The sequence below is a fragment of the Oryctolagus cuniculus genome, chromosome 2 (assembly GCF_964237555.1).
Source record: "Oryctolagus cuniculus chromosome 2, mOryCun1.1, whole genome shotgun sequence".
NCBI classification, from domain to species: domain Eukaryota; kingdom Metazoa; phylum Chordata; class Mammalia; order Lagomorpha; family Leporidae; genus Oryctolagus; species Oryctolagus cuniculus.
Window position 1 is genome coordinate 99,228,419 of NC_091433.1, and position 68,892 is coordinate 99,297,310.

Consider the following 68,892-nt stretch of genomic DNA (forward strand, 5'->3'; position numbering starts at 1 on the left):
TTTTAAATGACAAATGGTGTACTTTAAATGGATGAATGGAGTGGTATGGGAATTTTTAATAGTTATGAAACTATCACAAAAAAAGCCTAATATTGTCTTTCTTGAAAGAAAGAAAAATGCTGCTAATAAAATAAATATGCCATCCAGGGAAACATATTTGCAAAACATATACCTGATATAGGAGTTTAATCCTAAATACATGAAGAACTCTTACAGCACAATAATAAGAAAACTAACAACTCCAAAAGAATACATGAAATGTCGGGGCTAGCACTGTGGTACAGCGGGTTAATGCCCTGGCCTGAAGTGCTGGCATCCCACATGGGCGCCGGTTCTAGTCCCAGCTGCTCCTCTTCTGATCCAGCTCTCTCCTACAGCCTGGGAAAGCAGTAGAATATGGCCCAAGTGCTTGGGCCCCTGCACCCATGTGGGAGACCCGGAAGAAGCTCCTGGCTCCTGGCTTCGGATCGTCGCAGCTCCAGCAGTTGAGGCCATCTGGGGAATGAACCAGCAGATAGAAGACCTCTCTGTCTCTACCTCTCTCTGTAACTCTGTCTTTCAAATAAATAAAATAAATATTAAAAAAGAAAAGAACACGTGGAATGTCAGCTGCTTCATTAAAGAAGACATGTGAAGTGTAAATATGTACATTAAAATGTTCTCATTAGAAAATGCAAATGAGGACCACAGTAAGATACTATCTCTCCTGCAGTGATTAAAATGTCAAAGGCAAGAGTTTAAGCCGGCGCCGTGGCTCAATAGGCTAATCCTCCACCTTGCGGCGCCGGCACACCGGGTTCTAGTCCCGGTTAGGGCGCCGGATTCTGTCCCGGTCGCCCCTCTTCCAGGCCAGCTCTCTGCTATGGCCAGGGAGTGCAGTGGAGGATGGCCCAGGTGCTTGGGCCCTGCACCCCATGGGAGACCAGGAAAAAGCACCTGGCTCCTGGCTCCTGCCAGGATCAGCGCGGTGCGCCGGCTGCAGCGGCGGCCATTGGAGGGTGAACCAACGGCAAAAAGGAAGACCTTTCTCTCTCTGTCTCTCTCTCTCACTGTCCACTCTGCCTGAAAAAAAAAAAAAAAAAAAAAATCAAAGGCAAGAGTTTAAAAATGGCGGACTATGGATCGGCACATTTTGCAGAGCTAGGGATACACAGTGAGGAGAAAAGTTTAAGATGTACTCTTGGGGGAGAACTGGAGAGAAAACCACCCAGGAAGCCCCACGGGAGGAGGTGGAACTGCGTGAACTCCGTGGTGAGTGCTGACTGGAGCCTGAGCAGCTGCGTGGTGGAGAGCCGGAGCTGACGGCAGTTTAGAGAGAGAGGGGAGGCCAGGCTGCACCAACCCCTGGAGATAGAGCCGGAGAGGGAGCGTGGCGTGGGTCTGCACTGGAACCCTGGGGGCTGGCGGTTCTGATGGTCGCCTCAGGTCACATTGGAAGTGGAGGGGATGTTTGATTCAAACCAATCTCTCCAAAATGGAACCCGTGATCTGGCTGAGAGAGGGTGGGCGCCATTTTGCATGGCAGGCAGGCGATCAGCCAGTGGCTCTAGTGTGTGCATGTGATCCAGAGCTTCGAGTGAGGGGAACAGCCTGCAACCCCCAGAGCTCAGCTGGGTGGCTACATGGACAGAGGGGTACCCGCAGCAGCAGCACCCTCTGGACTCAGCAACTGTGGGAGCCTTGTGTGCTCAGACCTTGGGGACTCAGTGGCTACCTGAGAAGCTGTGGGGTATAGCTGTGTATTGGGTTCTACCAAGCCCAACTTGGGTGTTACCCTGGAAACTCATCCCACCCAAGGGCACTGACCAGAGCCCCCTGGCCACACCCACCACACACCTCCTGGTATTCACTGAAAGTGTGGACATTTCACTAACCCACAGAAACATATCCCTGAAGATAAAAGCCATCAGATGAAAAAATCAAAAAACAACTCCACAAATGCCAAAAAATGAGAGCCAAAATTCAAGAAACAAGAATGAGGAAGTCACCATGACCCTCCCAGAGGAATAAAACAACATCTCAGTATTAGAATGTGAAGAAGACAAAACTGAGGAAATGCCAGAAATGGAATTTAGAAAATTAATCATATGATTGCTTTAAAAATCAGGAGCAAATCCACGAACTAAAGAAAACCATGCATGACATGAGTGAAAATTTTTCCCAGGAAATTAAGAATTTAAAGAGGAATCAAAATGAAATATTAGAAATGAAGAATTCATTTCTTCATTTATTAATTCTTCATTAATTCCAATTCTTCTGAAGATATTCAAAACGATAAAAAGGAGGGAATACTCCCAAACTCCATCTATGAAGCCAGCATCATCTTAATCCCTAAATGTGGAAAACATGCAATAGAGAAAGAGAACTATAGACAAATTTCCCTGATCGGCATAGATACGAAAATCCTCAACAAAATATTAGCTAATTGAATCCAACAACACATCAGAAAGATCATTCACCCTGACCAAGTAGGATCTATCCCTGGTATGCAGGGATGGTTCAACATTTGGCAATCAATGAATGTGGTACATCACATTACCAAACTGAACAACAAAAATCATGATTGCCTCAATAGATGTAGAGAAAGTATTTGACAAAATACAATATCTTTTCATGATGAAAACTTTAAACAAAATGGGTACAAAAGGAACATCCCTCAATGCAATCCCAATGTATGACAAACCCACAGCAAGCATCTGTTGATTGGGGAAACGCTGGCAGCATTCACCCTAAGATTTGGAACCAGACAAGGATGCCCACTCTCACCATTGCTATTTTTTTGACAGGCAGAGTGGACAGTGAGAGAGAGAGAGAGACAGAGAGAAAGGTCTTCCTTTTGCCGTTGGTTCACCCTCCAATGGCTGCCATGGCTGGCTCACTGTGGCCGGCACACTGTGCTGATCCAAAGGCAGGAGCCAGGTGCTTCTCCTGGTCTCCCATGGGGTGCAGGACCCAAGCACTTGGGCCATCCTCCACTGCCCTCCCAGGCCACAGCAGAGAGCTGGCCTGGAAGAGGGGCAACCGGGACAGAATCCGGCACCCTGACCGGGACTAGAACCCGGTGTGCCGGCACCGCAAGGCAGAGGATTAGCCTGGTGAGCCACGGTGCCGGCCACCATTGCTATTTAATATAGTACTGGAAGCTTTAGCTAGGGCCATTAGGCAAGGAAAAGTAATCAAAGGGGATACAAATTTTAAAAAAGAAAGTCAAACTCTCTATTTGCAGATGACATGATCCCATATATAAGGGATGGAAAAGACTCCACTAAGAGACTATTGAAACTCATAAAAGAGTTTGGTAAAGAAGCAGGATATAACATCAAGACAGAAAAAATCAATAACTTTTGTATACACAGACAATGTCATGGCTAAGGAAGAAAACTTTTGAGATCAGTACCACTCACACTAGTTCTGAAAAAAAATCAGGCCGGCACCGCAGCTCACTAGGCTAATCCTCTGCCTGCGGTGCCAGCACATTGGGTTCTAGTCCCGGTCGGGGCGCCGGATTATGTCCAGGTTGCTCCTCTTTTAGTCCAGCTCTCTGCTGTGGCCCAGGAGGGCAGTGGAAGATGGCCCAAGTCCTTGGGCCCTGCACCTGCATGGGAGACGGAAGGAAGCACCTGGCTCCTGGCTTCAGATTGGCGCAGCACGCCGGCCATAGCAGCCATTTAGGGGGTGAACCAACGAAAGAAAGATCTTTCTCTGTCTCTCTCTCTCACTAACTCTGCCTGCCTGCCAAAAAAAAAAAAAAAAAGCAATTTATAGACTCAATGCAATCACAATCAAAATACCAATGATCGCAGATCTAGAGAAAACTGTGCTGAAATTCATTTGGAGACACAGGAGACCCTAAATAGCTAAAGCAGTCTTATACAACAGAAACAAAGCTGGAGGCATCACAATACCTGATTTCAAGAAATACTACAGGGTAGTTATAATCAAAACAGTCTGGTACTGGCACAAAAACAGACTTATAAACCAACACAATAGATAGAAACTCCAGAAATCAATCCATGCATCTATAGCCAACTTCTTTTTGATAAAGGAGCTAAAATCAATCTGTGGAGCAGGGACAGTCTCTCCAACAAACGGTGCTGGAAAAACTGGATCTCCACATGCAGAAGTATGAAATTAACCCCTACCCAAAAATCTACTCAAAATGGATTAAAGACCCGATACCATCAAATTATTAGAGAACATGGGGAAAACGCTAAAAGACATTGGCATAGGGAAAGATTTCGTGTAAAAGACCCCAGAAGCATAGGCAATCAAAGCCAAAATTGAAAATGAGATTATGGCCGGTGCTGCGGCTCATTAGGCTAATCCTCCGCCTGTGGTGCCAGCACCCTGGGTTCTAGTCCTGGTCAGGGCGCAGGATTCTGTCCCGGTTGCTCCTCTTCCAGTCCAGCTCTCTGCTGTGGCCCGGGAGTGCAATGGAGGATGGCCCAAGTGCTTGGGCCCTGCACCCGCATGGGAGACCAGGAGAAGCACCTGGCTCCTGGCTTCAGATCGGCGCGGCGCAGGCCACTGGCCGCAATGCACCAGCTGTAGCAGCCACTTGGGGAGTGAACCAATGGAAAAAGGAAGATCTTTCTCTCTGTCTCTCTCTCTCTCTCTCTCACTGTCTAACTCTGCCTGTCAAGAAAAAAAAAAAAAAGAAAGAAAATGAGATTACATCAAGCTGACACTGCAAAAGAAACACTCAGCAAAATGAAGAGGCAACCAACAGAATGGGAGAAAATATTTGCAAATTGTGCAAATGATAAAGGGTTAACATACAGAATGTATAAAGCACTCAAGAAATTCAACAACAGAACATACAATCCAGTGAAGAAATGGGCATTTTTAAACAGGCATTTTTCAAGAGAGAAAATTCAAATAGTCAACAGACACTTGTGAAAATCTTCAGGATCACTAGCATATCAAATCCACAAGGAGGTTTCATCTCACTCCAATTAGAATGGCTCGAATACAGAAATCAACAAACGACAAGCACTGGTGAGGATGTGGGCGAAGGATGTACCCTGACCTGCTGCTGTTGGGATGTAAACTGGCGCAACCACTGTGGAAGACAGCATGCAGATACCTCAGAAATCTGAATATAGACCTACCATACGACCCAGGCATCCCACTCCTGGGAATTTATCCAAACCAAAAGAAATCAGTATATGAAAGAGTTATCTGTACACCCATGTTCATTGCAGCTCAATTCACAATAGCTAAGATATGGACTCAACCCAGATGTTCATCAACTGTTGATTGGATAAAGAAATTATGGTATATATACACCACGGAATACTACTCAGCTATAAAAAAGAAATCCTGTCTTTTGCAACAAGATGGTCACAACTGGAAACGTTATTCTTAGTGACATAAGCCAATCCCCCAAAAGACAAATATCATATGACCCGATGCAACTAATTGAATAATTGAAACGCAGTGTATTCAAGTGAAATAGACATTCTGAGAATGGATAATTGTTTATTGCCATTGTCTCTTCCATTGAGGAACATCTTTTGTTTTCTTTTCTTTTCTTTCTCTTCATACTATTTGCTGAACTCTTACTTAGTGTAGGGTTAGCTATATGATCACTAAATATACAGAAAATAGATCATCAGAAAAATTAAGAATGGGAATCTGAGGGTTGGAATGTGGGTGGGAGGGAGGGAAGTCCCACTATGTTCCCAAATCTGTATGTATGAAATATATGAAACTTGTATTACTTAAATAATTTTTTTAAAAAAGTCAAAGACAAGTAAAACAAATGTTGTCACAGATGCTATGCAATTGAACTCTGATTCATATACTGAAATGTACAAGTTTTAATGTGTGGGTCTCCCCCACGCTGACTTTCCTTTCTACCCCCACTCAGAATGCACCCAGCTCAAACTCATGTCATGGCCATGACTGTTCCCTCCACCTGGAATGATCTTCCCTGACTTTTTTTTTTTTTTTTGGACAGGCAGAGTGGACAGTGAGAGAGAGAGACAGAGAGAAAGGTCTTCCTTTGCCATTGGTTCACCCTCCAATGGCCGCCGCGGCCGGTGCGCTGCGGCCGGTGCACCACGCTGATCCGATGGCAGGAGCCAGGTGCTTCTCCTGGTCTCCCATGGGGTGCAGGGCCCAAGGACTTGGGTCATCCTCCACTGCATTCCCTGGCCACAGCAGAGAGCTGGCCTGGAAGAGGGGCAACCGGGACAGAATCCGGCGCCCCGACCAGGACTAGAACCCGGTGTGCCGGCGCCGCTAGGTGGAGGATTAGCCTAGTGAGCCGTGGCGCCGGCCAGACTGCTCTTTTTCTTACATACCTCACATCTCACTGGGCAGGCTGTATGCTCGTGGTGTGCCGAGGATGTGTCTCTCACCACGTCCAGAGTCACCACGCTGGCCCAGGATGAAGCAGCAGAGAGCCCCTGTCTGCCTCTGGGCTCCGTCTTTCCCCAGTCTCTTCCCAACACTGCACCCGAATGGTCCATCGGAGTCGACCTAGCTCTTGTCCCCTCTCTGTTCACAGTCACCCAGTGGTCCTGCATCTCTTGCAGGCAGAAGCCAAAGACCTAATCTTTTAACAGGGACCCTGGATTTGTGTTCAGCAGACACAGAAATGTCATGAAGGAGCAAATTCATTCCTGCAGACCCCTAGAAACTGCAGGTGCAGCTCTGCACAGGGAGCACCTGGGCAAGAGCCTCTCTGTGGTTTCTGCAGAAATGAATGCATGAGGCAGGGCAAGCGGGCTTAGGCGTGGCCTGACAAAATACAAGTGGGTTTGAAGCATAGTTGTCGGCACCTGGCAATGAGGTGATCGGGCAGGTGGACAGAGGCCCGGAGTGTGAGAGCCTGTACAAGAGGTAGTTGGGTGTGGTCTCCAGATTGGTTAATTTCCACATCTATTGTCTCTAGGAGTGAGCATCCCCTGGGAAGGGCAGTCCTTCTAAGATCAGTATTAAAAAGTACAGAATAAAAACACCTGGTGAGGGCCCCACACTGTGGAGTAGTGGATAAAGTCACTGCTGGCATCCCATATGGGCGCTGGTTCAAGTCCCGCTGTTTCACTTCTAATCCAGCTCTCTGCTGTGGCCTGGGAAAGTAGTAGAAGGTGGTTCAAGTCCTTGGGCCCCTGCACCCACATGGGAGACCCAGAAGAAGCTCCTGGCTCCTGGCTTTGGATCGGCTCAGCTCTGGCTGCTGTGGTCATCTGGGGAGTGAACCAGGAGATAGAAGCCCTCGCTCGCTTGCTCTCTGTCTCTGTCTCTCTCTCTCTCTCTCTCCCTCTCTCTCTCTAACTCTGACTTTCAAATAAATAGTCTAAAAAAATAGAAAAAAAAAAAAAAAACCTGGTGAGTTTACCTAAGGACATCTCTCGTGAGCTGTGCAGTCTCCTAGGCTTCGTGGGCCTCCTGTTCTCCACTCTCGGCTCTCTTCTGGCCACCCCGGTGTGTCCCAGCCTCAGGCTCAGAACCACTGCTCTGCCCCACTTCCCACCGTGCTCTGAGGCTCCTGCCTGGCTCTGCTGTCTCTTTCTTCTTAGCACTTGTAAGGGGCTCATATGGCGAGTAATACCCCTCGATTTTGTGTTGCTTTCTGTCTTCTTTAACTAAAATGTGAGCTCCCCGGCGTCAAATCCGATGTAACCCAACTGCCTAGAATGGTGTCTAGCCCCTAACTGGCTCTCAACAAATAATGCTGATGTGGATATCAGTAGCTAAAGGGTTTTGGATGAGACACAAATGGACTCCTCATTCTGTAGTGTTGGAGCTGAATTAATATTAACAGCCACTTAGGCTGCTTCCTAGGAACCCAAAATTCAGACTTAGGGAAAGAAGAAATAAATAAGAGCCAATGCAGGGTGAGTAGACGGCTTCTCGCATGTTTTAGGGTTTTCTCCCATGTGGCCTGTTGCCTCTATCTGAGCTAAAAACTCCGGGGCTTTCCTAATGAGGAGAGAGGTGTGAGGTCTCTTGGCTTCAAGTTTGCTTCCCTCAGTTCTGCTGTAGCATTTCCTTTTTATTGAGATGTGATTTCCCTGCCACAAAACTCACCCTTTAAAGTGTGCAACTCAGTTGCTTAGAACCGATTCATTTTCTTTTAAAAAATATTTTTTTATTTATTTGAAAGGCAAAGTTACACAGAGGCAAAGAGAGAGAGAGAAAGGTCTTCCATCCATTGGTTCACTCCCCAAATGGCCACAACAGCTAGAGCTGGGCTGGTCCAATCTGAAGCCAGGAGCCAGGAGCTTCTCCTGGGTCTCCCACATGGAGCCCAAGCACTTGGGTCATCTTCCACTGCCTTCCCAGCACATTAGCAGGGAGCGGCCTCAAAGCGGAGTGGCTAACCCACTGCGCGACAACGCTGGCCCCGTAGCTGAATTTTTTAAATGACTTTGTTTCTTAAAATGTTTGATCAGCATGCAGCATTTGGACATGTTTATGGGCTACAGTGCAGTATTTGAACATGCATGAGGCGCACATGCACTCAGCCTTTCCTTGTCTTTCCTTTGTGCTTGGAGCCTACCAGCTCCTCTCTTCCAGTCCTTCCTGCACTGTGTGACACACACATCGCTGTGACCTCTGCTTGCTACACCGTGCCGTGCCACTCGGAGACTTGTTACTTCTGTCTGACTGTGCTGCTTTGGTTCCTTGTTAGCCATACTTCCTCTATCCTGCAGTCTCCAGTTAGAACAGCCTCCCTGTCCTAACTCCAGATAGGCAAGTTTTCAAGTCCACATAAGAGAGAGAATACGCAGGGCTTGCTTTCTGGGCCTTGCTGGTGCTATTGATCCTGGCCGGTGGCGCACGGAGAGCTCCACCAAGTCCCCATATTTGGGCTGAAACCATCGCTCTTCTACGGTATCCACAAAGAGCCTGTTCCGTAAGAGAAATTTCCTCCCAATAATCCACCCTGACTGGGTTGCAGTTCTGTGACCTGAACTCAGTCCATTTTCTTTAAACACCCTGCTAGTCTTCTGGCAAGGGCCGTTGTAAACACTTCCATCATTCCTACATATTTTTAGCCAAGTTCTGCAGTGCTGGGAGAGTCCCAAGGGGTCCCTGCTCTCGCGTTTGTAAAGCACTGGACAGAGCTGATGGCTCTGGTGTTTACAGTTGAACTTTGTAAAACCTGCAAAACTGGCTACAGCGGGGCCAGTCGGGTGCCCAAGGCTGGGATGGGCCTCCTAGCAAAGCCCAGCCCAGGGCAAGGTTCAGAGCTCCCAGGTACCAAGGGTGCAGGAAGGAAGAAGGTAAGGAAGGGAACAGAGTAGGGGATGATGAGGGCAGGGCTCTTCTCCCACAGCCCCAGGCACACTCAGGGCCTTGCAGTGACTGGTTGGTGGTAGGCACAGGCTGGCTCGGGCTCACTCACTTGCAACCACGGGAAAGTCAGGCCATCTCAGAGGACTCTGGGATGCTTCTCTGCCTAGCTGAACCACTTTTATCATACGGGCCAGAAACCAACTAAGAACCTAATGGATTCTAGCACCATCCCTGCTACCTTTCCATGTCCCTCCTCGATGGATGGCTCCCAGACAGCAGGAGCCACGGAGCTATCATCTCTGAGGCCAGGTGCACGTCGCAACCTGTACCTGATCCACATTGGGAGATTATATGGACGCAGGTTAAATGCAATGAAATTCTAGGTGAGGGAGAGAGTGAGTGCAGATGATAGCCCTAACACTTTCTCTTGGAAAAGCATGTCATTGCTGTCCAGAGACATTTGGCAATAGAGCAAATCTCACAAAAGAGCAGCGTGTGTGAGTTAAGTGCAGATAATCCAACCCATATAGATGAAATGTTTCCCTGTAAGTGCTTGGCTAGGCTTTTAGAAATAGAGCAGGGCTGGGGAGGAGGGGCGGTAGGGAAAACTTGGCAGAAAAGAATTTTAGAGTTTACTAAACCAGAATGCAGGAGGGAAGAAAGCGATTGCTCGGAGCCCAAGGCATGGCTGGGTTTTGTCATTGCTAATGAGAAGCAGGCGTTGAAAATATGCTAAAATATCTCCAGGAATTGCTTTCTGCTGATCTCTCTGCTTTTCTTATCCTGCTGCCCCAGAAGCCAGCACCGGGAGGCAAGGTGCCTGGTTCAAACTTAAGATCGCCCTACTGGTGTGTGCCAAGTGGATTTCAAAAGAATTGCGACAAGTTAGGCTTCAGGCCCCATCTAAAACTGAGAAATAGCCAACGGTTCCCAACTGCTCTGCAGCTCCTTTGCTAGCTTGCCCTCCCTCTGCTGCCAAGGCATTCTGTTCTTTATAAAAGTCTGTCTCTAGCTCAGAAACCGGTTCTAACTGCCTTCCAGATTCAGGGAGGAAGGTAACAGGTTCCTACAAAGCATCAGCCAGGAAAGAAAGAACTGGGCACAGCGTGGGGGAAGAGGAGAGGATTTTATACACATTCTAAAGAAGGAAGTGGAGATCTGGCCAAATCTCCCCGCCAGTCAAAGCAGGCTGCCCCAGTAAGAGGCTGCACAGGCCCCACTGCTGATGGAAGTGCCGAGGGAGCCCGCAGAGCCTGTGAGGAGGATGGCTGTGCCTTCACAGAGCGCCACAGAAGCCAGCAGAGGGCCCTGGCAGCCTGCAAGGACCAAAGCACACACAAAGCTCGTCCCCGTTTTCTGGCTCATTCATAACACCGTAAAGTCCCCCGACCTAAGAGCTTCGGAAGACGGCGTTGATGGGTTGCTGCCAGGGAGCTGCCGAGAAGCACTGAACACCAGCTCTGAAGTGCAAGTGCAGGTGGCAAGCTTGTTGCATGGTGGTGTTGAACCCACAAGCTAAGGCTGCACAGATGATGAGAGCCCGGATTCCCGCTGTGGGAGGAGGACGCCACAGATGAGGCCAGAGTGAACGTGGAATGCAACATCCGCACCCCAGGTGTCAGGATGGACTCAACGGTGCTTTAAGAAGGCATACCCTGTACAGACAGAGAGTTAAGAGGCAAACACAGGAACCGGCGCTGTGGCGTAGTAGGTCAATCCTCCACCTGCAGCGCCAGCATCCCATATGGATACTGATTCGAGTCCTGGCTGCTCCACTTCTGAGCCAGCTCTCTGCTATGGCCTGGGAAAGCAGTAGAAGATGGCCCAAGAGCTTGGGCCCCTGCACCCGCATGGGAGACCTGAAGAAGCTCCTGGCTCCTGGCTTTGGATTGGCTCAGCTCTGGCCATTGCAGCCATTTGGGGAGTGAACCAGTGGATGGAAGACCTCTCTCTGCCTCTCTGTAACTCTGCCTTTCAAATAAATAAATAAATCTTTTAAAAAAAGAAAGGCATACACTGTACAGACAGAAAGCTAAGAAGTAAACCCAGGAGCCGGTGCTGTGGCGTAGTAGGTCAAGCATCTGCCTGTGGTGCCAGCGTCCCATATGGACCCAGGTTCAAGATCCAGCCACTCCATTTCCAATCCAACTCTCTGGTGTTTGTCTGGAAGAGCAGTAGAAGATGGCCCAAGTCCTTGGACCCCTGCACCAAGTAGGAGATCCCGAAGAAACTCCTGGCTCCTGGCTTCAGATTGGTCCAGCTCCAGGCATTGCAGCCATCTGGGGAGTGAACCAGCAGATGGAAGACACCCCTCTCTGTGTCTCTCCTTCTCTGTCTATAACTCTGCCTCTGAAGTAAATAAATAAATCTTTTTTAAAAAATAAATAAAAAGAAGTAAATACAGGTGTGTGTGTGTGTGTGCGTGCGTACAGATTACCGTACTCATGGAGATGTCGGATTCTGTTGGTAGAGAAGGTCTAGGGCCAGGGATGGACACACCACTGGCACACACACAGCTTGTTTCTCGAGCCCATCCGCCAAGAAAAGGAACCAGGGCTCCTTGCAGAGGAGTAGATGCTAGGTAAGGATTACAGACCGACAAGACAGGCCTAAACTTCCTGTGGTCCCAGAAAACCAATGGGAGCTGTGGACAAGGCACAGAGGCCAAGGCCAGGACAAGGTGAGCATCCAGGTATAAAACAGCAGTCCTGGGGTACAGCGCCCCAGAGAAAGTATTCGTGAGTCCATAATGATGAAAATTAATAACTGTAGAAGGAACTTAATTGACTATCGCACAAGTGCATGCGAGCTATACAAGTAAAATATTCCCAGGGAAAAAAGGTCAAATGCCCCCTATGTAGGAAGAAAGACTGCATTTAAAGGACAAATAGCTTTTATAAAATATTTACAGAATTCTGAACTGTTTTTTTACACAGCATATTTGAAATATAAGGTCTTCCTTGTTCAAACCGGCAAGTTCAGGATTTGAAATGTAAACATCTATTTATAGCAGGCAAAAGCTGTGTGAAAGCCACTTGCCCGAGCCGTGACTGAAGCTCGATGTTCCGGTTTCGCCTGCATAGGACCAGCCGCCCCCTCCACAGCGCAGTGGTCGCTGAACCAGGCCTGCCCTGCTTCTGCTTTGAAACCTGGAGTCCTCTCAAACCCTCCCCAGGCTCCCCAAACAGTGCTAGAGGCTCCCGAGACACCGAGGCCCGATCCCCATGTGTCTGGGTAAACACGGTGAATTAGTAACAGCAATAATTGAGCCATGAAGGGCAGAGGCCAGGGACAAGGAAATGCTGAAACTGACCACAAGCCCTTCTAGAAAACAACTTCTGGATGCTTTCAAACCCCCAAATTTTCCCCTCACCTTTAGGTGTTTGCTCTGTTTGTTGTACTAAGACTTTTACTGATTTATTTGTTTGAAAGGCAGAGTGACAGAGGAGAGAGAGAGAGAGAGAGAGACCTCCATCTGCCTGTTCACTCTCCAAATGGCCTAAAAACCAGGAGCCCAGACCTCCACCCGAGTCTCCCAAGCACTTGGGCCATCATCTACTGTCTTCCCAGCCTCTTTAGCAGGAAGCTCAATCAAAACGGAGCAGCCGGGACTCAAACCAGCACTCTGATATGAGATGCCAATGTCAGTGTCGCAAGCAGAGGCCCAACCCACTGCATCACAAGGCCAGCCTTGGTTTTTGCTTCCCCCTCTCAAAACTTCCTTGCCTCTCTCTGAGCCCCTTGCTCTTCCCCCATCTCCAGCGCCCAGTGGCTGCAGGAACCACTCAGCCAGCCTCCTGTAGCCTTCATGCCTGTCTCCCTCCCCCCTGCTCTCTGCACCAATTCCTCCACTGTTTTGTGACCCTAATGCAGCCCTTCCTGCAAACTGATGGCTACTTGAAGGCAAGCCAGAACCAGAGCCACCCGACACCTCCAAATGAGCAAGTGCCCCATGGCGCTGCGGGCTGCTCCCTGCTCCAGCCTCCTGTCCACTCCCAGCACCAAAGCAGAGTGCGGCACACAGCAAGGCCGTTCAGTCAGTATCGTCTTCCTCAAGCTCAAATCCATGCTGAGTTTCGGAGGGTGTGGGAAACACGGCCCCGCATACGTTGCTTGTGGATGTATAAACTAGTCCAGCTGCTACAAAGATAATTTGACGTATTTGCCAAAATTTGAAATATACATACCCTTAGACGCAGGAATTGTATTCTTCAGCAACGACCCTACAGATTTTCCAGTATATGTGTACACTGGATCTTAGCCAAAAGACCGAGAAGCTGTATATATGTGTGCGTGTGTGTGTGTGTAAAATTGTGTATTTATAAGCATATTCATGGCAATGTTGTTTGTCTTACATGTCCATCAGAGGTGGCCTAGGCCTGCTCTGTGGTGTAGCAGGTAAAGCCACCACCCGTGGTGCCAGCATCCCATATGGGCATGGATTCGCGTCCCGGCTTCTCCTCTTCCAATCCAGCTCTCTGCTACAGCCTGGGAAAGCAGCAGAAGATGCCCAAGTCCTTGGGCCCCTGCACCCACATGGGAGACCCAGAAGAAGCTCCTGGCTCCTGGCTTCAGGCTCCTGGCTGTTGCCCACAGATGGAAGACCTCTCTCTCTCTGCCTCTCCTTACTCTGTGTTACTCTGACTTTCAAATAAATAAATAGATCTTTAAAAAAAGAGGTGGCCTAGTGCTGTAGATCATGTGTAGGTCTGCGTAATGGACTCGTGTCCAACGATGGAAGAGGAAGAAGGAGGACCACCTGTACATGTTTGCAAAATGCTGCAAGGTACAAAATAAGTGACAAAAGCAGCATGCAGAACAGAGTGTAGCATGACACAATTTACATGGAAATATCTACCCTACCCGAAGATGTCCCTATCATATACAATCAGTCTTACTGGATGTCCTGCGAACCCAAGGAGGGTCGCGTTGGTGGTGATTACAAAAAATGAAAGACAGAGGGGGAGGGAAGCTTCCTTTGCCCCTTTGTACTTTGAGACATTTATTCATGAGCCTAGTTAGCTGATTTTAAAAATGCCATTAAATATTCATAGGACTCTGTGTCTATTAACATTTGGGGGTAGTTAAAAATTGTTACTGCGTGTGAAAGCTTGGCCTGCTGGAGAGACACAGAAAGAACATGGACAAGTCCCTCCCTGGGGAGGGGTAATGATGACTAACCGTTGGCAGACAATACCAGGAAGTGTGACTCCCCTCTCCCCACCCCCAAAACAGCAGCCAGAGAAGGTGCCCAGCCCTGCAGCAAGAGATTCCGGGGCACTCTGGGCAAGTGTCACGCAGAGATTCTGCCCCTGGGAGACCACGCATCCGTGCTCGATCAAACAGCCTTGCTGCGAGCTCGCTCCCTGATGGAGGAATGCAGGGCCAGCAGCCTCACAGGAACACAAGCAGAGATCCGACGTTCTGGAAGGAATATTTGCCCGGTGTCAGGTCACGCGTGCCAGCTGCCAGCTCACCCGTCGTGACGCAATTGCCGTTGCTGGGTGGAGGCAGGGAGGGGGTTGCCTGAGCAACATCCTAAGTCCCACACAGCCTGCCCTGTGCCACAGAGGCGTGACTCAGTGCATTAGCATCCCTCCTGCCCCTTGACCTTCAGGACGGCCAAGGTCTTCGCCTCCTGGGCACACGCACCCTGCTGCAGGCTGCAGGCCATCTCCCCGCTCTCCTCCAGCAGGTTCGGCTCTGTGGGTCATCGGGGCGGTTTGGAGTCCTCCCCCACTCCAGGAAGCTTTCTCCTCTAGCTCCTGCCGTCCAGCTCAGTGGCTGCTGTTGTTAGCATTCTGTAGTTAAACGTTAACAACTTCCTGGTCATGTCAGGCACTTACCTTTTCTCTCCCTGGCAAGTGGGGCTCTCTGAGGGAGGAGGGAGGTGACAGTTCTACTTTGATGTCTTCTCCAGTGCCTGTCAGTGCCTCTCAATACTTGTTGAATGCCTGCATGATGTAGTCTCCCCTCCCTAACCTCGACCTGTCAGAGGACAGGGTCAGGTGCCCTCACTGAAGTGGCTTTTAGGAATGCGAGCCCTGTGGATGCTTAAAGGAAAGACAGAGACGAGCTCAGCTTGTCCCAGCCACCGTGGTGAGAGGCACAGTGAGCACAGGCTGGAATGGCACAGATTCCCCAACAAGACAGGACAACAGCAGCTGACAGCACACACTGTCCTGCTCTACACGGGCAGGACACACACACATACACACACACACACATACACACATACACACTCATACACACATACACACTCATACACACACATACACACTCATACACACACATACACACATACACACACATATATACACACACATACACACATACACACATATGCACACACACATATGCACACACGTGCACACACACACACACGCGGCCTGCACAAAGTTCCAGGGAAATGGCATTAGAAGACAAGCTTATTCTGGCCGGCGCCGTGGCTCACTAGGCTAATCCTCCGCCTTACGGCACCGGCACACCAGGTTCTAGTCCCAGTCGGAGCGCCGGATTCTTTCCCGGTTGCCCCTCTTCCAGGCCAGCTCTCTGTTATGGCCCAGGAGTGCAGTGGAGGATGGCCCAAGTGCTTGGGCCCTGCACTCCAAGGGAGACCAGGATAAGCACCTGGCTCCTGCCATCGGATTGGCTCAGTGCGCCGGCCGCAGCGCGCTGGCCGCGGCGGCCATTGGAGGGTAAACCAACAGCAAAAGGAAGACCTTTCTCTCTCTGTCTCTCTCTCTCACTGTCCACTCTGCCTGCCCCCCCCCAAAAAAAAGACAAGCTTATTCTGGTGCATAAAAGTAAAGGCTTAGTGATTTGATGGTAAGATTGGACTGGGCTACCTTGAGAACAATGGAGCACCTGTCGGCAGAGACCCTACGTGTCTCGAGTGAATCATAATCCACATTGCCCATGAACTTTCTAAAGTATCCTTGTTTGCATACACACCAGCACTTCTGACTGAGGAGGCCCTGAGACTGTTTGGGTCATTTTTACCCAGGTGGCTCATGGTCCTAGGTGAGGCTGTCCAGTGGGGCTGGGGGCTGGGGACCCCTTCAGACATACGTAGAATGTCCTTCACAAGCAGGCTGTTGGCTGTGTCTGGAAAGCCTGTCTCCAGACCTGCTGGCGTCTCCCCCACTATAGCCTCTCGTGCTGCATGTGTGACCTTGCAGTTTTAAATCACACTTTCAGGGTGGGTGCGATCTTCCACCCAGAGCTGGCAGGAGAGGGGGCTGAGCCCCTGGGGAGAGTCAGGCTGTCACCAAATGACCCCTGCTATCTCCATGCCCCAAGCCAATCAACATACAGTGTGTGAAACCCCTCCCCCGTCCAAGGGGCACCCCCATAGAATGACACAATGGACATAGTAATGCCTTGAACACTCTGGGCACTTCCTGAACCCCAGTGTCCGGCTCGGGCACTCGGCCCGGTCTCCTCTCAGACCAGACGCTTCTCTGTCGCTTGCCAATCAAATACAAGTTTCTGCGTCTTTGCAAATTGTGTCCTAGCTTTTTATTTCTATACTGAGCTGAGGAAAAGAACCCATGAAACTCGCTCCGGCAACCGCCCTCCCCTGCAGCACCGGTAACTCTAGGCAGAACCTGAACACCTGCGTGCTCCCCTCCACATCCGTTCTCAACTGCGACTCATCAGCCTTAGAATGGACAACGGTTTGTCTTTGCTCTCACATGTTTCTGACACCACGTGTGTGGTTTTCCTCCATAACCTGGAGTTAGTGCAGAACTCTTGGGCTAGGGGCTCAGCCCCTAGCTGGAAGCCCCCGGAGCCACCCATAGTTCTGAATGACCGGCTATCCACTGTGGGAACACCGTCCTCAGGGGCAGTGATTCACCAGAACGTTTCCCAGTATTCAGGAAGACACAATACTCAGTCCGAGGGATGCATCATGAAAGATGACACTTGGGAGCAGCACTGAGATGCACAGGGCGAGGTGGGCGGCAGGTGAGCAGCATCCACGTTTTCTCTTTGTGCACAATCGTCCCAACACCTTCAAGTGCTCACCAGCCCGGAAACTCTCAAACTCCTGCTCGTTAGGGTTGTTACGGAGTTTCACTAAGTAGGCGAGATTGAATAGCTACTGGAGATTAAATCAATGTCCAGTCCCCTCCCCCGCCCCTCCCCAGCAGTCCAGGGGACGGAGCTGGAAGTCCCAACCCTCTCATCACACAGTTGGGTCCTCTGAGTCCCATCTTATGTCCTCCAAGAGTCACCTCATTGTCATAAACTCACACAGTAGAAAGGGGCTTATTGCAAATAATGGAGGGCATCTCTCTCACCCCGATCACTCAGGAAGTTCCAAGCAGTTTAGGAGCTCTGTGCCAGGAGCTGGAGACAAGGAGCAAACACATATTTCTTGTAATATCACAAAGCTGTTCTCTTCTTCATCCCCACACAGACCGAATCAGGATCTCCAGATGCAGAACCCAGAAATCAGTGTGTTTTTTTGTTGTTTTTTTGTTTTTTTGTTTTTGTTTTTGACAGGCAGAGTGGACAGTGAGAGAGAGAGAGAGAAACAGAGAGAAAGGTCTTCCTTTTGCCGTTGGTTCACCCTCCAATGGCCGGCGCACCGCGCTTATCCGAAGGCAGGAGCCAGGCACTTCTCCTGGTCTCCCATGGGGTGCAGGGCCCAAGCACTTGGACCATCCTCCACTGCACTCCTGGCCCATAGCAGAGAGCTGGACTGGAAGAGGGGCAACCGGGACAGAATCCGATGCCCTGACCGGGGCTAGAACCTGGTGTGATGGTGCCGCAAGGCGGAGGATTAGCCTAGTGAGCCACGGCGCCGGCCAGAAATCAGTGTTTTGCTTTGTTTTAACTTCTCATGATGGATCCAATTTTTTTTTAAGATTTATTTATTTATTTGAAAGTCAGAGTTACACAGAGAGAGAAGGAGAGGCAGAGAGAAAGAGGGAGAGGTCTTCCATTTGCTGGTTCACTCTCCAGATGGCCACAACTGCCAGAGCCATGCTGATCCGAAGCCAGGAGCCAGGAGCTTCTTCTGGGTCTCCTATGTGGGTGCAGGGGCCCAAGGACTTGGGCCATCTTCTACTGCTCTCCCAGGCATAACAGAGACCTGGATAGGAAGTGGAGCAGCCAGGACGATGGATCCAATTTATATTCAAAATTGAGAGCCGTGACCCCATGGAATAACTGGAAATGTCCATTTTGTATGCTTTCAACCATGAAATTAAAACTCCCAGGTCAACAGTTAAAACAAGAAGGCTTTCCTTTCCTTTTCTTTTTTTTGAGGTTTTATTTATTTATTTGAGAGGCAGAGTTACAAACAGTGAGAGGGAGAGACAGAGAGAGGTCTTCCATTCTCTGGTTCATTCCCAAAATGGCCACAATAGCCAGAGCTGCATCAGTCCGAAGCCAGGAGCCAGGAGCTTCCTCCAGGTCTTCAGGATGCAGGGCCCGAGCTCTTCAGCCATCAGCTGCTGACTCCCACAGTGCACATTAGCAGAAAGCTGGAAGCAGGAGCCTGCCTGAGCCTGGAACCCAGGCACTCCCGTGCGGGATGCAGTCATAGCACTGTACCAAATGCACCAGCATTCCTGAAGTCCTCCAGGTAGTGCATGGGTGAAGAAAACTCTAGACATAGCTCAGCTTCCTGTGCTGGCCCAGGGAACGGCTGCCCAGCTGGGGACAGGGGCCTCACATTCCCGGAATGCTTCCCGTGTCTGTGGGATCCAGCCATCCATCTTGTAAAGACAGATACATGTTGTAAAATGAAAACCCTGAAGGGGGTGGGGGAGAGAGCAGGCATGGAGTTGTGGGAGTGGGGGTTGAGTATTTGCAGTTTAGCTTGGATTCCTTCGTTAGCATTGCCTTCCTCTCAACACTGAGCTGAATCAATTACCCTGAAAATCAGGAATTTGAGTTGTGGGAAGAAAAGAATTGCGAAACTTCAAATAAGAAGGAAAAACCATGCCTCTCCTCCACTACTTCTCTCTGAAAGTAGCCACTCTTCTTGATTGCTTGTCTGTCTTCCAGAAGAGAAGTTTTATGTGTGTAGCTGCTGACATACGAATGAGCAGCCTTTAAGTTTTTTCACAACTGGCGATATGCATGCACACACACACACACACACACATAGAAGATGGTACTTCAAAAAGTTAGTGGAAAATGGAATAAAAAGGGAAGTTCAGTTTGGTTCAAAAAGTTTTTAAATCCTAGCATAATTTTTTCATGTTATGCATTTTCCATGAGCTTTTTATAAAATCCTCACTTTATCACACTGCCCTTTTTAAATTCTTGCCTTTCCGGGAAAGCCAATAAACACAAGGTTCTATGTTTCACTGATTGATTCCAAGCCCCTCAAATCAGAATGCACCTCACCAGCGTTTCTGCACACCAGCTCCCTCCCACCTAATCCATGAACACCTTCCCCAGACCCAGCAAAACTGAATCATTTCTCCTACCTCATTAGGCCTGTGAAAAAGTCTTTCTCTGCTCATAGGGCCAGCATGAAGCAAGAGATCAGACACAGCAGTGAGCCTTTCTCATTTGCAAAGCCTTATGCACGAGGAATTCAAAATGCCTTGCACCAGAATAAACTCCTCTGTTAATTCCACTTTTTCTGCACTTTTTGAACTCTCTCAGGTCCACAGCCACTCCCATGCTTCTGGGTACTGTTTTTAACTTAATTGAATTCTTCCCATTGCTTTTACCTATTCAAGTCTTTCCTGTTTAAGAAAATGGATCTCCCACCACCTTCTTTCTGTCCTGGTTTGTTCAACTCACCACCTGGTTTCTGTTTCTTGTTTGTCTTAAGACTTCTCTCTACCCATGGTCTGTTTTCTCACCTCCTTGTTTCTCAGCCTGCTCCCATCTTGTATCTCTTCCCCTGTCATGGCCATGGCCAGGGTCTCCAGTGACCATGACTTCCAGGCATTGAATGCAAAGGGCGCTTCTTGGCCCACGGCCCTCCTTCCTCACCTCTCCCACCTCCCTCCGCCCTCCTAAGACACTCTTTGTTCCCTGGGTCTTTGTAGTAGAGGCTCCTCAGATTCTGCTCAAGGATCCTACACAGACGAATCGTTTTCATTGGAGAAATCATTTCACAGTGGGTGAAGAAGTATATCTTGGGGAATCTTTCTATGTCAGTTAGACTTTCCTGATATAAAAGTGCGTACATTAAGCTATAAAGACACAAACAAAAAGGATTTTCAGGAGGTACACGGACCTGTATAAGCAGCACAGAACCAACCATAACCAGAAACTGGGAACCCTCGTAGCCCCCCTCCAGCCTTTAGCATGCCATCCAGGGGCTCCCCACCCCATGACTTTTAATGAACCTATCTACGGATTTAGGAGCGGAGTCGCCAAGTACGTGTGGGTCTTCAGCTTTGATTCATAAGGTCAAAGAGATTTTCGAAGTGATTGTACCAATTTATTCTTGCAACAGCAAGTCTGGGGAATCTCACTGGTTCAACACCCTTGCCAGTGCTGGGCGCTCCCCGTCTTTTTTACCATACACCTCCAGGTGGACGGCCAGTCCTATTTGTCTCTTAAATACAAGTTTGCAAGTACATTTAAGAGAGGAATTTTCAGAAAAGGAAAGTTCTGGTAAAGAGGCCAGATTTGTGCAGCTGAAAAAGTGAGCTCAAAGGAAGGTGTGCTCAGCTGTCGGGATGAGCGGCTGAACGCACAGTGATCACATCAAGAACTCGCTGTGGTGGCGTCCCATATGGGAGCCAGTTCGGGTCCCGGCTGCTCCATTTCCCATCCAGCTCTCTGCTGTGGCCTGGGATAGCAATAGAAGATGGCCCAAGTCCTTGGGGCCCTGCACCCGCATGGGAGACCTAGAATAAGCTCCTGGCTCCTGACTTCAGATCAGCACAGCTCCAGCTACTGCAGCCATTTGGGGAGTGAACCAGAGGGTGGAAGACCTCTCTCTCTCTCTCTCTCTCTCTCTGCCTCTGTGTAACCTTGCTTTTCAAAAAGAACTTGCTGATAGCCTCTGCACACAAGACACACTGCTCACTGTGCTTTATGTGTGTTAATGCATTAAAGCCTTTTGACAGTCCTGAGATAATGCTGCAGTGGTGTGTCCGCTAAGGACACTTCAGCCAACAATGGGCCACATACACAGCCGTAGGCTCACAAGATCCTAGCACCTGGTGACCGCCTTGGTGGGCTGCTTGTGAGAGTGCACTTCATGATGTCCACGTAGTGATGGAATCACCTGCTGATGTGTCTCTCAGAATGGGCCCGCACTAACCAGCACATGGCTACTAGAACCCTACTTTGTTGACAGTGCCCAGGGGAATTGCGTGCCCAGTTTTACAAGGGACTTCCTAACTGTTCTTCCATGGAAGTTTTCTATTGGACTTCATTGGCTCACAAGGGGATAGGGTGGTCTACACTGGTGATGTGTCCCTTGCTGTTTTCTCTAACAAGCTGGGCACCTCTTTTCCAGTGAGCCTCTTGCTTGAATTGTAAATCTTGTAAGAAACACAGTCACACCCCAAGATGCCAGCCCTTCCTCACGCCATCTTGTGTTTGGTAGGTGGGCAGGGAGGTCAGGACCTGTGAGTGCACGTTTGTAGCGAGATCCCTGGGAAGTGTCACATGATCAAGGGTGATCTGATAGAGGAGGGGTGAGAAATTTCTATTCTAAGGTACCTGGGAAGCAAGTAGCAGGAGATTGTTGCAACCAGCTGGAGGAAGTGGCATTGACAATGGGTGCCAAGGGGTCGTGTCCTCTGTCCATCCAGGAGTGAACAAGTGCAAATGTGTTTGCTTTTCAAGTGCATATAAAATATGTATTTATATGCACAGCAAAATATATGTCTGTGAGCCGGTGCCGTGGCTCAATAGGCTAATCCTCCACCTTGCGGCGCCGGCACACCGGGTTCTAGTCCCGGTTGGGGCGCCGGATTCTGTCCCGGTTGCCCCTCTTCCAGGCCAGCTCTCTGCTATGGCCAGGGAGTGCAGTGGAGGATGGCCCAGGTGCTTGGGCCCTGCACCCCATGGGAGACCAGGAAAAGCACCTGGCTCCTGGCTCCTGCCATCGGATCAGCGCGGTGCGCCGGCTGCAGCGGCGGCCATTGGAGGGTGAACCAACGGCAAAGGAAGACCTTTCTCTCTCTGTCTCTCTCTCTCACTGTCCACTCTGCCTGTCAAAAATAAAAAAAAATAAAAAAAAAACTTTGAAAAAAAAATATGTCTGTGTATAGATACACGTATGTTCAACATGTATAGACAATGCCATATACCTACATACATATATATTCATGCATATAGTTGATCTTCATTATTCACAGATTCTGTATTTGCAAAGTCACTCTCTAAAAACAATTTGTAACCTCAAACTAAGTGTTCACAATTTTTTTTAAGATTTATTCATTTATTTGAAAGCCAGAGTTACACAGAGAGAAGAGAGGCAGAGAGAGAGAGAGAGTTCTTCCATCCGTTGACTCACTCCAATTGGCCACAACGGCTGGAGATGCGCCAATCCAAAGCCAGGAGCCAGGAGCCTGTTCAGGATCTCCCACGTGGGTACAGGGGCCCAAGGACTTGGGCCATCTTCTACTGCTTTCCCAGGACATAGCAGAGAGCTGTATTGGAAGCGGAGCAGCCGGGTCTCAAATGGGCGCCCATATGGGATGCCGGTGCTTCAGGCCACCACAGCGCTGGCCCCAATGTGTTCACGATTCTTTTGTGGTCACTGGCAGGCAAAAATTTATGTCACCCAACACACACATTCCCAGCTGAGGTCCCTGGCAATGCTCTGCACCACCCCACCCCCCCACAGCTTGCATGCTGCAAGCGCTGCCGTCTTTTCTTGTTTATTCAGTGCCACGTTTTACGCCTTTGGGTGGTGTTCTGCTGTTTAATGCGGGCCCCCAGGCACAGTGCTAAAGTGCTATCTCTTGTCCCTAAATGCAGGAAGGGTGTGATGGGGTCCTAGGGAGAAAATGCCAATTAGAGAAGCCCTGTTAAGTGTGAGCTGTAGTGCTGTTGGCGAAAGTTCAATGTAAACAAAGCAAGAGCGAGCCTGCATTAAATAATGTGTCCCCAAATAGAAACACAGGTAAAACAGAATTGTGTATTGATTGTTTGACAAAACTGCTGTGGCTAGACGCTCTCAGGCCCTGACCTTGTGTTTTGTGGGGAGCAACTGGGAGCAACTCGGACTAGACTAAGTTACTGGAATTAAGACTTATTCTATGCATCTGCTTTCCCACAATATGGCGCTGAGAAGGGAAACAGCTTCTACACAGCTGCCTCCAGTTCAACTGTGGGACCTGCTCCTGATTGGAGGAGAGCAGTGTACTCGGCGTGTGGGTAGCAGAGTTGGGATTGGTGGAAGAGGACTATAAAGGAGGAGAGAGACAACATGCACGAGGAACATCTAAGGGGAACATCTATCTGAAGGAACACCTGTGCAGCCCCCAAGAGAGCCGGCCGGCGGTGTGCCGCTCCCCCGCGGAAGTGGGGAAAGTGGCTAGGGGGACCCGCCCTTCCACGGAGGTGGAAGGGTCGGTAGCCAACCCGGGAAGAACCAGCAGCAAACCCGGGGAGGGCCGAGCAGACGAAAGAACAGCGCAGGGTCCTGTGTCGTTCCTCCATGAAGAGGGGGAGCGACATAATGGTGCCGTGACTCGGATATGAAGCCTAGGCAGGGTTTAGTGTCACTCCTCCACAAAGAGGGGGAGCGACAGTGTTTCCCCCGAGCCATGCTGACACGCTCACACCCAGTGCTGTGCAGGGCTGCGAGGAGGAAGTGGCTCCGTGGCTTGGCTCCCAGCCAGAGTTGCAGGTGGAAGGACATTCCTGTTTGCGTCTGAGCTCCAGAGCCGTCACGGGGTGCTTGTGGAAAGCTGCATGGGTGAAGGAATGTAGGGGTCTCGGGTCCCACCTGCTGAGGACTCTGTAGCTACTCGGCCAGGACTCAAGGGAGCTTGCCTTCAGCCACGCCTGCAGCCTGGGCCCACAAGCAAGCTTTCCCCTTCACTGAGTGCCTGAGAGTCCGTCTATCACACACCGGGGATGCAAAGATCTGCAAATGAGGTTTCAAGTCTTAGGAAAGGGACGGGAAGAGCAGCAGCCTCAGAGTACATTCTGTGCATTCCTGACAAAGCTGTGCAGTCTCTGGCCCAGTATTTAGGATTCCTTGACTTGTGCACAGTTTCTTTTTTTTTTTTTTCAATGCAAATATTTCAAAGAACTTAAGTTCATACTAAAGTTTTCTAGGTTACGGGTGGACAATAAATCTGCAAGTTCTTCCTGGGTTAAGCTGGGTACGAAAACAGCAGCCACACGCAGAAGGCGTTTCTGTCCTGATGATCAGCTACGCTTGGCCATCCCTGGCCATGCCGAGTGAAGTCGCCCTCTCTGTGTCCACAGAAGGGATGTGGGCAGCGCTCCAGGCACAGTGACAGCAGTGCCTGAATGTGTCCATTAGGAACAGAAGGAAGGACGTGGGAATTCTCCCCATGTACTTCTGACTCATAATTAACCTTCTAACAAAGTAGACGTAGGTCGTGAAGAGTTGAGATCCTCAATATTTCCACCCTTGTGGTCCTTTTAAAAATTACAAATTCTGAGCAGAGGCTAAAGGAAAGACCTACTTATTTTTAGCTGAAATAGGTCAAAAGACCTTTTCAGGAAGAATTGTTTGATTCTGTCCATCCCAAGAGACAAGGCAGTGGGGTGATGTTGCTAAGCAACACTGCACATCCTTCCCTTCCCTGAAGCCGCCTTGTCTCCTAGCAACAGGCTGCCTGGTGTGCCCCTCGCACTGCTGGAACCACCGTGGGGTACCGTCTGAAGGGCCTCTCTTCTGGCCACAGTCATGCAGTCTGGTGACAGTTGGACACATTCCTTTGCCAGAGGCTGGGGATACACAGATCTGAAGACAAGGCCTCTGCCTTCAGTGACAGCCAAGCCTGCTGTAGAGTGACATACAGAAACAGAAGTTTCAGTGACACTTACCAAGGCAAAGAAATAACGTGTCAGACCCAGAGTTCTTCCTTGCGAAGGCACTGGCTTTAAGTGAGAAAATCACTTTGTAAACCTCTACGGCAGGGTTTGGCACACAAGAACACGGCTGTTGTCAGAGACAGGAGGTGGGGGGGGGGGGCATTCCTGAAAGCAATGGAGGAAGGTAAGAACAGAGGTCCTGGCTGGAGGACCTGTTTGCAAAGTGATGCAGATGCTAAGTACTTTGCTTCTGAAAGCACTGCAGTGTGAGAAGCCAAGCAAAGGGGTGGGGACAGGCAGTGGGAGCCCAGACTACATCTCTATCCTGGGGGAAGGTGAGGCAGAGGAGGGGCTTCTGGTCTGTCTGGGGGTGAGGAAAGGCACCCAGAGGAGGTGACAGCCACAGCAAGCTCTCTATGTATATACATGTGTGTGTGTGTGTGTGAACGTGTGTGTGTGTAGAGAGAGAAACCACAATGAGATGCCACATCACACCTAGAATAGCTAAAAATGAAGGGAAAGAAACCAAGCTGACAAAGTCAAGGTGGACAGTGTTGGGATCCCTGCACCTCTCACTCACTGTTGGTACCTGGGTGAACTGATACACATGCCCTGGAAAATCATTTGGCCTGTCCTGATTAAAGTAGCGCATATGGTCTAGGACCCAACAATTCTACACCTGAGTCAAACCTAACAGAAATGCGTACATGTATGTGACAAAATACGGACAAGATTGTCCATAAAAACGTTATTCATAGCAGCTCCAAGTCAAGATAGTCCAAATTTCCATCATTTGTTGAAGGCATATGTAAATTGTGGATACAGTGGAATGCTACCCAGAAATGAAAACACAGATGTGTGGAATGTTGTTATAAATCTCACAAACATAATTCCAAGCTAAAGATGAAAGAGAGCATAGTATTCAATTCCTTTTATAAAAAATTTGAATGGCAAGAAAAACTAATCCATGCTACTAGAAGTCAAGGTGTTTGGGGGAAGAAGGAAGAAATTATGACAAAGAGGACTTCTGTTTTGGGGGAGTGGGAGGAGCTTTTAGGACATTGGTAATGCTCTCTTTCTTTTCCTAAGGGGAGATTACACAGATAAATTTATTTTGTGATGATTATTGCATTTACGATTTTGATGTGTTGTCTCTTCAGTATGCATGCTGTATTGCAATATAAAGTTTTTAGTGACAAAATTAAACTTTAAATTTTTTTTATTTGAAATGAAAGGCAGAGTTACAGACAGAGGAGGAGGAGAAGAGAGAGAGAGAGATCTTCCATCCGCTGGTTCACTCCCCAGGTGGCCTCAATGGCCAGGGCTGGGCCAAACCAAAACCAGAAGCCAGAACCCAGGAGCCAGGAGCTTCTTCCGGTCTCCCACGTGGATGCAGAAGCACAGGTACTTAGAAAGAACCATCTTCTGCCGCTTTCCAAGGAGCATTAGCAGGGCCCTGGATCAGAAGTAGAGCAGTTAGGACTCAAACTGACACCCAAAAGGGATGCCAGTATTGCAGACAGAGGCTTAACCTATCATGCCACAACACCAGCCCCTAACACTAAAAATTTTGAAGTAGGATTGTGATACCCCATTTTAGTGTAATTATTTTTCTCTGTGCTTAAGTATGCATTGAGAGATTTCTGTGAGGATTTTCACTAGATATTCATGAAGGCTCTTTCTGGGTGGTTGGGTTTGAGATGATTTAAGTTTTTTTGTACTATTGCTTGCATTCCTATAATGCATGCATAACTTCTGCAGAAATACAGTGAGGACATTCTGCTACAAAGCTGAAAGATCTTATTCAGAGGGAAGGATGGGTGAGAACTGAAGAGTTAGGAGAGGGAGAAATGTCAGGAGCACCCAGCTACACAACAGAGCAGTCTGCTCTGCGGAAGAGCGAACTGCTCGCTGGGGAAGTGTCCACGCAGAGGGGAGGAGGGCTGTCTCGGGGACTCGCCTGAGCGCTGCCCAGTTCCCAGAGGCCCCTGTCTGAGCCGTGGCTTTGCCTCACTTGGCTGCCGCCCAGAGGCGTCTCCTTGCACCCGAGCACTTCCCCAGAGCCAGCTGGAGGAGGGGCTATTTCTGGAACTGACTCCTGGGCACTCTGGCCTCTTTACTGACACATAGATTCTCTAGAACCTCAAAGGCTGAGGCTCCTCCCTTTAACTGGGGCTTAAAACCTTCCCACCTTTGGCCTCAGCATTCCCGGCCTAAATGTGGGTACATTCACTTAGGATTGTGCAGTTTTTCTGCAGTTTCTGCAGACATTTCATCCATAATTCTGTTGTTTCCTCCTAACACATTAGAGAATTCCAGCATCGCTATTAGCACTACATTTGACCCATGGGGGATTTTAAATGCTGAAAATTCAGTCATTTAGCAAACTGGAGGCACTTACTGTTTGCAAGAGCATAGCTCAACACCAAGGATATACTAGAAAGAAACCCTAGGAGCAGGGATTTTTCTTTTAAGATTTATATATTTATTTCAAAGGTAGAGTTACAGAGAGGCGGGGAGAGAGAGAGAGAGGTCTTCCATTCGCTGGTTCACTCCTCAAATGCCCACAACAGCAGGAGCTGGGCTGATCCGAAGTCAGGAACCAAGAGCTTCCTCCAGGTCTCCCACATGTGTACAGGGGCCCAAGCACTTGGGCCATCTTCTACTGCTTTCCCAAGCCATAACAGAGAGCTGGATGGGAAGTAGAGCAGCTGGGACTAGAACTGGTGCCCACCCATATGGGACACCGGTACTAGCAGGGACTTTTATGTGTTCTGTGGATAGACCTCCTGCACCCGGGACTGGAACCAGGGGCCAGAAGGGGCACAGTAAAATTAATTGCTGAAAACATGAGTGAATGAGACATCCTTGCCTTCAAGGATCCTCAGCTAGAGGAGGAGACAGATACATTCAAATAATGATGCACGAGGCAAAGAATGCGTGATGAGAGCCCAGAAGAGGGAAGGGGTCAGTCTCTGGGGATTAGGAGGAGATTTTGACAGAATGAGAAATGGATGGAAGCCACTTCAGGCAGAAGGAGGAGTGCAAATGGGAGCTCATCCATCCCAGGACGGTGCGGAGCTCCCGCTGTGGGGAAAAGGGGCGGAGGCTGAGGGCGCTCCGAGAAATTCGGGTGGACCCACAGGTGACAGGGAGGAGGGGCTGTCGTTTGATCAGAGAAGTGAGGTGGCCGGATAGGGCGATGCTCTGTTGGAGAAGGACTGGAAACCAGGGGACCGTGAGGAAGCTGTGAGGTGGCACAAAGGGGAGGCAGTGGCCACGAGGACAAGAGAGGGAGAGCGGCACCTGCTAGTCTGCTTCAGCATGGGTCCTCAGAGAAGCGTGTGCCAACATGGGTTTAGACAGATTTGTAAGCCATGTACGCAGGGAAACAGCTGTCAAAGATGTCAAAGGGGTAACCAGAGGGAGGGGGAACCAGCCCTCGGCCCACCAGGCAGTGGGACTCCCACGAAGGGCGGGAAAGAACGGGTGATGGGGAGGAGCACCCCAGACTCAGCACAGATCTGAGAAAGGCTGATGGGGACCCCCTGAGCCAGCCTCCCTCAGAAGGAGTCCCGCATCTCACCGGAAGGGACGAGGTTGCTGACACGGGGCTGGGAGCAGGAAACAGTAGGGCCGCAGCTGGGCCTGGAGCAGAGTAACCTTAGGCACCACCAAGCAGGGCAGGGGCGAGAGGGAGAAGTCAGGGTCACTCACAGGTTTGTAGCTGGGCATCCGGGGGCATGGTGAGACCGCAAGGAGGAAGCACTGGAGTAGGAGGAGCAGTGTTACCAGGGACATAAATGAGTTTGACTTTGAGTGCGGTTAGTTGGACCAGTATCCTGAAGATGGTGAATACTGAGTGGCAGAAACTTGTAGCTGCTCATTATGTCCTGTGTCTCTCCAGGCTGGCCTGTCCACCTGGCCCTCCCTAGCCTCTCTAGTGGGGGAGACTGGTATGATCACTGCCAGTCTTCACAGGAGGAAGATGAGGTTCCAAGGGATTTGTGCAAGGTCAGTTGGTGGCAGAGCCAGAACCAGGGGAGGCTACTCGGGCCCTGACAGCCTTTCCCTGCCCTGGGCCACACCCGGCAGCCTGGCTAGCAGCTCCCCACTTTGCCTCCTGTATGAGGAGGTGTGGGGTGGGGTCGGTTCCAGGCTTCCTCTCTTCCCTTCTCAGGGCTCAGGCCCCAACTGAGCAGAGAGCCACATCCTTGTCACTCATCCTGGGCTGTACCTTGGCCCCGATTCTCTTTCCGGGACTGCGGTCCGGCTCCAAGTGCCCTGTTCCTCCAGTCTGCCTGGAACACAGCCCCTCCCAGATGGGAGGGAGCTTTGCTGCTGTTGCCTCCAGGTGTGGAGGACCAGGGTCCTGCGATTACATTTCCCAGCCCCTCTGCCTCCTCTTGTTACGGGAGAACAGCAGCGGAGAAACTATCGGCACCTTGGTTCTTGGTCTCACGTGGAAGAAGAACTGCCAAGCGGACAGCAAAGAGATTTAAAGATATTTATTAGAATCAAATTGAGGACCTCCAGCCAGAGCAGCGCATATGGGGGCTTCCAAGAGAGGAAAACCCAAAGGGACTGTGGCAGTCGGCTTTAAGTACAATTTCAAAGAAAAAAAAAAAAACTGGACAATCAGATTGACATTCAGTTGCCAGGCTGGGACAAAAACCATCAAAAGACCTCATTCACAATCCTCCCTCCTGTCTGGCCTGCTAAGGGGGGGATAGGTAACTTGTTTTCGCCATAAGCTGTGAGCTCAGGATGAACTCCCTTGCTATTCTCATGGTAAATTTGGAAGGAGGGCACCCTGCTTGTTCTTGCTAAAGATAATGGTTTTGGGGAACGAAGCAAATATTTTACACTCCAAATTCCACTGGGATCCCCTGACTATCTAGTAACCCACACTCTCACGTTGTAGCCCACTGCTCATCTGGGGCCCCCAGCTGATTCTCCTCCAACGGGGCCTGCTGCTTCTCTGGCCCTGGGATTTTCCTCTCTGTCTGCCACACAAAGCCTTCCTTCTTGTCGCTGGTTGCCAGGGCTGTCCCGCCCCAGCCGCTGGCCACACTCTCTGCAGTAACTGGGTAAATCACAGCCTGTCCCCTTCAGAGGAAAGGGCTGAGCTGAGCCCCCGGGTGCTCTTATCTGTGCTTTGTGGATTTTGTTGTCTGATCTCCTACAGGGGATATCACTGATGCCATCTGCCAGTCTTCAGGAAGACCCTTTGACTTGGGGTCTTATCTCTGGACCCCAGGGTGGTCTGTTTAAAGAAGGAATGTGTCATTCTGACTTGCATCTATTAGGTATGAAGTCATCTCCCTGAGAATCAGCTTGTGCGGCAGGAGCTCTGGTGAGGGTTAACCTCAGTGTGAGGTCTCGTGACCTTGCCCTTGGAGAGTTCTGTCCCTTCGGTTCCCCACTGGGAACCTGTTGTTGCTTCTTGCTTACCCTTAGTGAAGACACCAAGCACATCAATAGGTAACCATGAGAATAGGTAACCAATGAACAGGAACTTCTAACCAATCTAAATATTTGTTTACAATGAGTTGAGAACACAGCTGTCAGTGTCCTAGAGCAGTTAACAAGCATCTGTCTGTTTGCTGAGCGTCTGCACCGGCCCCTCCTGGCCGCTGCGTTACCACGTAGCCACCCAGCACTCAGGAGAGAGCAAGGAATCCAGAGGTCATTCCTAATCACCCCGAGATGACTTCATCCTTCAGAGCAGAGCACGGATTTTCCTGGTCCTATTGCTGAAATCACAGGTCAGAACCCCATGCCAGGGGCTGGCGCTGTGCTGCAGCAGGCTAAAGCCTCGGCCTGCAGTGCCGGCATCCTAGATGGGCGTCATTTCGATTCCTGGCTGCTCCACTCCTGATCCAGCTCCCTACTAACATGCCTGGAACAGTAGTATAGCCCAAGTCCGTAGGCCCCTGCACCCATGTGGGAGACCCTGAAGAAGCTCCTGGCTCCTGGCTTCGGATGGGCCCAGCTGTGGCCATTGCAGCCATCTAGGGAGTGAACCAGTGGATGGAAGACCTCTCTTTCTGTCTGTCTCTACCTTTCTCTGTAACTCTTTCAAATAAATAAAATAAAATAAATACTTTTTTTAAAAAAAACGCATCATCCCAATCCTATAGTTAATTTTCACCATCCACATTTTTTTCTTCTCCATTGGGGGGATACTGATTTCTTACCAATCATCCTACTTTTTCTAAATTCTTTCCATTATCTTGACAGAATTACAGTAGATTATGCTTTTTTGCTTCCTTTTCACAAGGACTTATTCATGCTCATGGGACATTAATTAATGACAAAGGGTAAATTGATTTTATAATTGCTAGCTAATTATCCTACGGAATATATTTCAGAAATGATGGTATGTGCTAAGCACCTGGACAAACGAAGCTGGGCTTCCTTTGGAATTTATTTATTTATTTATTTTAATATGTGTTTGTTTTATTTCAAAGGCAGAGTTACAGAAGGAGAGAGAGAGAGAGAAAGAGAAAGAGAGATCTTCCATCCACTGGTTCACTCCCCAAATAGCTGCAATGGCCAAAGCTGGATCAGACCGAGGCCAAGAGCCAAGAGCTTCTTCCAGGTCTCCCATCCCACGTGGGTGCAGGGGCCCAAGGACTTGGGCCATACTACACTGCTTTCCCAGGCACATTAGTAGGGAGCTGGATAGGAAGTGGAGCAACCAGGAATCAAACCAGTACCCATATAGGATGCCAGCACTGCTAGCAGTGGCTTAACCCACTATGCAAAAGCACCAGCCCCTGGAATTTTATTTTTAAAATGTTTATCTATTTTTGTTTATTGAAAGGAAGAGTGACAAAGAAAGAGACAGAGAGAGGGAGATCTTCCATCTACAATTGCCTACAGCAGCCAGGGCTGGGCTGGGCTAGCTGCAGCCAGGATCCAGAGACTCCACCCAGATCTCCCCTATGGGTGGCAGGGACCACAATCTGCCTCCTCCCAAGGTGCAGATTAGCAGGAAGCTAGATCCAAAGTAGAGGCAGCACTTAATACTAGGGCACTCTGAAATGGGAAGAGAATATCTCAATAAGTAAGCAGTTTAACTCCCTGCACCACAATGCCTGTCTCTAGAATTTTATTTTTAAGAAAAATCACTGCAGGTTAAAAAGAAAGAATGTGGTTCCAATGGATAGCCTACACCACCCTCATTCAAAAAATTCTAATTCGGCCCCTCCTGCTGGAGAGCCTTTTGCCATGCCCCTTTAGGATAAGGAGTGTCTCAACTCAACCTCTGACTCAGGGTGTTCATGGCCTGGTGGTAGGGACAAGGCAGGTGCATGCATTAGTGTTATATGATGCAGAATACAATCGATCAGCTAAGGAAGAGAAGGAGGTGACTCTCCTTCTCTATCCCTGCCACACTTAGCATTTGTAGAGAGCACTAGAGTTAGAATTTGATAAAAAGGGTAGTTCACATATTAAAAGAGGATTCCAGGGGCCAGTGCTGTGGCATAGCAGGTAAAACCACCACCTGCAATGCCAGCATCCCATATGGGCGCTGGTTCGAGTCCTGGTTGCTCCACTTCCTATCCAGCTCTCTGCTATGGCCTGGGAAAGCAGTGGAAGATGGCCCACGCCCTTGGACCCTGCACCCACACAAGAAGAAGCTCCTGGCTCCTGGCTTCAGATCAGCACAGCCCTGGCAGTTGCAGCCAATTGGAGAGTGAACCAGCAGGTGGAAGATCTCTCTCTCTCTACCTCTCCTTCTCTCTCTGTATAACTCTAACTTCAAATAAATAGATCTTAAAAAAAAGAGGATTCCAAATAGAATGTATTCATTTCACAGTTGAGGAGTGAGGCACTGGAAGGTGATACTGCCCAAGGCTAGGCCGATCATAAGCAATAGACCCTAAACTCTAAACTCTCTGATTCTGAAAATAAGTATTTTTCTTCTAGTATACCTGAGTTTTCACACGAAGCGTCTCACTTAATATAACAAAGAATGAAAGATGTTTCATTCCTGGCCCAAGATCTTCTGGCTTTAAAGAACAGAGACCCTTGGCCAGCACTGCGGCTCACTAGGCTAACCCTCCGCCTGCGGCGCTGGTACTCCGGGTTCTAGTCCCAGTTGGGGCGCCGGATTCTGTCCAAGTTTCTCCTCTTCCAGTCCAGCTCTCTGCCGTGGCCTGGGAAGGCAGTGGAGGATGGCCCAAGTGCTTGGGCCCTGCACCCGCATGGGAGACCAGGAGAAGCACCTGGCTCCTGGCTTCGGATCAGCGCAGTGCGCCAGCTGCAGCGCGCTGGCTGCAGCAGCCACTGGCGGGGGGGTGAACCAACGGAAAAAGGAAGACCTTTCTCTATGTCTCTCTTTCTCACTATCCACTCTGCCTGTCAAAAATAACTTGAAAACAAACAAACAAACAAACAAACAAAAACCAGAGACCTGAGGCTGGCTCTGTGGTGTAGTGGGTAAAGCTGCTGTCTGCAGTGCCAGCATCCCAAACGGACGCTGATTCGAGACCTGTCTGCTCCTCTTCTGATCCAGCTCTCTGCTGTGGCCTGGGAAGGCAGTAGAAGATGGCCCAAGTCCTTGGGCCCCTGCACCCGCGTGGGAGACCCGGAGGAAGCTCCTGGCTCCTGGCTTTGGATCAGCGCAGCTCCAGCCGTTTAGGCCATCTGGGAAGTGAACCAGTGGTTAGAAGACTCTCTCTCTCTCTCTCTCTTTCTCTGCCACTGCCTCTCTGTAGCTCTGCCTTTCAAATAAATAAGTAAATATTAAAAAAAAAAAAACTGAAACGCAGACCATATACACAGTTCTAGTGGAAAGTAAACTCCTGCTGCATTGTTTCTACTTTAAAATAATGTGATCTGGGCCTCTCAGGGAACCCAAGTGGGCGAGCAGGGCAGAACTGTGTCTACTGGGGCAGTGGAGAGGACGAGGGGTGCTGACACTTGATGGAGACCTCCTCAGGTCCAAGTCTCTGCTCCTCCGCTGAGTCTGCTTGCTCTCCTCTTACTTAAAGATTCATTTGTTTACTTGAAAGTCAGAGTTAGGGTGGGAGAGGGAGAGACACAGAAAGGGGATATGTCCCATCTGCTGGCTCCCTCCTCAGACGGTTCCCACATGGGTGTCAGGGCCCAGACACTTGGGCCATCCTCAAGTGCTTTCCCAGGCCTTTAGCAGGGGGCTGGATGGGAAGTGGAGCAGCCGGGTCTCAAACTGGGGCCCATATGGGATGCTGGCAGTGTCGCAGGCGGGGGCTTTACCCACTACGCCATAGCACCTACCCCACTCTTCTACACTTTTCCCTTCCTGTAAGTCACCTGTTTATCCAGTTTATCCATGGCCCTTCCTGAACTCCTGAAACAATGAGATGGTAGGCCTTACCCACTTTAATTCTAAAGTCAGAGGTTTGATTGAGCTAGTTCTTCTATCTGGGCAGAGTCCTTCCCTGGCAGTAATTTACAAACTGTGGTCTGATATACCTCCCATTCGAAAGGCCTGTGGCTAGAAGCCTTGGGCGGAGAGAAACACATTTCATGGCCACGTGGCAAAGTGGGCTGGAACAAAGAAATAAGATCACCCCCACTTTACAAGTGAGATCTTCCCAGAGAGCTCACAACGTTCCAAGTCATACCAGCAGGAAGCTGTTGGGTACAAACCCAACAGCCCGTTGCTATATGGGAAACGTGTTTGTCTAGTCTGACAAAACTCTTGACCACATCAATTGCCCTGGGAATTCTAGGATTTGGGAACTCTGAGATGGAAAGCAGTGCTAGGCCCGATCAATACTATGACCTCACAATGACTCCATTTGTCATCTTTGCCGACTGGAGGGGAAGGGCTAATGGAAAACAAGACTTTGAGACATGACGTGGCTGTGCACTTGATGGTTAGGGTAGTCATGATGATGCCGTGTCGGCCAAAGCAATAATCTTCTCAGACTGAAAGGCAAAAAAAGAGCTTTATTTTCAAGGAAAAAAATCAATAGATTAGGAGAAAACACCACTTGAACCGTGTACTCTGGCTGGAACAGAGAGTTGAAGCTCACAAGGAAGTCAAAAGAGTGAAACTTTTATAGGCATAGAAATTCCAGGAACTCGAGTCCTGGGTTTAATGAGGCTCAGCCGCACGGAGACAAGTGAGACGTGCAAATCTGGGGCAGGAGAAATCAGCCCATCCATGGGGACTTCAGCCCTTGTGAATAACCTTGAAGGTCACTCAGCGGGCAGAGCGGTGGCCGGTGCACAGTCTCCGGAGACTGACCGGAGCTGCTCTGGGGTCTGCAGCGGGAAGTATCAGTACTGGCAAAGTCTGTTTCTTGTCCAATCAGGGCCATGACAATTCCTCACAAAAGGCAGGAAGTCAGCGAGGTTTATGTGAGTGCTGGCCGAAGGTGTTTCTCTTTGTGACTTAACAACTGGACTGGAACCTGCGGCTCAGGCAAATTTCAGTTCTCTCTTTCCCAGGGGAGTCCATCTTACAGGGTCTTTTGTTATCGATGAACTTCCACAAGAGTGATGATGGATATGGGAATGATGAAGAAGGACTGGCTTCTTCATGTTGCACCAGAGGACCCACGAAATGACGCAAACAGCAACAAAAAAGCCAAGCTAAAGGCCTCCAAGTCTTGGCTCAAATCAAAGCATTGTCAAAGAACCTAAGAAGAGCCGATGGTGTGGTGCAGCGGGTTAAAGCCCTGGCCTGAAGTGCCGGCATCCCATATGGGCACTGGTTCAAATCCCGGCTACTCCACTTCCGATCCAGCTCTCTGCTATGGACTTGAAAAGCAATGGAGGATGGCCTAAGTCTTTGGGCCCCTGCACCTGCGTTGGGAGACCCAGAAGAAGCTCCTGACTCCCAGCTTCGGATCGGCCCAGCTCCAGCCATTACAGCCATCTGGGGAGTGAACCAGCAGATGGAAGACTTCTCTCTCTGTCTCTACCTCTCTCTGTAACTCTGTCTTTCAAGTAAATAAAAATAAATCCTAAAGAAAAAAAGAAAGTAAGAACTCCCATGGCAGCTCCAAGTTACAGGGTAAGCCCAGCCGTCCACTTTGTCAGGTCTCTTGTGTTAAGATCAGGGCTTTGTTAGTAGGGGGTGGTACTTTGAGACTGAGATGGGGACATTTAGGTGGATTTGAGAGAATCTGAGGACCTTGAACACCAAACCCACCAAAACCTCCTCACTAAAAGAACCATCTCCTTCCAAAGTGTATTGGTGAGACAATCACCTAGAAAAGATTTAACCTAAGCTTTCTCATCTCTGCTTATTAATTGCAGACCACAGAGTCAGGTCCATACACCCTAGGTCTGTTCCTAGAGAGTGGGCTTAAACCAAAACACTGCACAAGACTTTATCAACTTCAAATTCATGAAAACCCTGAGAAGGACTAGGGACCAGCATTGTGGCACAGCGGATTAAGCCACCTCCTGTAACACCAGCTTCCCACGTGAGCACTCGTTCAAACTCCAGCCACCGCACTTCTGATCCAGCTCCCTGCTAATGTGCCTGAGAAAGCAGCCAAAGACACTCCAGGTACCTGGGCCCGTGTCATTCACATGGGCAACCTGGATGGAGTTCCTGGTTCCTGGCTTCAGACTAGCCCAGCCTTGACTGTTGTGACTATTTCGGGAGTGAACCAGTAGATGGAAGTGCACTCTCTCTCTCTCTCTCTCTCCCTCTCTCTGTCTCTTACTGTGTGTGTGTGTGTGTGTGTGTGTGAGAGAGAGAGAGAGAGAGAGACCCTCTCTCTATAACTATGCCTTTCAAATAAATTTCAAAATTTTGTTTAAAAAGCATAAATATGGTCTGGACTATATTAATTGATATGGGTACTCTCATCCAGGATTCTAATAAGATGCACTACTTGGAGGAGATGCAAGTGGCACCGGTGGTTTGGTTGGTTGACCAGTTGAACCCTGGGTCTACGTTTAACAAAGCAGATCCCAGAACTCCCCTGGCACAATGTCAAGGAAGGAACTAATAGGAATATGAGAAAAACAAAAGGAAACTATTTGGTGTGACCTACCTACCCCCCACATGACTATGTGCGTGATTGTGAAATGTATATTGACTCTGTTTTCTGGCCTGCAAACTCATAAAGTCCTTGGAATCTTTCAAATGACGTGTCCTTTGCTTGCTGATGCATTGGCTGGTGGCTGGCTGCCCCGTGGCTTCAGGATGGGGGCTTGTCACAGAAAGACCAAGGCAGGATTAGCCAATTGGGACATCTAGGCCTACCTTCAACCTCCAGGGAGTGGAAAGGGGCTGATAGTTAATCTGTTCACCAATGGCCAATGGTTCAACCAATTGTGCCTACATAATAAATCTTTTATAGAGACTTAAAGCACACTGGGTTCCAGGAATTCTGGAAAACCAGGCATATGGAGGGAGGCATAGGCATTTCTTCCTCTGGTGTTCATTGGTATCCTTTGTAATATCCTGTATGATAAATAACTAAACACAAGAGCTTTCCTGAATTCTATGAGCTGCTCTAGCTAATGAATCAAATCCAACGAGGGGATGTGGGAGCCCTGCTTAAAGCCAGTTGGTCGGAATCATGGAAAAACACCATGGAGGATTGCAAATGGCAACTAAAGGTGCGGGTGCAGCCTTGGGAACCAAGCCCTCAACCTGCAGGATCTGACCCTGCCTCCAGGTAGTTGGTGTCAGAACTGAACTGGGTCAGAAGCCATTCAGCTCTGTCCGTGGAGGCACTGCTTGCTTGGTGAGTGGAGAAGACCCCGCCCCCATCCCACACCCAGACGCACACACCTGGTGTCAGAAGAGTGCTGTGACTGTATAGTTAGAGTTTCGGTTATTCCTCAATATCCTAAGGTATGTCTGTCATGAGGACGCCCAGAGAAACACTTTCTAAGGCTTTGAGAGATTCTGTGGTGAGGGGAGGGCCAGTAGCATTGAAGAACCCTGTAAGAAGGACAGTGAGGGGTGCCCCCATGAAGTGGGCTTTCTGATTCAAGGGGAAGGGTGGGGGCCTGCAGCCATGGAGTCTGAGTGCAGTGCATTGGGGTGAAGACTCCAGGTGTGAACAGGGATCACAGCCACCTTGGAAAGAAGCCAGGAACCCCCTCCTGAAGCTCCCTTAATCTGTAGAAGCAGAGAAGCTCTCAATGTCTAGTCAATATGGCCAGAGGAGGGGCTCATGCTTGTCAAGAGTGGCACAGCCAGAGCTGACTGCCAGCACTAACCCAGTGGCCAATACTGCCGGAGCCCCGTGCTCAGTACACTGACACAGCCCCTTCCTTCAGATTTCCAAGGATGGCTCAACATCGTCACGAGGAAACGTGACTTGAGTAGCCACGCTCTGTAGATGACGTATAAGCCAGACGCCCTCATAGGGACATAGGGAGCTTCCATGAGGCCCCAAGTTTGGGATGGGGGTGCAGATGATGCTGCAGAAGCGGATGCCATGGATTTCCGAGTCAACTGCTCGATGCTTGTGCCTCCTGGTCATGCTCGAGCCCAGTCTTGTGTGTGTTCACTAAAGGAAATAGCTAGGAGACATGCTTGGGGTCCTGCCCCGTGGGATGCTTGAGCCAGGGAACAGTTAACGCTCTGTTTCCTCCATGGCAGAAATCCACAGTTCTGGGAAACAAGAGGTGGTGATGATACCCAGCACTATCACTAGTACCTATTTCCATTTCCATCCTTGGGGATGTGATCTCTTTGGTCTCCAGGGGGTGTGACATGAGCCTGATCACTAACATGGTGAGACCTGGAGCCAGAAAGAGAAGGGGGTAAAGCATCCTGATTCCCAAGAGCAGAAAGGCTTGGCCCCATCCAGTGGGAACAAGAGACAAGCAGGCTTGGCATCCCAGGGATTGAGTAGATTCCCAACACTGACATGCCCAAAAGTAAAATCTGGTAGACACCTGTCACTGCCCAGTAAGAGACCGCTGATGACTCAAATTACTCAGAAAAGGGGTGCGGCATGGAGGCATCGTGAGTTGAGCCACTGAGTGCTGGCATTCCAAATCAGATAGTCAGTTGAAGGAATCTCATCTGCTCTTCTTCTGATCCAGTTCCCTGCTAATGAGCCTGGGAAAACAGCAGATGATGGCCCAAGTACTTGGGCCCCCATCACCAAAATGGGAGACCCAGATGGGGTTCCAGGCTCCTGGCTACAGCCCAGCCCAGCCTTGACTGTTGCAGACACTTGGGGAGTAAAACATTGAGTGGAAGATATCTCTCCCTCTCTTGTAGCCCTCCCTTTCAAATAAATAAATAAATCCTTAATTTTTTTAATTATTCAGAAATAGAAATGTGTGTCTTCCCAGCAGGCAAAGATTCTCCCCCTTCCAACTACCAAAGAGAACTTGGAATGGGAGGTGAGGGGGAAAATACAATAATATCAATCTCATGACAATTAATAAAATAAGAAGTAGAGTAGTTTAAGTAACAAAATACAGCAAATAAAACATAATATCTAAATAAATATATAAAATACAATAATTAAATGAGAGTAAAGAGACTTATACTCACATACTCATTTCCACTTCACCTGCTTGGCTGTTGAGTCACATAAGAAGGGATGGCTCTTACCCAGGCAGCTCCCTGGACAGCAGATCCCCTGATGCCACATGGCTCTGACCTAGGGGGCTCCATGTCACTGGAGAGCCTCACCTTGAGTTGGATTCAGGGAGTGCTACGAGTCCATTTGAGGTCAGAGAAGCCTACTAAGCAGAATTGGTTCCGGGGCTGGACTCCTGACGTTATGGGAATTGCGCATGGGTAGAGCTATGAGAATAGACACTGGCCAACACAGACATGCTTGGGCTAGTTGTTTGTCACTGCTGTCAGGTACTTTCTGCCCTCCTCTCTTTGCTCTTTACCACCAGGGATTGTCCCTGGAGGCTGCACTTCCCGGGCTTCCCTGCCAGCATCCAGCTGGGACTGTCCCACGGGAGGCACAGGTGGGAGACTGCCTGCATCTCCAGCTGGTTCTCCTCTTGGCTCAGCTCAGATAGTGGACACAGGAGACCTGGTCATTCCTGCCACACAGTTCCAGCTACAGCCCACACCAGTATTCCTGGCTTTCGGGCACCAAGCTTCACCTCCTTTCTCGGCCCTAGAGGAACAGTGGACTCCTGAGGTGACTAATCTTCTAATCTTGGGCTGCCTCACCTCCCACTGTTTGCCTTGTCAGTCCCAGCCTTGTTCCTAACTCCCTAGATTAAATGACTGTCCTCTAAGGCTCACACTCTATTTCCGGAACCTGACGCATGTCACCTGTGCTGTCACACTGCCAGAATGTATTGGGAGGAGATTTATGAGTTTCCGTCATCTCAGTGACTTTTGTTTCTCAAATGAAATTCAAATGAGTACAACTGTTTAAGAATTGGTCGAAAAATCAATCACACCCATCAGTGCCCTGTGGGGAATATCCAGAACTGATACTAGCCCGGGAAATCTCAAGTCCATTGCAACCTTGCCCAATATGAGGTCACAGTTGTTTTGCAACAAGTGGTTGTATCCTAAAATTATCATCTCATTGTGTCTAGTAACAAACATGCCGATGAGAGATGAGCTGTGGCCACCGATGGACTAAGCTATCTATCATTGAGATAGCTTTTCCAAGTTCATCTTGCATAAGTAGCTGCTGTTTGCCCTTAAACACATCAGAGAGAAAATTTTCCTAGAGGAAAATCATACTCAAAAAATCAGGTATTAAGAAAATGGAATAGAAAAGCCTTCAAATCCAGGGGCAAATATTTGGCATCATGGTTAAGACTCTGCTTGGGAGCCTTGAATCTCCTACCAGAGTGCCTGAGTTGAAATCCTGGCTCAACTCCCAGTTCCAGCTTCCAGTAACCGTGCACCCTGGGAATAGCAGTGATGGCTCGAGGAACTGGGCCCCTGCCACTCACATGAGTTCCAGGCTCCTAGCCTTCCAAGCATTCAGAGAGTAAGCCAACAGATGGACGATCTCTCTCTGCCTTTCAAATAAATAAGTTTTAAAAATCCATTCCGAAGGAGATGAACAAGGAGATAACTACATGCTTTATGAAAAACTTCCCAAGGGGATGGGCTTTTGATGTAGCAGTTCCGATGCTACTTTGGATGCCTGCATCCCACATTGGAGTGTCTAGTTCAAGTTCTGGCTCCACTTCCAGTTCCACCGTCCTGCTAGTGCGTACCCTGAGAGGCAACTGGTGACGACTCGAGCACTTGGGTCCCTACCACTCATAGGAGACCTGGACTGAGTCTCAGGCTCCTGGCTTCAGCCCAGTCCAGAGCTGACTGTTGCAGGCCTTTGGGGAGTGAACCAGTGGATTCAGTACTTCTGTATGTCTGTTAGTCTTTGTCTGCCTTTTAAATAAGTGAATAAAAATAAGATTATAAGTATTTAGAGTAGGCATTTAGCCTAGCAGCTGAGACACAAGTTGAAAAGATACCCAACTCGGCCAGCGCCGCGGCTCACTAGGCTAATCCTCCGCCTTGCGGCGCCGGCACACCGGGTTCTAGTCCCAGTTGGGGCGCCGGATTCTGTCCCGGTTGCCCCTCTTCCAGGCCAGCTCTCTGCTGTGGCCAGGGAAGGCAGTGGAGGATGGCCCAAGTGCTTGGGCCCTGCACCCCATGGGAGACCAGGAGAAGCACCTGGCTCCTGCCATCGGATCAGCGAGGTGCGCCGGCCGCAGCGTGCCGGCCACGGTGGCCACTGGAGGGTGAACCAACGGCAAAGGAAGACCTTTCTCTCTGTCTCTCTCTCTCTCACTGTCCACTCTGCCTGTCAAAAAAGAAAGAAAGAAAGAAAGAAAGAAAGAAAGAAAGAAAGAAAGAAAGAAAGAAAGAAAGAAAGAAAGAAAGAAAGAAAGAAAGAAAGAAAAGATACCCAACTCATGCATCACAGGAACTGGGTTGAGCTTCACACTCCAGGCTCCTGCTCCCACCATTGTGGACACGCAGGGAGTGAGCCAATAGGTGGAAGTGCTCTGTCTCTCAAATAAGTGAACAAAATAAAACAGACGCTTCACTTTAGGAAGGTATAAAATGGGGAATACATTTACCTATGCATCCCTGTCACACATTCAAAGCATCATTTGCAGGATCACACAACTCAGGCTCTATATAATCAGCAGGCAAGGATTTCACCTGGAGTCAGGTAAGTTGCCCTTGTGTTGTTATAAGTAGTTTCTTTGTTTTGCTGCTACCAGCTATTATGCATCTTATTTTTCACTCTTTTTTAAAATTTTATTTTCTGAGAAGCAGAGAGAGGAAGCACTCCCATTCACTCACTGGTTCACTCCTCCAGTGACTGCATTGGCCAGGGCTGTGTCCCAAGACAGGGTCTGGAACTAAATCCAGGGCTTTGATGTGGGTGGCAGGGACCCAACTGCTTGAGCCATCGCTCACTGCTGCCTCCCAAGGCCGGCATTAGCAGGAAGCTGGAGTCCGGAGCTGGAGTTGGGCAGTGCACCCACGCACTCAGATGTGGAGTGATCTCACTTTAGCACGTGTCTTTTTTCCTTTTTTTTTTTTTTAGTCGTTAATTGTTCATTTCTAGTTCTCAACAAAAACTGCTAAATGTTAATTATTTAGTAAGCACTATTTCCTATCTTTTTGGTCTGTCATGTGGAGTGAAGCTGACTCACTCAGAATAGGGAAAAGATCTCTTCTGGCTACTTACTCCGTGGGGTGGCCCAGGACCCTCTGGGCGCTGCCTGGGAGCAGCCTAAGCCACGCGGGCCTCCTGACTCAGAACCCGCACTTCAGCAAGGTTCCTGGGTGACTCCCCTTCCCGGTCAGCCTGACAGCTTAGAGGTGTCAGTCAAGCAGTGGGAAAAGGCAGAGTGGGTACCCGATTGTCCAGCTCTGAGAAGAGCAGAGAGGGCAGCTGGTGCCCTGAGGGAGCCAGGTGTTCAATTGTGATGGAAATTGACAGGCAAGGGGGCAGGTGTTGACCGGGAGCTTTTATTGGGTAGGGGAGCACCGCCACACCCCCTAGGGCTCGGGCTCATTTCCCTCTGTTCATGGCATTTTCATTTGCCCCTGGTGTTCTGTGCAGGCATAGTTACTCTCTTCCCCCCGACCCTTTTTTTTTTGTTTATTTATTGATTGGAAAGGCAGAGTTACTGAGAAAGAGAAGGAGAGACAGAGAGAGAGAGAGAGAGAGAGAGAGAGAGAGAGGTATTCCATTTGCTGGTTCGCTCAGATGACCTCAATGACAGGGCTGGGCCAGGCTGAAGCCAGGAGCCAGGAGCTTCTTCAGGGTCTCCCACGCAGATGCAGGGGCCCAAGCACTTGGGCCATCTTCCACTGCTTTCCCAGGCTGCAGCAGAGAGCTGCTCGAATGGTTGCCCATATGGGATGCTGGCACTGCAGGCCGCAGCTTAACCTGCTACATCAAAGCGCCAGCCCCGAGGGGGCTCCTTGGCACACAGCATGCTCAACGTGGTGGTGTTTTTCACTACTGCCTCCACAGGAAGGTCGAACTGGGCTATTCTCCAATGGAAAAGTAGGAAATCTACAAGTTAGGGTGTGGATGCTCCTCACTCCTGATTGGTTTGGAGCTGGACGGAGGGACCTGAGGTCAGAGATGGATACAAGTTCCTTTGGGAGAAGGATACATGGTCAGGTGGGAGAGGCTTCAACTGGTGAGCCCTGTTTCTTTCCCTCTCTCTTTTTCTTTTTAAAACTTATTTATTTGAAATGCAGGATGTCAGAGAGAGAGAGAGTTTCCATGTGTTAGTTCACTCCCCAAATGGCTTGGCATAGTCGGGGCTGGACCAGGCTGAAGGTAGGAGCAACAAACTCCACCCAGATCTTTCATATGGGTTGCAGGGAGCCCGAGCACCTGGGCCATCTTCCGCTGCTTCCCCAGGCACATCAGCAGGGGGCTGGGACTCGAACCAGCATTCAGACAGGGTGCTGGCATCATAGGCCATGGCTTAAACCACTGCACAACAAGGCCAGGCCTTCGAGTCCTTCATCCTGTCTCACAAGCACACCTTGTGGTCTGTTGGAGTGGATGGCTCCTGCTTCCTGTGGCCCTTCCCAAACCCGAGGCAGTTGCATCTGCCCTGGCTCATCCCTGCTCCCTCCTCCTCTCTGCCAGTCTCCCCTGGTGACCCTGAGTGGCCCTGGCATGCTGTCACTCTGGTGTGCTCTCAGTCCCAGGACTGCTCTCCTGTCCAGGTGGCTGGCAAACCACCCTGGCCTTGACCACCCCTTCGCTGGCCCCCAACTCACCAGCAGCAGCTTAACCCATCCCAGCGTTTAACCCCTGGTGTTTCCCCAGAGTGTCGGATTTGGGCACGGAGCGGGCCAGGACCGTGGGCAGACCGTATGGAAGAGTCGCCTTAGCTGAGCTTGTTTGCCAGAGCAAGCTCCAGGAAAGCTTATGCTGTGAAGTTGCACACACAGAGGGGGCCAGGCCACCGCAGACGAGCAAGGCTACAAGAGGCCAGGCTGCGTCAGTGCGAAGAGGGGTGCTGCCGGGGCTCCCCCTCTCCTCCATCGTGGCCACGCCTACCATGCTGTAAAAGCCCTGGCAAGCTGCCCTCACCGGAGGGAGTTTCCGTAAAGAACTACACCTTCCCACTGTCTCCAGTGACACCTTCCTGCCAGCCACTCCCACTGGGGACACCCAAGTGGACAGACCCCTGCTGTCCACGAACACAACTTATTCTCCCTTCAAGAAGGCACCGAGTTGGTCAAGCCAGAAACCGGCCATCGTTGTTTTTGAAACGGCTCTATGATTGGAGCCAGAAACAATTAACTGACATTGAGAGAACTGGGGAGAGCGGCTCCCTTTAAGGAGCAGGGATGGGCAGAGGCTGGGTGGGGCTGGGACAGGCACTGGGGGGCTGGGAGGTTCCCCCTGGCCTTGGTCTGGGCTCCAGTCATAGATGCTCACTCTGTGGTGATTCACTGAGCTGTAGTGGTTCACCCTCCACCCCTGTGTCAGGAAAAACAAGCTCAAGGGTATTTTCGGCCTGCCATAGAATGTATCAATATTAAGAATACCTTACATTAGTATGCCCCTCCGTGTTTTCTGTGTGTATATGTTTGTGATATTTAAGTAGAAAATTTCTTTTAACATGGCCTGAGATTGTCCTATGCTCATATTCTATGGCTGTCTCGAAAATGTTAGGATGATTTTTCAATGACTTTGAACCTAGTTCTTCAAACCAGACAGAGGTTCGTGCAGAGCCTGGCCTTTTGCTGAGCTGCCTGAGTGAACCCTGGCTCTGCCACTTCAGTGTCTCCACTTCCCCACCTGTAAAATGGGCACAGTGATGAGAGCTATCCTTTCACAATGGTGTCTTCCACACGATCCAGTGTAACAGAAGCATTAGATATTCCTTTCTTGTAAGAGAAGTTTTATGAAAGAAAGTTCTCCATGCACAAAGTGAGAAGGGCTCGTGTAGAGGACCCTACACAGCACCAGCAGGCTTCAGGCGTCCTCAGCACACAGCTGGTTCTGCATGCAGACCTCCACACCATCTCCCCTCCCGTCCAGGGTACCACTTCATTCCAAAGTATTCTGGTAGCCATCTGTAAAAGATAGGGGCTGCTCTTGAGCACACAACTGGGGTTCATTCCTGATTCTGTTCCTTAACCTCCATCAGTCAGGACCAAAGCCCCCTTCAAAACACGTCTCCCACCTGCCTGGGCCCAAGTCCCCTGTGACTGTCGCCGCCTGCCTGCCTGCCATCCCATCTCCACTCTGGCTCCTCCCTGCCCTCCACCATCCCATTCTCTGCACAGCAGCCATCAGCACCTCTTGTCTGGTGTTGATAAGATGATATCACTCCACCACTGAAAATCATGCATGGGCCCCGGGGCTCCCGCTGCACCTGCCAGCCGGGGCCTGGCCTCCCCTCCTTCCTCCCTCTGAGCCTCTCTGCTTCGGGTTCAGCAATTGCATGGTTTCTGCGTTTCAACCTCCCAGCCCCCTCCAGCCCTTCCCAGCCCAGGACTGGTATGGGAAAGCCCCTTCTCCCAACTTTTCTGCAAGCTGCTCCCCGCCCCAGGGGGCCACAGGGCTCCTCTGTTCTTATGCCCTGTTTTCTCCAGTGACTCCTGAAGCGATTGTTACTAATTTTCCCACCTAGGTGCTTATTTTCAGATTACACATACACCACTCAGGGGCGCAGGGCTGGGGTGTGTCACACACTCGGTAGCAGGAGGCCTGGCTTCTTGGCAAATCGAGGCCACTAATGAGCATGTGGGTCAGTCCAACCTGACTGCCAAAGTTTTTGACAACCATAGTTTTTCTTCTCTGGCCCTCGCGACGCAGGCTGATGAGTTGCTGTGCCCTGTGTAGGTGACTTCTGTGTTGTCACCTGTCCCACAGGCTGGGGCCTGCAAAGCCTTTCCCAGTCTCCCTGCTCCCTGCTACAGCCTCTCAGTCAGGCAGGAGGGAGTACCAGCACGATCCTTTCTGTCTCAGCACACTTTCATTCATTCCGTGTGCAAGGCCAACCAGTTCCCGGAGCTGGAAGGGCTGCAGACGCTCCGCGTGGAGCTATGTGAGGTGACTCAACCATTACGGAGTGCTCTTGCAATCACTGGTACAGAATAAGCCATACTTAAGCTTCAACTGTTTCTGTTCGATCTAGCACCAAAAGTTTATTTTGTGAATAACAGGACCCTTTTGTAACCAGGCATTTGCGACTAAACAAGGTTGCTTTGGGGTCATGATACTACAGTAAGAGGCTCTCTTGCCCAAAGTATTTGTTTCCTTTTGTTAGCAAACTAATATTTATTTATTTATTTATTTATTATTCTTTAAATGAAGAGCACATTTTTTAAATATTTATTTATTTATTTATTTGACAGGCAGAGTTAGACACTGAGAGAGAGAGAGACAAAGAGAAAAGTCTTCCTTTTCGGTTGGTTCACCCCCGAAATGGCCGCTACAAGGCAGAGAGACAGAGAGAGACATCGTAACAGTTGTGCAGATGTCCACCGCCTGCCTGAGCTATTGTTTATTCGGCCCCTGGCATTGCTGACTGCTTGCTGCCTCCGGTGCTGGGGACGGGTGGAACAGGAAAGCAACCAGACACAGGCCCCTGCCCTCGGGGAATTTCCGGGTTAGCAGATGGAGATTAAACCTTCCTTATAAATATTGGACTGGGGACAAGGATTCCGTCTCGCTGTTAAGATCTGTGTCTGCTCTCAGAACACCTGGCTCCTGCTTCTGTTTCCAGCTGCCCGCTAAGGCAGACGTGGGGAGGCAGCAGGTAATGGCCCAAGAACGTGGGGCCCTGCCACTCCCGTGGGAGACCTGGATTGGGTTCCTGGGTCCCCAGCGTTACAAGGGTTTGAGGAGTGAACCAGCAGATGAAAGTGCTCTCTGCTTCTCCAGTGAAAAATACCAACCTTGGATTAAATGAGTGGGGAGACTCATTTCTTTGAGGAAGTCATATTCAAACCTGGATTCACAGGTCAGTGCTTTGGTGTGAATGTGTTCATGTGTTGTAAACTCAATCCCAAAATTCATCTGTTGATTGTTTTGGTGGGGGAGGTTGCTTTGGGAGGTAATTAAGGTGAGTTGAGGCCAAGTGATGCATTAATGGCTTCCTAGGAAGAGAGAGACCTGAGCTGGCAGCATGATGTGTCTCACCCCGTGATATCCGCCCCCCCACCCCCTATGATGAGCAGAGTGCCCCCAGCAGTGGCTGACCCAGCACCAATGAAACTTCCATTCTTCATAAATTACCTGCTCACAAGTGGTTTTTTTTTTTATTTTTTTATTTTTATTTTCTTGACAGGCAGAGGTAGAGAAAGAGACAGAGTGAAAGGTCTTCCTTCCGTTGGTTCACCCCCCCAATGGCCACCGTGGACGGCATGCTGTGCCGATCGGAAGCCAGGAGCCAGGTGCTTCTCCTGGTCTCCCATGGGGCGCAGGGCCCAAGCACCTGGGCCATCCTCCACTGCACTCCCGGGCCACAGCAGAGAGCTGGCCTGGAAGAGGGGCAACCGGGACAGAATCCAGCGCCCCGACCGGGATTAGAACCTGGGGTGCTGGCGCTGCAGGTGGAGGATTAGCCTAGTGAGCCATGGCGCCAGCCACAAGTGGTTTATTATAGCAACGGAAAATGAACTACACAGACAAGTGACTCGCGTTCTCTGTGCCTGCCTAAAGCAGCCACCCACCATGTTGCCCCTTGTTACTCTGCTGAATCTGTTCATGGACCCACGAGTGTTCTCCTCCACCTGACCTGCACATGGTAAGCCCAGGAGTCTGTGGCATCGATGGCCCCGGCGTGTTGTCCGGGCTCCACCTTGCTGTGTGATTCAACAGCTATGTCTCAGGGGTTTCTGATTCCGAGTCACAGAAATCCACTTCCCCAGCTGTGCAGCTGGGCTCCTGGTCTCCACTGTCATCTGCCCGTTTTCTCCGTCTTTGGGACTGCTTACCTAACCCCTGGAGTCCAGGCCTGCACACAGACCAGCTTCTCTTGGCCCCGTTCCTCGATCCAAGTGAGATCTACTCTGCTTCATGCAGTCGCCATCAGACATTCAGTCCAAGGTGCTTAGGGGGTCACGGGGGTCATGGGACACAGACGGGGGCTCCCAGGGCCACACCAGGGGTGGGACCAGCCAGCCAGATGCAGGAAATGCTGCTGCCTTCCACAGGTTTGTATGCATTTTTTCCACTAAAATAGATTAAAAAATACAGGAACATTTGAGGCAGGTGTTTGGCCCAGCAGTTAGGACACCAGTCAGGAGACCAGCACCCCCTGCCTGAGTGCCTGGGTTCAAGCTCAGCTCTGCCCATTGCAGCCGTCTGGGGAGTGAACCAGTGGATGGGAGCTCTGTCTCTCAGAAAAGAAAATACTGAGATTTTGAGAAGTAAGTTCATGAAAACTTCCAGCAGTTTTTCCCCCCAGAAACCTTTTATTTAAGGAATACAAACGTCTTGCATTTCATAAGTACAATTCTTCCCGCTGCACCAACCCTCCCACCCACACTCCCACCCCTCTCCCTCCTCCCTCTCCTATTCCCACTTTTATTTTTTTTACTAAAATCTATTTTCAATTAACTTTATACACATAGGATTAACTCTAAGTAAAGAGTTAAACAAATTGTCAAAAAAAAAAAAAAAAAAAAAAAAAAAAGCTTGTTCCTCAACAGTTGAGACAAGGGCTGTTCAAAGTCATCGCATCTCAAAGTGCCCATTTCACTGCTACAGATTACCTTTTAGGTACTCATCAGTTACCACAGATCAGGGAGAACATGCAGTATTTGTCCTTTTGGGAATGGCTTGTGTAAGTATAATGTTTTCCAGTTTCATCCTTTAGTTGCAAACAACAGGATTTCATTTTTCTTTTTCACTGTATGTAATATCCCATGATCCCACAATCTCTTTATCCAGTCTTCAGCTGATGGACATTTGGGTTTATTGCACATCTTAACTATTGTGAGCTGAGCTGCAAGCGGCTTTTTAAATATTATCATTTCACTCTTACCCAAACCAGAAGTTATCGACGTTTTGCTTTCCTAGATTTGACAGACACAAACCCACGATGACTATAAAAATCAAGCACATGCTGTTCTCAGAAGGGAGGAGAGAACTTCCACTTTGACTACGGCCCTGTCTAAATACTGATGGAGTCTGTGGACTCAAGAGGCTTCCATAGCCTTGGCAGCTCATGACAAGAGCCTCGGGTGATCACTGATGTCATAAATAAGAGTGTCAATTGTTAAATCAACAACAGGAGTCACTGTGCACCTGCTCCCCATGTAGGACCTCTGTCTTTAATGAGTTGTACTATGCGAATTAACAGTAAAACTAGTCTTCAAACAGTACTTTATACTTTGTGCGTCTGTGTGGGTGCAAATTGTACTTAGTATAGAGTTGGTCTTCTGTATATACAGATAATTAAAAATGAATCTTAATGAAGAATGGGATGGGAGAGGGAGTAGGAGATGGGATGGTTTGTGGGTGGGAGGGGGGGTATGGGGGTAGGGAAGAACCGCTATAATCCTAAAGCTATACTATGAAATTTGTATTTATTAAATAAAAGCTTTCTAAAAAAGGAAAAAGAAAATCAGGGACATGAAAATACGTGTGAGGGCACTTGAAAAAGCTCGTGGAAAGTGGAATTAAATGGTGTTACTTAGGTGCAAAAACTTTTGAAATCCACACATACAAGAAGTTCATGGAAAAAGCATATTCTCTAAAATCATGTATTTCAAATTTTTGAAACCAAAGTGACTTATTTTTTTATTTCATTTTTCCATGAACATTTTGAAGCCCCCAGGATCCCTTTGACTTTAGTCTCCAGTAAATGTAGACCCTGTTTTCCCTTATATTTGTCACAGATTTTTTGGCACTCATTTCGTGACACACCCAATACTCTCAGCTGGCTTCTGGTGTGTGTTTAATCAAGAAACATCGGGCATTATCACACAAAGTAATGTATTTGCAGCAAATAAAGAGGCCAAAGCAAATCTTTCCAAAATCCACAGTTCTCCATGCAAAGGGAACCAGGTATCTTTTAATTAAGGGACAATTATTGAGAATGGAAGAGGGGAGTTCTTGTCTTTGCATGTAGGAGTGGGTACAAGCTCACACAGGCACGGATCAGAAATATGCCCCGGCACACATTTCATGTTACGGTAGTCAGGCTTGGGTTCCCTCTGGGGCAGAGATCTAGTATTAAAATGAAGCGAGCATGGAAGATCCGTCACGCACGCACTCTGTAACTCGGCCTTTCAAATAAATCTTCAAATAAAATGGAACGCAGGTCGCCCTTTGGACTCTTGCAGGTCCCTCTGCACAGGCATTGCCCTTGCGGTGGGGTCTGGGCCAGCCTCGGCCAGCAGTGATTGTGTGTCTACCCGGAATTAACTGACAACCTGAAAAACAACTTTACAGAACTCCAGGTGTTTTGGAAGCAATGAGAAATGAGTCACAGGAGAGACTTTTAAGCCTCTTTAGGGTATTAGTGGGTGACAATTTGACTTTTTAAAAATATTGCATCAAAATAGCATTCCTCAGGATCACTGCTTTTCTAGAACCTTCTCTCCCCCTCCCCCCCATCCACATTCTGCAGCTGAGGTCTCTTGCTGTGCTCTGCTGGTGTCAGGCTTCAGCAGTGAAGGTTTTGTGCATGTTGTGGCCTTTTTCGGCTGAGCAGAGAGAAAATGAGAGTTTTGTCCATGCTCTGAGCAGGGAGTATGGGAAATGGGAATGGCACCTGTGGAAGCCAGAGCGCAGGTGATGGCTCTCATCCAGTAGTCACAACCAGCTCTCAGCACCAGGCCTCCTGTGTGCAGACGCAGCTCTGAAAGCTTTACCTGGGTTTCCAGATTCCAACCTCCAGACGCCTCTACCAGGTAGGCGCTTGGATGAGGCTGGGCCACATAGTTAGGTGGCGGATCAGGGATTCCAATGGAGACAGGCTGTTTCCTGGGGGCAGGCACAGAGCCACACAGCTAGCCCATCTCTGGGCCATCCATCCCTCATGCTGGAGCCAGGCTGCAGGAGCTTGGCACGCCACCCCTACCTGGAAAATCTCCTTGCAGATATAACCTTGGGAGGATTCGCATTTATTTGAATAAGGTGTGAGTTTGCTTACTAATGGCAGCAACCCTTAACCTCACAGAGAGCACAAAAATCTCAGGCTGAAAGGGTGAATTTCAGGCATCACTCACTGGGGATTTGGCCAGAAGGGGCTGGGTACTTGCTTCTCTAGACCCAGAGAGTTAGGTCTACTTACGGCCTGGGGAGGGGTTACAATGCTCCTCCTGCATTCCCACCCCGTGCCTCTAATCTGTCAACTCATTTACTTTATGATGGGAATCAAGGCTCCAAGACAGCAGGCAAAGATGAAGTCCACTGCTGAGCCAGGCTTTGCCAACGCGGAAGGGAACCTTGCTGCCAGCAGTCACTCTGACACTTGTATCCTGCTGGCTGTGAATCCTGGCTTTGTCCTCCGGGGTCACACAGCCTGGGAGACCAACCAGAGAGGCTCAGAGTGAGTAGGGCAGTGCGTTCGGGCGGGGGGCACGGGGCAGCAGGGATAAACCAACCAGGGGACCATCTCTCAAAGTACACAGCTTCACTTGAGTGGTTTTTGCTGACTTCCTCATCTGTTTGTTTTTAAGTAATGGGCCTTGGGGTTTGGCAACCAATGATCTTGTGATCTGAAATCAAATATTGACAAGTAGTCCCAGCAGGCAGGGCAGAAAACAAGGTCCGGGTTTGAGAGACAGTCCCACGTCTTGGGAAAGCAGAGCGGGGGCTGCAGGCGTACATTCCAGTCCCAGGTGCTGCCTGGCACCGGGTTATAGGGCATAGATGCCCTCGGGAATAAAGAGACCACAGGAGCCAGTTCACAGCTTGAATGTGGTTGCTGCAAAAGACTACAAAAGACTGCTCTCCTTTGTTGCCTTAGAGAAATTTTGCAGATGATTTCTTGATAGTCATCTTTAAATTCTGGAAAAGTCTAACTCTAACACAAAATGTCTTTTCTTTAACCACACTCTCTCCCTTAGTGACCTATATGAAACTGTGTTTTTTTTTTTTTAATTAAGATTTGTTATTTATTTGAAAGGCAGAGTTACAGAGAGGCAGAGGCAGAGAAAGCGAGGTCTTCATCTGCTGGGTCACTCCCCAGATGCCTGTAATGGCTGGAGCTGCACCAATCTGAAGCCAGGAGCCAGGAGCTTCTTCCAGGGCTCCATTGTGGGTGCAGGGGTCCAAGGACTTGTGCCATCCTCCACTGCTTTCCCAGGCCATAGCAGAGAGCTGGGTGGGAAGTGGAGCAGCCAGGACTCGAACTGGCGCCCATATGGGGTGCCTGCACTGCAGGCGGCAGCTTTACCCACTCCGCCACAGCGCCGGCCGAGGCTGTGGTTTTCAACACCGTCTATTGGCTGATGACTTCTAAATGTCCATGCCCAGCTGTATCCAGCACCTCCCCTCTCCTCTAGTTGTCCACCTGGACAGTCCCACCTGGCCTTCTTTTTTTTTTTATTATTATTTATTTATTTTTGACAGGCAGAGTGGATAGTGAGAGAGAGAGAGAGACAGAGAGAAAGGTCTTCCTTTTACCATTGGTTCATCCTCCAATGGCCGCCACGGCCGGCGTGCTGCAGCCGCAGCACCGCGCTGATCTGATGGCAGGAGCCAGGTGCTTCTCCTGGTCTCCCATGGGGTGCAGGGCCCAAGCACTTGGGCCATCCTCCACTGCACTCCCTGGCCACAGCAGAGAGCTGGCCTGGAAGAGGGGCAACCAGGACAGAATCCGGCGCCCTGACCGGGACTAGAACCCGGTGTGCCAGCACCGCAAGGTAGAGGATTAGCCTAGTGAGCCACGGCGCCGGCTCCACCTGGCCTTCTAATCCCAGCTCAAACTCACCCAGCTTCCGAGTGCTGCCTACCTCTCCCAGGTTTCTCTCCCAGTTTTCTTCCCCTCCATAAGTTCATAACCATCCTCCCAGCTGCCCAAAGCCAAAAATCTAGAATCCCTAATTGTTCTTTCCCAGTCCTAATACCACAAAAAATGACCTCAGCTGTTAGGGCCAGTGCTGTGGCGAAGCAGGTTAAAGCCCCAGCCCCCAGCACTGGCATCTCATATGGGCAACCGTTCAAGTCCCAGCTGCTCCACTTCCAATCCAGCTCTCTGCTGTGGCCTGGGAAAGCAATGGGGGATGGCCCAGGTGCTTGGGCCCCTGCACCTGTGTGGGAGACCTGGAAGAAGCTCCTGGCTCCTGGCTTCAGATTGGCCCAGCGCGCGCTCTCTCTCTCTCTCTCTGCCTTTCAAATAATAAATAAATAAATCTTAAAAAAAAAAAATCTCAGCTGTCACCAACCCACACACAGAACCAGAGTTGGAGACCCCAGGTTGTGGCCACTTGAGGAGTGAATCGGCAGATGGGAGATTCTTAATTCATTCTCTCTCTCTCTCTCTCTCTCTCTCTCTCTCTCTCTATATATATATATATATATATTCAAATAAAGAAATCTGTAAAAATAAATTTCTATTGTGGAAAATGTCTAATATATAAAAATAGAGCAAAGAGTATAATAATCCTCTATAAATCCATCACTGACCTTAAAAATCATCAACACAGAGTAGGTGTGTTGCTGTGGATACCTGAGCCCAGTACCAGGCTTCTGGCTGTGGCTACAGGCGCTGGCTTCCCATCCTAGCTTCCTACCTGGGAAGCTGCAGTGGTGGCTCGAGTACTTGGGCTCCTTCCACTGACACGAGAGACCTGAGTTGAGCTCCCAGCTCCCAGCTTTGGACCTGGCCCAATTCTGGGTGCTGGAGATATCCAAGGGGAAATGAACCAGCAGCCAGGAGCTTCCTCTCTCTGCCTAACTCTCTCTCAATAAATAAGTGTGGGTACTAGGGGGAAGCCAAAGGCCTCCACGCAGAAAGGTGTTTTTTTTTAATATTTTAAAAATAAATTATAATTGTCATGATTTTGCCCATGTAATTTTTACCCATTTTTTTCATTTTGGACTATTTTAAAGCAAATTCCTTGTATCATGTTATTTTTACCTGTAAATACTGCAGTTGGCAACTGTGACTGATAAGGAATTTTTTTAAAGATTTATTTTTATTTATTTGAAAGTCAGAGTTATACAGAGAGAGAAGGAGAGGCAAAGAGAGAAAGAGAGAGAGGTCTTTCATCCACTGATTCACTCCCCATTGGCCGCAACAGCCGGAGCTGCGCTGATCTGGAGCCAGGAGCCAGGAGCTTCCTCCAGGTCTCCCATGCAGGGGCCCAAGGACTTGGGCCATCTTCCACTGCTTTCCCAGGCCACAGCAGAGAGCTGGATTGGAAGTGGAGCAGCTGGGACTCAAATGGTTGCCCATATTGGATGCTGGCACTGCAGGTGGTGGCTTTACCTGCTACGCCACAGCGCGAGCCCCTGATAAGCAATTTTTAAGAAACATAATCACCATACAGTTATCACATCTGACAAAATTAATGATAAACCATACTGTCTTTAAAACTTATTTTCACAATTGCTCTTTGGAAATAGTATCAAAATAAATTCTATGCATCATATTTGGTAAATGTTTCTCCTAAATCTCTTTTATATGCCTCATTCTTCCCCCCCTTTTAAAAAAATGTTAAATTTTACTATTTGAGAGATGGAAAGAGATAAAGACCGAGACAGAGCCAGAGAGACCTTTCCTTTCACTGGTTCACTTCCATAATGCCCGCAGCAGCCTGGGCCGGCTCAGGCCAGTCAGGAGCTGGGAGCTCCATCCAGGTCTCCCCTGTGGGTGGCAGGGACCCTGATATTGAGACATTACATGCTGCTTCCAGGATGCATATTAGCACGAAGCTAAAAATCAGGAGCCGAGCTGGGACATGAACTCAGCAGGCACCGCAGTGTGGGATGCAGGTGGATTAACCGCTAACCAAACGCCTGCACTTGCTCTTGCCTATTTATGTCTTTGATTGTGGGTGCACTTGGTCCTTTGTCTCATGAAGTTTTCCAGATACTTTTGCTAGCGTCCTTGTGGTCTCATTTAAATTGTTTCACTGTCCCCTGCTATTTCCTATCAGCTGGTAGCTAGTTCTGCAGACTGTATGAGACTTAAGTGCTTTTTTTTTAAAGCAAGAATGCTTCACAGGTGGTGCTGGAAACTTCCCTTCTTGTCCCGCCAAGGGGCACAACACATCCACAGACCAGCCTTAGTGAAGCCACGGTTGATCTGCGGGTTCAAGTACACCATTTGTTTCTAAGTATTCAGAATCCCCTTAGATCAGGCTCTGTGGCTTAGTGGGTAAAGCTACCACCTGCAGTGCTGGCATCCTATATAGGCACCTGTTCCAGTCCCAGGCTGCTCCACTTCCTATCCAGCTCTCTGCTGTGGCCTGGGAAAGCAGCAGAAGATGGCCCAAGTCCTTGGGCCCCTGCACCCACACAGGAGATCTGGAAGAAGCTCCTGGCTCCTGGCTTCAGATCTGCACAGCTCCAGCCATTGCAGCCATTTGAGGAGTGAACCAGAGGATGAAAGACCTCTCTCTCTCTCTGCCTCTGCCACTGTAACACCTTCATGAAAGTAAATAAGTAAATCTTAAAATAAGAAGGCATATTCTAAAAAATAAAATAAAATAAGCTCAGGGCTCGCTCGCTCTCCCCTTCTCTCGTTCTTGCTTTTTCTGTCACTCTACCTTTTAAATAAATAATTATATATATATATATTTGAAATTTACCTGATATCTTCAACACATAAGTAAAAGTGTTGCATACTGTTGTGCATTGTTATTGAGAGAAACGCATCTGTGATTATTTGTCTAAGAGTGATGGGAACAGCTATTGAAGACTAGTGACCATGTGTATTAAAAATATATTGATGGGGTGAGGAAGAACTATCCATCAAAAGTGACTTATAAGGCATTTTAGCCAATTGCAACACATGAATCTAATTTGGATTTTAATATAAAAAAGATGCTAAAATATGGGGGAATTTGAACAGTCTGAGTAACTGATGATGTTAAGGAATCACTACTAATTTTTCAGGTGTGTTAACGTTGTTTTGGTTGTGTGTGTGTGTTAGGGTGCTTGTCTTTTAGAGCCACAAACAAATATTTAAAGATGAGACTATTTGATGTCTTGGATTTGCTTTAAAACAGATGAGATGAGAGGGGTGGGTAGGGTAATAGATGAAATGTTTGACTAAAATGCTGATACCTGTGGAAGCTGCTTTGTGGATCATATGCACTTTTCATACTTCTGACAATTTCCTTTTTTTTTAAGATTTATTTATTTATTTTAAAGTCAGAGTTATACAGAGAGAGAAGGAGAGGCAGAGAGAGAGAGAGAGAGGTCTTCCATTCGCTGGTTCACTCTCTAGTTGGCCACAATGGCAGGAGCTGTGTCGATCTGAAGCCAGGAGCCAGGAGCTTCTTCCAGGTCTCCCACATGGGTGTAGAGGCCCAAGGACTAGGGCCATCGTCTTCTGCTTTCCCAGGCCATAGCAGAGAGCTGGATCGGAAGTGGAGCAGCCGGGTCTCTAACCGGCACTCATATGGGATGCCGGCGCTGCAGGTCAGGGCATTAACCCGCTGCTGACACTTTCTAAAGTGAACAGTTAAAACCCACAACGAGCCACGAAGGGTTCACTATTTCCTGAAGGATAATGTCCTTAGTCCCTAAGACTCACAATATTATTTTTAAGGCTTATTTATTTGAAAGGTAGCACATAGCAGGGTGTATATATATATATATAGAGAGAGAGAGAGAGAGAGAGAGAGCTTCCATCTGCTGGTTCACTCCCCGAATGGTCACAATAGCCAGGCTGCCAGACCTGAGTCAGGCCAAAGCCAGGACCTCACATGGGTGGCAGGTGCCCCAGTTCTTGGGCCATCTTCCACTGCCTTTTCAGGCACATCAGCAGGAAACTGGACTGAAAGTAGCCTGGACTCAAACCCTCGCTGTGAAATGGGATGCTGGCATCCCAGGCAGCAACTTAACCCACCACACCACTAAGCCAGCACCAAGACTCACAATCTTCTGACAAGTCCTATTTCCAACCTCAGCTTCCACTACTTATTGACCCAGCCAGATTGGAAGATTATTCTTTACATCTGGATGTGAGATGCAGTTTCCAGACTTTAAATATATGACTTGAACTGTCCTGTGCTGGAACCGAGCCCTTTTCCTAGGTACCACTCACAAGTTAGCCAAATCTCACATCCTGTAATACTTCCCACCTTACAAAAAATTCCGTTCTCTGATCATCAGTAACTCACCAAAGTTTATCTCATCTTCAGCAATGATATTGTCAATTGCTTTTCTGTGGTGTAGGCTTTTCCTAACTATGAATTATAACTTCTGAAAGCAGGAACCTTGTCTTAGAACTTTTGGTGTACATAATACCATGGTCCACCATGAGTTCTTGGTAAATATGGTCTAATTAAGTGGCAGTGATCAATTAAATGGTAGTGATGGCCGGCGCCGCGGCTCACTAGGCTAATCTTCCGCCTTGCGGCTCCGGCACATCGGGTTCTAGTCCCGGTCGGGGCGCCGGATTCTGTCCTGGTTGCCCCTCTTCCAGGCCAGCTCTCTGCTGTGGCCAGGGAGTGCAGTGGAGGATGGCCCAAGTACTTGGGCTCTGCACCCCATGGGAGACCAGGATAAGTACCTGGCTCCTGACATTGGATCAGCGCGGTGCGCTGGCCGCAGCGCACCAGCCGCGGCGGCCATTGGAGGGTGAACCAACGGCAAAGGAAGACCTTTCTCTCTGTCTCTCTCTCTCTCACTGTCCACTCTGCTTGTCAAAAAAAAAAAAAAAATTGTAGTGATGGAGCTTTAAAAGCTTGGGAGGAAAAAGATGATGATATATGAAAGTAAAGAAAAAAGAAATCTGGGGACTGGCACTCTGGCGTGGTGTGGCGCCAGCATCCCATATGGGCACCACTTCGAGTGCCAGCTGCTCCACTTCTTATTTTTTTTTTTTTTTTTTTTTTTTTTACAGGCAGAGTTAGAAAGTGAGAGAGAGAGACGGAGAGAAAGGTCTTACTTCCGTTGGTTCACCCTCCAAATGGCCGCCACAGCCAGCACACTGCGCCGATCTGAAGCCAGGAGCCAGATGCTTCCTCCTGGTCTCCCATGCAGGTGCAGGGCCCAAGCACTTGGGCCATCCTCCACTGCCTTCCCAGGCCACAGCAGAGAGCTGGACTGAAGAGGAGCAACCAGGACAGAACCAGTGCCCCGACCGGGACTAGAACCCGGAGTGCCGGCACCTCAGGCGGAGGATTAGCCTAGTGAGCTGTGGCGCCAGCCTGCTCCACTTCTGATCCAGCTTTCTGCTATGGCGTGGGAAAGTAATAGAAGATGCCCAAGTGTTTGGGCCCCTAGGGAGACCTAGAAGAGACTCCTGACTCCTGGCTTCAGATTGGCCCACTTCTGGCTATTGTGGCCATTTGGAGAGTGAACCAATGGATGGAAGACCTCTCTCTCTGTCTCCCCCTCTCTCTGCCTATAATTCAACTTCACAAATAAATAAAACCTTTTTAAAAACTAAAATGCATTTCTAATTGCTAAAGGGGAAAAAGGAAAGATCATTTGAGAAATGGTCCATCTTTGCCATTGACATGACCACAATGCATACGGGTGTTTTCCAAACCCATTTAACATCAAATTTATCGTCGTCACTGTTTTTAAGTGCACAGTTTGGAGGCATTGAGAACACTCCCATTGTTGTGCAGGCATCACCACCCTCTGTCTGCAGAATTTCATCTTTCCACATTGAAAATCCAGTATCCCCATTAAAAACAGCTCCCCACTTCTCTCCACCCTCCCTCCCCCGGCTCTGATAACGTGAATTCCACTTCTGTTTCTATGAATGTAATTGCTCTGGGTACCTCGTATAAGTAGAGTCATACAGTAGCTGATTCATTGTGACTGATTTATGGGCCTCTGCCTCTTTTTTAAAAAAATTTATTTATTTATTTATTTATTTGAAAGTCAGAGTTACACAGAGAGAGAAAGAGAGGCAGAGAGAGGTCTCCCATCCACCTGGTTCACTCCCCAATTGGCCACAATAGCCGGAGCTGCACCAATCTGAAGCCAGGAGCCAGGAGTTTCTTCCGGGTCTCCCACATGAGTACAGGAGCCCAAGGACTTGGGCCATCTTCTACTGCTTTCCCAGGCCATAGCAGAGAACTGGATACCAAGTAGAACAGCCAGGACTTGAACCGGCTGCCTATATGGGATGCCGGCACTGCAGACGGCTGCTTTACCCGCTACACCACAGCGCCGGCCCCAGGGCCGCTGTCTTCTAATGGCCTCCTTCCTGCTGCACCTGGGTGGGCCTGATGGAGAACTGCAGAGGCCCAGCGTCCGGGCTAAGAAGCACAGAGCCGCCAGGCAGGGTGCAAGCAGAACTACCATCTAGCAAGGGCTGGCTGTGCTCAGGAACCATGGGGGCCACTGACGCAGTCGTCCTGAACTAGCACAGCTGGCACTGTCATGAGGCCTGTCTGTGTGGTCCTCAGTGGAGAAGCTGCCCTGTGCAGCTTACACTCACCTGTGCTCACACAAGGCATCCTGGGATACATGATATGAGCTCAGAGCTGTTGTGAGAAAAGATGAATAATTGAAGGCCATCCGGGCTCTGAGAACGAGGGGAGTCATGGAATTCCCAAGCATTCCACTCAGCACACTCCTCCAGATAAAAGAAAAATGGAAGGCCGACAAAGGAAAGAGAAATTCCCAAACTTTTCAAGAAGAAAACGACTTGAGCTCTCTTTGCTCGTATCTAGTATCATTGGAAAACACAAATGACCAAGTAATAACCTTTGGTAAAAGGCCTCGAGACAGCAACCATACTCCTCACGTGATTTCTAGAGCCAAAAACAATTAAAGCGGCTGAAGATGTTGGAGGAATCTTCTGTACCAGAATGTCCAGTGAGATGGACAAACATCTTTGCTTTCTTTTTTTAAAAGGTTATTTATTTATTTATTTAAGAGTTAGAGTTACAGATAGTAAGAGGGAGAGACAGAGAGAGAGGTCTTCCATCTGCTGGCTCACTCCCCAGATGGCCACAACAGCGGGAGCTGCGCCGATCAGAAGCCAGGAGCCAGGTGCTTCTCCTGGTCTCCCATGGGGTGCAGGGGCCCAAGGACTTGGGCCATCTTCCACTGCTTTCCCAGGCCACAGCAGAGAGCTGGACTGGAAGAGGAGCAGCCAGGACTAGAACCATATAGGATGCTGGCACCGCAGGCGGATGATCAACCTACTGCGCCACGGCGCCGGCCCCACATTTTTGTTTTCTTAGCACAGATTTTGGACCCATCCATCACTGACTACAACCTGCTTCCTAATTCAAAAAGTAAAATAGAACACTTGAGAAACATGAGTGAACAGCTATGAACAAGGAGGGGCTGCAGGCCAATCCACCTTGAGGTGTGCGAGAAGATAGGGCAACAGGAAGCATTCTGAGTAAGCATTAGCTCAGAGAACGCGGGATGGAAAATGCTGGGGCCGTGGCTCCTAGATTGCTTCCGGTAAAGAAGAATTCGCCGGTAGCAGCATCTGCTGGGGCCAGGCTTTGTTTTGGATCATGGCCACGACTCTACTGGAGGTGGGAAGAAGTCTCCAGTCGCTATTTGTTCCAAAAAAAACATCGTCTCAGGGGGTTGGCAGAAGAGCCAGACAGTCTTACCAGTGAATCCTTCCAGTGAGGCGATTTCCAAGGCATTCCAAACTATGGAGGGCTTTCCCCAGTCCCAGAGCTCCTGCGTGAGCCCTTCGAAGAATCTGAAAGAGACCTGCCCAGCACTGGGGCCCCACTCAAAAAAAAAAAGTGGGGAACTACTGTGCAAGGTACTGTTTGGCAGTATATTACATGGGGATCCAAGAATTCCTTTGGCTGACATGCATTTTTAAAGAAGTCAAAGGGAGGCGGTCACAGACGCAGACGGCCCACAAGGAGAGCACTGTTCACCTGGAAACAGCTCGGATCCACCCCACAGGTCTCTCCCAGGAAAAGCAAGAAGAGCCCACCCAGGCCAAACACAGAACAAGCACTACCTGGCGGGGCATTTGGATCTCGGGCTTCCTTTTATGAAACACAGAAATGAAAGTGTCAGGGAAAAGTTACACCTCATTTTGAAACTATTTTCAGACAGCAAAGGTAGTGCTTACCTTCCTTTCAATGAACTCAGCTTCCTTCGAATGAGCTGCCATCTTAACTCCTGCAGGATCTTTTAGTTCTTTTTTTTTTTTTCTTTAAAGATTTTATTTGTTTATTTGAAAGTCAGAGTTACACAGAGAGAGAAGAAGAGGCAGAGAGAGAGAGGTCTTCCATCCACTGGGTCACTCCCTAGTTGGCCACAATGACCGGAGCTGAGCCAATCCGAAGCCAGGGGCCAGGAGCTTCCTCCAGGTCTTCCCACGCAGGTGCAGGGGTCCAGGCACTTGGGCCCTCTTCCGCTGCTTTCCCAGACCATAGCAGAGAGCTGGATCAGAAGTGGAGCAGCCGGGACTCGAACTGGAACCTATATGCAATGCCAGCACTGCAGGCGGCAGCTTTACCTGCTACACCGCAGCGCCAGCCCCAGGATCTTTTTGTTCTTTACTGTTTTAAGTGTGAGTTTCAATACTAGCACAAGGAATTCCCGTTCAGCTTTCATCCTGCTTCCCCAAATGCTACTATTTTGCCACATTTTCTTTATTCATTCTCTCTCTCTCTCTCTCTCGCTTTTTCCCCGTGAACAATCTGAGGGTTAAGTAATTACGATGCCCTTTATCCCAGGTAATCAGTGTGGATTTCCGCAATGCAAGGACATTCTCTTACATAGCCATAGAACAATGGCCAAAATCAGGAAATCAGCATCCGCACAGGACTAATATAATCCACAGACCTTGTGCAGATTTTCCAAGGATCTTCATGTCTTTTATAACAAAATCTGACTCATGGGTGGCATTTGGTCATCATATGTGTTGGATTTCCTCTAACTTGGAACAGTTACAGTCTCTGTCTCTTATGATATCAGCATTTACAGAAATATTGTTCGAGACACAGAGAGGGAACACACCCTTCTGCTGGTTCACTCCCCAAAGACCTGCAACCTTTGGGACTAGGCCAGGGTTAAGCTGAGCAATCCAAGTGTCCCATGTGGATGGCAAGGATCCACCCACCTAAGCCATCGCCTGCTGTCTCACGGGACACACATGAACAGGAAGCTGGCATCAGTAGCCAGGAATGAAACCCAGGTGCTCTGATGTGGAAGGCGGGTGTCTTAGTCATTAGGCCAAATACCTTCTCCCGGTGTTGGAGCTTTTAAAGACTACCTGCCGATGTATTATAGACAGTCCCTCTGTTTGGGATCATCAGATGCTCCTGTTTATTCCACTCAGGTTATGCATGTTTGACAGAGATTTCATAGCAATATTGTATTCTTTTCAGGATATCAAATCAGGAATCACATTATTTTTCGTGGGAAAACCCAGTGAAGGGGAAAACCACAGGACCTCCAAACCATCATCTGATTTTTTTTTTCAAAGATTTTTTTTATTTATTTGAAAGAGTTACAGAGAGAGGAGAGGAAGAGAGAGAGAGGAAGAGGTCTTCCATTTCGTTGGTTCACTCCCCAATTGGCCGCAACAGCCAGAGCTGAGCCAATCCAAAGCCAGGAGCCATGAGCGTCTTCTGGGTCTCCCATGAGGGTACAGGGGCCCAAGGACTTGAGCCATCCTCCACTGCTTTCCCAGTCCATATCAGAGAGCTGGATAGGAAGTGGAGCATCCGGGACTCAAACCAGCAGCCATATGGGATGCCGACGCTTCAGGTCAAGGCTGCTGCGGCAGGCACAATGCCAGCCCATCATCATCTGATTCTTAATGCTGTGGTCCATGGGTCTGCTGTACCAACAGCACCCCAGGCAGGGGGCCGTCTGACCCACAGAAATGGATTTCTCACAGTTCTGGGAGCTGGAAGTCCAAGACCAAAAAGCCAGCAGACTCGGCATCTGGTGGGGCCTCCCCCACTCCTGGCACATAAGAGTGATCTTTCTGCTGTGCCCTCACCTGGTGGGAGCAGAGAGGGAAGCTCTCTGGTTTCTTTTTTTTTTAAGGAGATGAATCTAAGTCCAGGAGGAGTCACTTAGAATTTCAAAAGCACGTCTGATCTCATCCTATCTTGATGCGTCTTAAGCTATTTTTAAAAACTTATTTGAGAAGCAGTGAGAGAAAAGGAGAAAGAACTGCCAGCCCTTGGTTCATTCACCAGATGCCCACAAAGGACAGGGCTGGACCACGTCTCCCACATGAATGACAGAAACCCAGTTCTGGAGCCATCAGTGCTGCCATCCACGGTCTGCATTAACAGGAAGCTGGAGCCAGGAGCTGGAGCTGAGACTGACCCAGGCACTACTATGGAGGAGGCCAACGTCTTATTTATTTATTTTAAAGGTTTATTTATTATTTGAAGGGCAGAGTTACACAGAGAGAGAAGGAGAGGCTGAGAGAGAGAGGGAGAGAGGGAGAAAGGGAAAGAGGGAGAGAGAGAGAGAGAGAGAGACTGAGAGAGAGAGAGGGAGGTCTTCCATCCATTGGTTTACTCCCCAAATGGCCACAATGGCCAGAGCTGTGCTGATCTGAAGCCGGGAGCTTCCTCCAGGTCTCCCACGCGGGTGCAGGGCCCCAAGCCCTTGGGCCATCTTCTACTGCTTTCCCAGGCCATAGCAGAGAGCTGGATTGGAAGTGGAGCAGCAGGACTCAAACCGGTGCCCATATTGGGATGCCGGCACTGCAGGTGGCAGCTTCACCCACTATGCCACAGCATCGGCCCCGAGGCTGACGTTTTAACTGCTGGGCCAAACACCTGTCCAAAACTCTTTCTTTACATTAAAAAAAAAAATCCTGTCTCTCTGAGTCGCATTTTTGATAATTTCTTCAAATATATCTTCCATTTTATTTTTTCTCTCTTCTAAGGTGTCTTATCTGGTATTAATCCTGCCCATTAAGTTTGCATTTGTTTTAAATGTAAATCAGTACACATATCATTTATGAAATATTTTTGTTTATTTCTGAAATATCCTTATGCAACCTATACTCATGTTCCTTGCTCACTTTTCGTAAAATTTCTGTTTTTATTTGACACATGATAGGTGTTCTTATTTATGGGATGCAATACAAGAATTCAATACATACAACAGAGGCGTAATGAACCAATGAGGGTATCCGCATTTCTGTCTCCTAACCATTTCTTTACATTCAGGCCTTAAAGCTCCTCTCTCTGGTTCTTCATGAAATATATCACAGCCGTTGGAAACGTGCTCGCATTTTTGTACTGAGTATTCAGTGAAGTAGCAAAGCAAACAGGTAGAGAACTGTAGTCGTGAGGGGGAATGCAAGAGGTCACGGAACATGGCTATGTTCAGGGGCTTCCTGGAAAAGAAGAGCGACTGCCAATCCCAAGCCAGCTCAGCAGTTAATCCCTTTTCCTCTCAGATCCCAGCAACTCCAGGCACGAGATTTCAAGGGGATTAAACAGAAGCAGCTCTGGTTTCATGAGAAAACAACTGTCCGTTGACTTTTTGAATTCTATGTTCATTTTCTTTCTTTTCTTTTTTATGATTGGTGATTTATTGATTTGAAAGTCAGAGTTACACAGAGAGATATCTTCCACCTGCTGCTTTATTTCCCAAGTGACTTGGATAGCCAGAGCTGTTTTATCCAGGAGCCAGGAGTTTCATCCGGGTCTCCCGCATGGGAGGCAGGGGCCCAAGTACCTGGGCTGTTTCTGCTGCTTTTCCCAGGCCGTTAGCAGAGAGCTGGATCAGAAGCAGAGTAGCTGGGGTGCGGAGCAGCGCCCACACGGGGTGCTGGCGTTGCGGGCAGCGGCTTCACCAGCTCTGCCACAACACTGGCTCCCTGCGCTCATTTTCGATGCTACATATCACCCATCCGTCATTGCCACCTGTGAAGTGCGCAGTCTGGGTCTTTTTTCCATTCTGGCCTTCTCTTGGGAGGGTAGGGGGAGCAAGGTTGGGGTTACTCCCTGCTGTGGTGGCTGTGGCTGTCTCTCTGTGACAAAGGGCTCCTCCCGTAGCTGTCTATCTACCAGGTACTGGCAATAATCCAGGCCTGAGGGTGCCCATGCCTCCCTGGGTACCACCAACGCTTCCTGCTGGTTCCCTTAATCCTGACTGTGCTTTGTAAACTTCTCTCTTCATTCAAAACTCTTCTTAACATTTCCAACCAAGGGTGTCTCTTCTACTTTCTGTCAGGGTCTACCCTGAGACAGCCCCCCGCCCCCATGCAAATTCCCACAGAGCGTGACAGCAATGAAAACAACAGCAACATGCGTGGTAACAGAGGATTGTGAAGCTAGAAGGCATTTGGAGGGAAAGAAATCCAAATTATAATTGTGAATTTCATCAAGTGTTCAGTAGATTACATGGTATTCTGGTTCCACCCAAACTGCTCTCCTCTCCCTTGGGGCGTCCTACAGGTCAGTTCTGATGCTAAGGATCCTGGCTTAGGAGCAAAGTTCTACGCAGGCTGGCTCCTTCTTCGGGAGTCAGTCACAAGTCTCAGAGGTTCCCCAGGGCACCTGCACTGTGACTGACTGGCTGCAAATCTGGGGGCTCCCAGCAGCACCTCAGTGTGGTAGTTCGGTGGAAGGACTAACAGAACTCAGGAAAGCACTATTGCAGTTTTAACTGTAGAGCAAACCCAGAGGGGAGGGTCCCAGTTAGAGTTTCTGTGCCTTCTCTTAGAATTGGGGCGCTTCGCCCCCAGCTCCCTCCTAGCACACCAAAGCGCTGACCAAGCAGGGAGCTGCCCTGACCCTCCCACTGCCCAGTTTTCCTAGGGTTTCACTGTGTGGGCACAACTGACTGAGTCTTTGGTTTTGTGATCCAGCTCAACTTTTAGCCCCTTTCCCTCTTCAAGGGTCAAGCGGTTCAAAGTTCTCAGCCCTCCTGTGGCCTGGCTGATCTTTCTGGCGGTCAGTTCCTTTGTCTGGAAGCAGTCTGTGAGCTGCCTGTTAGCATGCCAAGGACAGTGCCCGTCCTCCGGAAATTCTAAGGGCTTGTAGTGGCTCTGTGCCAGGAGCCCAGGATAAGGACCAGACCACTTCGATACTTGACCGTGATCATGAGATGCGCTAATGAACTTGTAGCTTCTCTCAAGCACTCTTGATTTTCAAGCCTTATATTAGTGGTGTGGTCTTAGGACACAAATCAGTATACTACTTAAGCTTGGACATTATCTGTAATTAGTGTTTCCCAAATTAAGGATGTGATAAGTTATGCTAGATGTTGTCATTACACCCATGAACTGCGAACTTGATATTTAGCTCACTTTCCAAAAAGATTTGGAATGACGAAGAAGGCTGATTTTCAAAATGCTCCATGGTGATAAGAAAGTGCAGTTTGTCCATGTCCTAGACAACAGTCCCTGTGGAGGCCACGGCACTGGAAGTGAGGAGCTGCGGGCCCACGTCCTGGCTCTGCCACCGCTGACTCACGCCCATCTGTGCTGCATTGTGCAGGACACCAGGAGCTTGGCAACAGGGCATCTACAGCCACACAGCAGTAACGTCAAAGCTGCTTCATCACCCCATCCCAGCACTCGGGGAATCGCGTCAATAACTGTTCTTCAAGATTCTAATCTAGGGAACTTTCTAAACTTATACTGCACATCCTGCATTGTGGCGTCCTGGTCTTCCCTGGCCCTTGTTCTGTATTCTTTCTTTTTTTTTTTTTTTTTTTTTTTTTTTTTTTGACAGGCAGAGTGGACAGTGAGAGAGAGAGACAGAGAGAGAAAGGTCTTCCTTTGCCGCTGGTTCACCCTCCAATGGCCGCCGCTGCAGCCGGCGCACCGCGCTGATCCTGGCAGGAGCCAGGAGCCAGGTGCTTTTCCTGGTCTCCCATGGGGTGCAGGGCCCAAGCACCTGGGCCATCCTCCACTGCACTCCCTGGCCATAGCAGAGAGCTGGCCTGGAAGAGGGGCAACCGGGACAGAATCCGGCGCCCCAACCGGGACTAGAACCCGGTGTGCCGGCGCCGCAAGGTGGAGGATTAGCCTATTGAGCCACGGCGCCGGCTCTGTTCTGTATTCTTTCATGAGACGATCACTCAGGCATGCGAGTGAGAGGAGACAGACAACAGGCTCAGGATGGCGAAGTTTTTGTATGTACTTCTGTCCAGGGCTATGTGGGGAGGACACCACGTGGTCACGAGGCAGAAGTGGAGCAAGGGAAACCCTTGTACTGGGGTTTCCACAGGAGAGCCGGGGTGGACAGCTTAGAAGTGGCTGGTTAGAATAATTTCTGCAGGTTCTAAACTGTAGAGATGGCCACCAGTTGCTTCTTGGTGTGCATGGGCCGTAGGGAGATCTGGCTTTGCACATCAAAGGCTTGTTCCAGGCAGAGCCCTTTGTTATCTCTAAGAATTGGCTGGCCAAGGAGGGAACAGTCCCTTCCCAGCAAGGAAGGGTTTTTTAAGACATCAAAACGTAACAGGAGTGGCCTTTGGTCTATCAGTTAAGATACCCATCTTCCACATTGGAGTTCTTGGTTCAAGTCCCAGCTGTGGCTCCAGAGTCCAGCTTCCTGTTAGGCAGTGGTGATGGCTCAAATAGCTACCTGGTTGGAGACATGGACTGCATTCCTGGCTTCTGGCTCCAATGCAGGCTTGGCCCAGCCCCAGGTATTGTAGGTATTTGGATAGTGAAACACCAGATGGGAGTTCTCTATTTATCTATATCTCAGCCTCTTTCTCTCTGCCTCTCAAATTAAAAAAAAATCATACATCAAATTAAATATATATGTATATAAAATATATAAAATTTGGCTAAAGGATTGTAATAGCATACACATATATTACCTGTCACACAGAAAGCCTTCACCAAAAGCAGCCTACCATACAGAGATCTGTACAAAGCCCATAGAAAATGCATATAATGAAAGTACTAGAAATAGATTTCAATGTTTTGTGTACCAAAATAAATTTATCTTTTAATTTCACTTCTCCATGAACTTTTTGAAGTGCCCTTATGTGCCTGTAGTAATATTATAATAATACAGTGTATATGTCCATGCATGAATATATGCACACACACATAACATGTGTAGATAGATAGATAGATAGATAGATAGATAGATAGATAGAATTACAACCCTCCACCCGGGTTTGAGCTCTTGTCCCATGTAAACCTGAGGATGCCATGTCTGCCCAGTCCACATGGTGTTTTCCTGTGCTTTCCTGCACTGCAGCTGTTTGTGGC

At 49.1% G+C, this 68,892-nt stretch overlaps 2 long non-coding RNA genes across 2 annotated transcripts; one reads left to right on the top strand and one right to left on the bottom strand.

Moving 5' to 3' along the window:
* Window positions 1-26,413: 26,413 nt before the first annotated feature.
* LOC138848801 (uncharacterized) lies at window positions 26,414-40,492 on the bottom strand. The gene is made up of 2 exons (XR_011386896.1): window positions 39,701-40,492; window positions 26,414-26,668 (listed from the first exon to the last, which is right to left on the bottom strand). It is a non-coding gene; the product is annotated as an uncharacterized lncRNA (long non-coding RNA).
* Window positions 40,493-47,334: 6,842 nt separating this feature from the next.
* Window positions 47,335-49,978, top strand: LOC138848702 (uncharacterized). Its single transcript, XR_011386801.1, has 2 exons — window positions 47,335-47,610; window positions 49,674-49,978. It is a non-coding gene; the product is annotated as an uncharacterized lncRNA (long non-coding RNA).
* Window positions 49,979-68,892: the final 18,914 nt, after the last annotated feature.